Source organism: Oncorhynchus mykiss, chromosome 23 (genome assembly GCF_013265735.2).
Source record: "Oncorhynchus mykiss isolate Arlee chromosome 23, USDA_OmykA_1.1, whole genome shotgun sequence".
Classification (NCBI taxonomy): Eukaryota; Metazoa; Chordata; class Actinopteri; order Salmoniformes; family Salmonidae; genus Oncorhynchus; species Oncorhynchus mykiss.
Window position 1 is genome coordinate 7,958,075 of NC_048587.1, and position 71,368 is coordinate 8,029,442.

Sequence of the window (71,368 nt, forward strand, 5' to 3'; positions counted from 1 at the left end):
TCGTGCCCTCTTCACGACTGTCTTGGTGTGCTTGGACCATGTTAGTTCGTTGGTGATGTGGACACCAAGGAACTTGAAGCTCTAAACTTGAGTGGGTTGAGTCACTGATGTGATCTTCCTGTCTGGGTTGGCGCCCCCCCCTTGGGTTGTGCCGTGGCGGAGATCTTTGTGGGCTATACTCGGCCTTGTCTCAGGATGGTAAGTTGGTGGTTGAAGATATCCTTCTAGTGGTGTGGGGGCAAAGTGGGTGGGGTTATACCCTTCCTGTTTGGCCCTATCGTCGGATGGGGCCACAGTGTCTCCTGACCCCTCCTGTCTCAGCCTCCAGTATTTATGCTGCAGTAGTTCATGTGTCAGGGGACTAGGGTCAGTTTGTTATATCTGGAGTACTTCTCCTGTCTTATCCGGTGTCCTGTGTGAATTTAAGTATGCCTTCTCTAATTCTCTCTTTCTTTCTCTCTCTCGGAAGACCTGAGCCCTAGGACCATGCCTCAGGACTACCTGGCATCATGACTCCTTGCTGTCCCCAGTCCACCTGGCCGTGCTGCTGCTCCAGTTTCAACTGTTCTGCCTACGGCTATGGAATCCTGACCTGTTCACCGGACGTGCTACCTGTCCCAGACCTGCTGTTTTCAACCATCTAGAGACAGCAGGAGTGGTAGAGATACTCTGACATTTACTCCTGAGGTGCTGACTTGCTGGACTCTCGACAACTACTGTGATTATTATTATTTGACCATGCTGGTCATTTATGAACATTTGAACATCAAATCAAATCAAATCAAATTTTATTTGTCACATACACATGGTTAGCAGATGTTAATGCGAGTGTAGCGAAATGCTTGTGCTTCTAGTTCCGACAATGCAGTAATAACAAGTAATCTAACTAACAATTCCAAAACTACTGTCTCATACACAGTGTAAGGGGATAAAGAATATGTACATAAGGATATATGAATGAGTGATGGTACAGAGCAGCATAGGCAGGATACAGTAGATGGTATCGAGTACAGTATATACATGAGGTGAGTATGTAAACAAAGTGGCATAGTTAAAGTGGCTAGTGATACATGTATTACATAAGGATGCAGTCGATGACATAGAGTACAGTATATACGTATGCATATGAGATGAATAATGTAGGGTAAGTAACATTATATAAGGTAGCATTGTTTAAAGTGGCTAGTGATATATTTACATCATTTCCCATCAATTCCCATTATTAAAGTGGCTGGAGTTGAGTCAGTGTCAGTGTCAGTGTGTTGGCAGCAGCCACTCAATGTTAGTGGTGGCTGTTTAACAGTCTGATGGCCTTGAGATAGAAGCTGTTTTTCAGTCTCTCGGTCCCAGCTTTGATGCACCTGTACTGACCTCGCCTTCTGGATGATAGCGGGGTGAACAGGCAGTGGCTCGGGTGGTTGATGTCCTTGATGATCTTTATGGCCTTCCTGTGACATCGGGTGGTGTAGGTGTCCTGGAGGGCAGGTAGTTTGCCCCCGGTGATGCGTTGTGCAGACCTCACTACCCTCTGGAGAGCCTTATGGTTGAGGGCGGAGCAGTTGCCGTACCAGGCGGTGATACAGCCCGACAGGATGCTCTCGATTGTGCATCTGTAGAAGTTTGTGAGTGCTTTTGGTGACAAGCCGAATTTCTTCAGCCTCCTGAGGTTGAAGAGGCGCTGCTGCGCCTTCTTCACAATGCTGTCTGTGTGAGTGGACCAATTCAGTTTGTCTGTGATGTGTATGCCGAGGAACTTAAAACTTGCTACCCTCTCCACTACTGTTCCATCGATGTGGATTGGGGGGTGTTCCCTCTGCTGTTTCCTGAAGTCCACAATCATCTCCTTAGTTTTGTTGACGTTGAGTGTGAGGTTATTTTCCTGACACCACACTCCGAGGGCCCTCACCTCCTCCCTGTAGGCCGTCTCGTCGTTGTTGGTAATCAAGCCTACCACTGTTGTGTCATCCGCAAACTTGATGATTGAGTTGGAGGCGTGCATGGCCACGCAGTCGTGGGTGAACAGGGAGTACAGGAGAGGGCTCAGAACACACCCTTGTGGGGCCCCAGTGTTGAGGATCAGCGGGGTGGAGATGTTGTTGCCTACCCTCACCACCTGGGGGTGGCCCGTCAGGAAGTCCAGTACCCAGTTGCACAGGGCGGGGTCGAGACCCAGGGTCTCGAGCTTGATGACGAGCTTGGAGGGTACTATGGTGTTGAATGCCGAGCTGTAGTCGATGAACAGCATTCTCACATAGGTATTCCTCTTGTCCAGATGGGTTAGGGCAGTGTGCAGTGTGGTTGAGATTGCATCGTCTGTGGACCTATTTGGGCGGTAAACAAATTGGAGTGGGTCTAGGGTGTCGGGTAGGGTGGAGGTGATATGGTCCTTGACTAGTCTCTCAAAGCACTTCATGATGACGGAAGTGAGTGCTACGGGGCGGTAGTCGTTTAACTCAGTTACCTTAGCTTTCTTGGGAACAGGAACAATGGTGGCCCTCTTGAAGCATGTGGGAACAGCAGACTGGTATAGGGATTGATTGAATATGTCCGTAAACACACCGGCCAGCTGGTCTGCGCATGCTCTGAGGGCGCGGCTGGGGATGCCGTCTGGGCCTGCAGCCTTGCGAGGGTTAACACGTTTAAATGTCTTACTCACCTCGGCTGCAGTGAAGGAGAGTCCGCATGTTTTCGTTGCAGGCCGTGTCAGTGGCACTGTATTGTCCTCAAAGCGGGCAAAAAAGTTATTTAGTCTGCCTGGGAGCAGGACATCCTGGTCCGTGACTGGGCTGGATTTCTTCTTGTAGTCCGTGATTGACTGTAGACCCTGCCACATGCCTCTTGTGTCTGAGCCGTTGAATTGAGATTCTACTTTGTCTCTGTACTGACGCTTAGCTTGTTTGATAGCCTTGCGGAGGGAATAGCTGCACTGTTTGTATTCGGTCATGTTACCAGTCACCTTGCCCTGATTAAAAGCAGTGGTTCGCGCTTTCAGTTTCACGCGAATGCTGCCATCAATTGCTATGGGAACGACATCTTCAACGCACGTTCTAATGAACTCGCACACCGAATCAGCGTATTCGTCAATGTTGTTATCTGACGCAATACGAAACATGTCCCAGTCCACGTGATGGAAGCAGTCTTGGAGTGTGGAGTCAGCTTGGTCGGACCAGCGTTGGACAGACCTCAGCGTGGGAGCTTCTTGTTTTAGTTTCTGTCTGTAGGCAGGGATCAACAAAATGGAGTCGTGGTCAGCTTTTCCGAAAGGAGGGCGGGGCAGGGCCTTATATGCGTCGCGGAAGTTAGAGTAACAATGATCCAAGGTTTTTCCACCCCTGGTTGCGCAATCGATATGCTGATAAAATTTTGGGAGTCTTGTTTTCAGATTAGCCTTGTTAAAATCCCCAGCAACAATGAATGCAGCCTCCGGATAAATGGATTCCAGTTTGCAAAGAGTCAAATAAAGTTTGTTCAGAGCCATCGATGTGTCTGCTTGGGGGGGGATATATACGGCTGTGATTATAATCGAAGAGAATTCTCTTGGTAGATAATGCAGTCTACATTTGATTGTGAGGAATTCTAAATCAGGTGAACAGAAGGATTTGAGTTCCTGTATGTTTCTTTCATCACACCATGTCTCATTAGTCATAAGGCATACGCCCCCGCCCCTCTTCTTACCAGAAAGATGTTTGTTTCTGTCGGCGCGATGCGTGGAGAAACCCGCTGGCTGCACCGCCCCCAATAGCGTCTCTCCAGTGAGCCATGTTTCCGTGAAGCAAAGAACGTTACAGTCTCTGATGTCCCTCTGGAATGCTACCCTTGCTCGGATTTCATCAACCTTGTTGTCAAGAGACTGGACATTGGCGAGAAGGATGCTAGGGAGTGGTGCACGATGTGCCCGTCTCCGGAGTCTGACCAGAAGACCGCCTTGTTTCCCTCTTTTTCGGAGTCGTTTTTTTGGGTCGCTGCATGGGATCCACTCTGTTGTCCTGGGTGAAAAGCAGAACACAGGATCCGCGTCGCGAAAAACATATTCTTGGTCGTACTGATGGTGAGTTGACGCTGCTCTTATATTCAGTAGTTCTTCTCGACTGTATGTAATGAAACCTAAGATGAGCTGGGGTACTAATGTAAGAAATAACACGTAAAAAAACAAAAAACTGCATAGTTTCCTAGGAACGCGAAGCGAGGCGGCCATCTCTGTCTGCGCCGGAAGTTGTCAGAGAAGCTCTTATGTCAAGTGTTATTGAAGTGTTGTGGTTGCGATACATGTGGATGATCTTGTTCCTGTAGTGTTTGTAAACACCCTGGTAGGTTGATTAATAACCTGACCCAGATTACAGGCACTGGTTACAGCAAGAAGCTTCCTCTCGAGCGGACACCTTGATGAAAACCAGCCAATATTCAGGGTCCCAAGAAAGTAGACCTCTCTGTTTACATCACATACACTATCAAGCATTTCACACATATTATTTAGATACTGACTGTTAGCACTTGGTGGCCTATAGCAACACCCCAAAAGAAAAGGCTTTAGATGTGCCAAGTGAACCTGCAACCACAACACTTCAATAACACTTGACATAAGATATTCTCTAAGCATTACAGGAACATGACTCTGAATACAGCAACACCTCCATCATAAGATCTTCTCTAAGCATTACAGGAACATGACTCTAAATACAGCAACACCTCCCCCATAAGATCTTCTCTAAGCATTACAGGAACATGACTCTAAATACAGCAACACCTCCCCCATAAGATCTTCTCTAAGCATTACAGGAACATGACTCTAAATACAGCAACACCTCCCCCATAAGATCTTCTCTAAGCATTACAGGAACATGACTCTAAATACAGCAACACCTCCCCCATAAGATCTTCTCTAAGCATTACAGGAACATGACTCTGAATACAGCAACACCTCCATCATAAGATCGTCTCTAAGCATTACAGGAACATGACTCTGAATACAGCAACACCTCCCCCCTAAGAATTTCTGTCCCTTCTTTCGATGTTATATCCTTGTATTGCTACTGCTGTATCATCACATGAACTATATAAGTGAGTCTCAGAAATGGCTAATTTATGAATGTTATCTGATGTTAGCAAGTTATTGATTTCATGAACCTTATTTCTAAGGCTGCATATAATAATATGAGCTATTTTCAGCCCTTTCCTGGGTATCTTATCAGAGAGAGACATAATACTGAAAAGAGCAGACACAGCAAGATAAAAATATCTACATTCAGCAGTCTATTAATCAATTGGTGTGTGTGTGTGTGTGTGTGTGTGTGTGTGTGTGTGTGTGTGTTTCGGGGTTGAAGCTACGAACCCATAGGCTTGACTCGCTCATCCCTTCCAGGCTTCTGGGAGGGAGGATGGACAATGAGTCTGTCATAGCAGATGTAAGCAATGTCCCCACACGCACTCGGGCAGCTTTCATGACTGGGATAAGATCTTTCCTCTTTTGGCTTCAGGATAGTCCTCGTTGAGGAAGATATACGTTCCTCTCAAGATCTTGGCTCTTTCCAGAACAGCTACCTTGCCCTTGAACCTCAGGAACTTGACCACTATCGGCCTGGGCCTATCGGCCTGGGCCTATTGACCTGGGCCTATTGGCCTGGGCCTGTCACCTGGGCCGGTGGTGGGTTTTCAAGTCCTGTGGACACGCTCCACATCAATCTTCCTGTGGCCCATACAGCGCATTCAGCAAGTATTCAGACACCTTAACTTTTCCCACATTTTGTTTAAGTTACAGCCTTATTCTAAAATTGAGTTAATTGTTTTTTTGCCTCATCAATCCACACACAATACCCCATAATGACATCACAATACCCCATAATGACATCACAATACCCCATAATGACATCACAATACCCCATAATGACAAAGCAAAAACAGGAAATTGTTGAACATTTATTTTTAAAAATAAAAAAACTGAAATATCACATTTACATAAGTATTCAGACCCTTTACTCAGTACTTTGTTGAAGCACCTTTGGCCGCGATTACAGCCTTGTGTCTTCTTGGGCATGATGCTACAAGCTTGGCACACCTGTATTTGGGGAGTTTGTCCCAATCTTCTCAGCAGATTCTCTCAAGCTCTGTCAGGTTGGATGGGGAGCGTTGTGGCACAGCTATTTCCGGTCTCTCCAGAGATATTCAATCGGGTTAAAGTCTGGTCTCTGGCTGGGCCACTCAAGGACATTCAGAGACTTGTCCCAAAGCCACACCTGCGTTGTCTTGGCTGAGTGTTTAGGGTCGTTGTCCTGTTGGAAGGTGAACCTTCACCCCAGTCTGAGGTCCTGAGCGCTCTGGAGGAAACATACACCATCCCTATGATGAAGCATGGTGGTGGCAGCATCATGCTGTGGGGATGTTTTTCAGTGGCAGGGACTGGGAGACTAGTCAGGATCGAGAGAAAGGTGAAAGGAGAACAGAGCAAAGTACAGAGAGATCCTTGATGAAAACCTGCTCCAGAGGGCTCAGGTTTTCAGACTGCTCATTATGCATTTGTAAGTTATTTTCTTGGAGAGTGAATGGATATAACGTTCATTTATAAGTCCAAAACTGTATGTGGCAACTAAGGATTTTAACTTTAAAGTGAAAGTTTATTAATTAAGTAATCAGATGAATCCCAGAAACCAAAGACGTAACTACAATTCATGTCCACAAGGTAGAGTCAGAGCAGAGATAGTGAAATGTTATCTGTTACCCAGTGTCTTATTCCCCCAATGTGACCTTTGATCTTCCTGTTGCCCAATGTCTAGATCCCCTAATGTGACCTTTGATCTTCCTGTTGCTCCGTGTCTAGATCCCCTAACATGACCTTTGATCTATAAAGTCAGCAGGAAGTACATGATAGACTGCATTCCAAATGGTACCACATTCTCTATGCAGTGCACTACTTTAGACCAGACACCACAGGGTTCTGGACAGAATAGAGTGCCATACATACAGAGTGTGTAAACTAGCATATCACGCTACTCTACCTAGCAACATGATGACAACTACTGATCTGTCAAAGTTATTAAAAATGAAACACAAGTGTATATTGTCATTGAGAGAGAGAGAGAGAGAGAGAGAGAGAGAGAGAGAGAGAGAGAGAGAGAGAGAGAGAGAACTAGAATGCTATTTGGCCCTACACAGAGAGTACACAGCGGCAGAATACCTGAGCACTGTGACTGACCCAAAATTAAGGAAAGCTTTGACTATGTACAGACTCAGTGAGCATAGCCTTGCTATTGAGAAAGGTCGCCGTAGGCAGACATGGCTCTCAAGAGAAGACAGGCTATGTGCTCACTGCCCACAAAATGAGGTGGAAACTGAGCTGCACTTCCTAACCTCCTGCCCAATGTATGACCATATTAGAGAGACATATTTCCCTCAGATTACACAGATCCACAAAGAATTTTGATAAACTCCCATATCTACTGGGTGAAATTCCACAGTGTGCCATCACAGCAGCAAGATTTGTGACCTGTTGCCACGAGAAAAGGGCAACCAGTGAAGAACACACACCATTGTAAATACAACCCATATTTATGCTTATTTATTTTATCTTGTGTCCTTTAACCATTTGTACATTGTTAAAACACTGTATATATATATATATATATATATATAATATGACATTTGTAATGTCTTTATTGTTTTGAAACTTCTGTAAGTGTAATGTTTACTGTTAATTTTTATTGTTTATTTCACTTTATATATTATCTACCTCACTTGCTTTGGCAATGTTAACACATGTTTCCCATGCCAATAAAGCCCTTGAATTGAATTGAGAGAGAGAGAGGAGAGAGAGAGAATAGGAGAGAGAGAGAATAGAGAGTGCAGAGAGCAGAGAGAGAGCAGAGAGAGAGCAAGAGAGAGCGAGAGAGCGAGAGCGAGAGAGAAATAGGATCGATCTCTGCAGAATCCAGTTTTCTGGGCCCACTGACGGCCCAGAAAGAGGACATTCTAGTGGCTTTTCAGGACATTCTAATGACTTGTCAGGACATTCTAGTGACTTGTCAGGGCATTCTAATGGCTTGTCAGGACATTCTAGTGGCTTGTCAGGACATTCTAGTGGCTTGTCAGGAGATTCTAGTGGCTTGTCAGGACATTCTAGTGGCTTGTCAGGACATTCTAGTGACTTGTCAGGAGATTCTAGTGGCTTGTCAGGACATTCTAGTGACTTGTCAGGACATTCTAGTGGCTTTTCAGGACATTCTAATGACTTGTCAGGACATTCTAGTGGCTTGTCAGGAGATTCTAGTGGCTTGTCAGGACATTCTAGTGACTTGTCAGGACATTCTAGTGGCTTGTCAGGACATTCTAGTGACTTGTCAGGAGATTCTAGTGGCTTGTCAGGACATTCTAGTGACTTGTCAGGACATTCTAGTGACTTGTCAGGACATTCTAGTGACTTGTCAGGACATTCTAGTGACTTGTCAGGAGATTCTAGAGACTTGTCAGGAGATTGTGGTCCTGATAAGGTCGGGAAAAATGTACACACACACACGCACTTGATATACCTTCCTTAGCCTTAACCTGGTTGAGCTGGTTTGCCAACAGGAAACCCAGCAGAGTGACCAGCACTAACACACCCTGTCATCTCATCCTTTCCTACACAAAAAAACACCCCCATCCAGGTTGGACAATAAGTCAATCAATTAACCAACCAACCAATCAAATTCATTTCTAAATCCTTTTTTTACATCAGCAGTTGTCACAAAGTCATTTTACAGTAACCCGGTCGTTCCAGACTCCAAAGAACAAGCAAAGCAGAAGCAGACACACATGGTCTAGAAAACCCTTCCTCCTCGGGCAACAATAATAATAAAGTTCAACTAACCTGGAGATTGTGGAGTTGGTGGAAACAGTCTGCTAGGAGGTCCAGAGACTGAGTTGTCTCTCTGCTGTTACATCGGTCATCCTACCTGTCCAGGTCATTTCCACACCCCCAACCCCCTAAGAAGTTCCCTAAGAACAAATTATTTTGGCTAATCTTGGTACAAAAACATGATGTAAATGGATTCTTCAGAAACCCTTCCATCTACGCTCCAGGTCATTAAATAAGTCAACACTCAATGCACACAATGTCACTCACTATACTCTTAGAAAAGAAATATCTGGATACAACTAAAAAATAGTTTTATTGTATTCTTAATATAGGAGACCCCTAAAAAAATCTATATAGAACCATTTTAGCTAAACAACAACTGTAACAATGTCTTTTAAAGACAATAAGTGCTTATTGGGCAAATTTATTTATGTTTTCAATAAACATTTTCAGATGAAATATAGTTTAATTGCCTGTTATGTGAACAGTGTTTCAGAGGGTTGGGTACTGTCTGTGGCAGAAAATATACACAATACCACTGACAGTGGATGAATAAAGATCTGTTTGAGGGGACATTTAATTTGAGACAGACAACAGCAGCCTTGACCTTGATGGTGAAGAACAAAACATGGCAATAGCTGGGACATATAGTATGCAAACCATCACCAAAACACAGCCTGCAATTAACCTTTACACTGGACACGGGATGGGAAGAGATATCCAGGAAGTCCAAAAGAGATGTGGAGAAGAACGACCTGATGTAACTGTTGTACCAGACCTGCAGTGTGTTCTGATCCAGACCACCTGATGTAACTGTTGTACCAGACCTGCAGTGTGTTCTGGTCCAGACCACCTGATGTAACTGTTGTACCAGACCTGCAGTGTGTTCTGATCCAGACCACCTGATGTAACTGTTGTACCAGACCTGCAGTGTGTTCTGGTCCAGACCACCTGATGTAACTGTTGTACCAGACCTGCAATGTGTTCTGGTCCAGACAACCTGATGTAACTGTTGTACCAGATCTGCAGTGTGTTCTGGTCCAGACCACCTGATGTAACTGTTGTACCAGACCTGCAGTGTGTTCTGGTCCAGACCATCTGATGTAACTGTTGTACCAGACCTGCAGTGTGTTCTGGTCCAGACCATCTGATGTAACTGTTGTACCAGACCTGCAGTGTGTTCTGGTCCAGACCACCTGATGTAACTGTTGTACCAGACCTGCAGTGTGTTCTGGTCCAGACCACCTGATGTAACTGTTGTACCAGACCTGCAGTGTGTTCTGGTCCAGACCACCTGATGTAACTGTTATATTTAAAATATATATATATATTTCACCTTTATTTAACCAGGTAGGCTAGTTGAGAACACCTTTATTTAACCAGGTAGGCTAGTTGAGAACACCTTTATTTAACCAGGTAGGCTAGTTGAGAACACCTTTATTTAACCAGGTAGGCTAGTTGAGAACACCTTTATTTAACCAGGTAGGCTAGTTGAGAACAAGTTCTCATTTGCAACTGCGACCTGGCCAAGATAAAGCATAGCAGTTCGACACATACAACAACAAAGAGTTTTACATGGAATAAACAAACATACAATCGATAATACAGTAGGAAAATCGATATACAATGTGTGCAAATGAGGTAGGATAAGAGAGGTTAGGCAGTAAATAGGCCGTGGTGGCAAAGTAATTACAATATAGCAATTAAACACTGGAATGGTAGGATGTGCAGAGGATGAATGTGCAAGTTGAGATACTGGGGTGCAAAGGCGCAAGATAAATAAATACAGTATGGGGAGATTGGATGGGCTAGAGGTGTATTTGGAGGGCGAGTTAGTTAGGATAATATCTATGAGGGTGCCCATGTTTACGGATTTGGGTTTGTACCTGGTAGGTTCATAGATAATTTGTGGGAGATTGAGGGCATCAAGCTTAGACTGTAGGATGGCCGGGGTGTTAAAGCATCTCCCAGTTTAGGTCACCTAGCAACACGAGCTCAGAATATAGATGGGGGGCAGAGGGTGGTGTCCAGGGCACAGCTGGGGGCAGAGGGTGGTCTACAACAAGCGACAACGGTGAGAGACTTGTTTCTGGAAAGGTGCATTTTTAGAAGTAGAAGCTCGAATTGTTTTGTTTACAGACCTGGATAGTAAGACAGAACCCTGCAGGCTATCTCTGCAGTAGATTGCAACACAGCCCCCTTTGGCAGTTCTATCTTGGTGGAAAATGTTATAGTTAGGGATGGAAATTTTAGGGTTTTTGGTGGTTTTCCTAAGCCAGGATTCAGACACGGCTAAGACATCCGGGTTGGCAGAATGTGCTAAAGCAGTAAATAAAGCAAACTTAGGGAGTAGGCTTCTAATGTTAACATGCATGAAGCCAAGGATTTTACGGTTAAAGAAGTCAACAAATGAGAGCACCTGGGGAGTAGGAGTGGAGCTAGGCACTGCAGGTCCTGGATTAACTTCTTATGGCTGCAGGGGCAGTATTGAGTAGCTGGGATGAAAGGTGCCCAGAGGTGCTCAAAGTAAACTGCCTGCTCCTCAGTCCGAGTTTCTAATATATGCATATTATTATTCGTTAGGGATAGAAAACACTCTGAAGTTTGTAAAACTGTTTGAATGATGTCTGTGAGTATAACAGAACTCATATGGCAGGAAAAAACCTGAGAAGAAATCCAAACAGGAAGTGGAAAATCTGAGGTTGGTGGATTTTCAATCCAGCCCCTATTGAATACACAGTGGGATATGTTGTTCCACTAGATGTCAACCGTCTTTAGAAACTTGTTTGAGGATTCTACTGTGAAGTGGGACCGAATGAGAGAGGAATGAGTCAGAAGTCTGCCAGCAGTCACGTGCTGGTCATGCGCATTTCACATGAGAGGTAGCTGCGTTCCTTTGCTTTTCTGAAGACAAAGGAATTCTCCGGTTGGAATATTATTGAAGTTTTATGTTAAATACATCATAAAGATTGATTCCATACATCGTTTGACATGTTGCTACGGACAGTAACGGAACTTTTTGACATTTCGTCTGCAACTAGGGAACGCGCTTCATTACTTTGGATTTGGATTTGTTTACCAAACGCGCTAACAAAAGTAGCTCTTTGGACAAAAATGATGGACATTATCGAACAAATCAAACATTTAATGTGGAACTGGGATTCCTGGGAGTGCATTCTGATGAAGATCATCAAAGGTAAGTGAATATTTATAATGCTATTTATGACTAATGTTGACTACCCAATATGGCGGATATCTTTTTGGCTGCTTTGTTATCTGAAAGCTGTACTCAGATTATTGCATGGTTTGCTTTTTCTGTAAAGCTTTTTTGAAATCTGACACAGCGGTTGCATTAAGGAGAAGTGTATCTATATTTACATGTCTAACAATTGTATTTTCATTGACATTTCGAATGAGTATTTCTGTAAACTGTTGTGGCTCTCTGCAATATCACCGGATGTTTTTGGAACTAGTGAACATAATGTGCCAATGTGTACTGAGATTTTTTAAATATAAATATGCACTTTATCGAACAAAACATACATGTATTGTATAACATGAAGACCTATGAGTGTCATCTGATGAAGATCATCAAAGGTTAGTCATACATTTTATCTCTATTTGTGCTTTTCGTGACTCCTCTCTTTGGCTGGAAAAATGGCTGTGTTTTTCTGTGGCTTGGCTCTGACCTAACATAACCATTTGTGGTGCTTTTGCTGTAAAGCCTATTTGAAATCGGACACTTTGGTGGGATTAACAACAAGATTACATTTAAAAATGGTATACGATACATGTATGTTTGAGGAATTTGAATTATGAGATTTCTGTTGTTTTGAATTTCACTGGCTGTTGTCATATCATCCCGTTAAACGGGATTACAGCCCTAAGAAGTTTTAACCTCTACATCACCAGAGGAACAGAGGAGAAGTAGGATAAGGGTACGGCTAAAGGCTATGAGAACTGGCCGTCTAGCACGTTCGGGAACAGAGAGTAAAGGGAGCAGGATTCTGGGCACGATAGCATAGATTCAAGGCATAATGTACAGACAAAGGTTTGGTAGGAAGAGAGTACATTGGCGGTAAACCTAGGCATTGAGTAATGAAGAGAGAGATATAGTCTCTAGAGATGTTTAAACCAGGTGATGTCATCGCATATGTGGGAGGTGGAACAACATGGTTGATTAAGGCATATTGATCAGGGCTACAGTGAAATAAGACAGTAATCACTAACCAGGACAGTGATGGACAAGGCATATTGATATTAGGGAGAGGCATGCATAGCCAAGTGATTGTATGGGTCCAGTGAGTGGTTGGGCTGGCTGGGGACACAGCGATTCAGACAGTTAGCAGGCCGGGGCTAGCAAGCTAGCAGTTAGCAGCTAGCAGAAGGGCCTTAGAGGTACGTCGCGATAGGGGAAAGTCTGTTTTTGCCTCCTAATGCAGTGATGTCGATAGACCAGTCGTGGAATTAGTAGGGTTCCAAGTAGCAGAGGGGTCTAAGTCCAATCGGCAAAATGGGTATAGTGGTCCAAGAAACTTGACAATGGATCAGCTAACAGTCCAATATGCTCTAGATAGCTATCAGGCCGTGGTTAGTTGGTTGTTGATCATTGCTAGACAGACACTTTCAAGTCTTGCCATAGATTTTCAAACCGATTTCAAGTCAAAACTGTAACTAGGCCCCTCAGGAACATTCAATGTCGTCTTGGTATACAACTCCAGTGTATAGTTGTGTGTTGTAGGGTATTGTCCAGCTGAAAGGTGAAGTCATCTCCCAGTGTCTGGTGGAAAGCAGACTGAACCAGGTTGTCCTCTATGACTTTGGCTGTGCTTTTAGCTCCATTCTGTTCATTTTTTATCCTGAAAAACTCCACAGTCTAGTAGGAAAGTTAGTTGAGAACAAATTCTTATTTACAATGACAGCCTAGGACCAGTGAGTTAACTGGGGCGGCAGGGTAGCCTAGTGGTTAGCGCGTTGGCCTAGTAACCGAAAGGTTGCAAGTTTATATCCCCGAGCTGACAAGGTACAAATCTGTAATTTTGCCCCTGAACAGAACGACAGAATCTCCGAGCTGTCAAGAGTAAAAAATCTTAAACTGCCTTGTTCAGGGGCAGAACAACAGATTTTTACCTTGTCAGCTCGGGGATTCAATCCAGCAACCTTTCCGATACTGGCCCAACGTTCTAACCACTAGGCTACCTGCCGCCCCCCAAAATCAAGGAAGATCATCAGGTAATAAATATGTATGATGTTCTATGTGCTTTCAATGATGAGGTTCTCTTCCCCCCCCCCCCTTGTCATTTCGTGCTAATTTGATGCCTGATCCCAGATAGCACACTCTGCCCAACGTAGGCACGATGTAACCTATATACATTACGCATTGGGAAGATGCAGTTTAGACATAGTTTGTTAATTGGCAAGATGTCTTGCAGACGTTTTTTTTTTTTAAATACTACATTTTAAATGATGCAATTCTACATCGTTTCTACATCGTCCAGACATCAACATTCTATTCTCAAAAGCATTACAGGCTACTCTGCCTTAGCTAACCCACAAGAACACTTCAAAATACACAACATTGTTCATATACAGTATTTGGTTACCTCAGGGACTGTCTCTGTATGTTTGTGCATTTTCCTTCAGATATTTACTGGCATAATATTCCTGTTGAGGTGCCTCACTGGGTCCTCCAGCTAGTCAGAGAGCTGTCAGCATGTGAGGGTTATAATATTCCTGTTTAGGTGTAACACTGGGTCCTCCAGCTAGTCAGAGAGCTGTCAGCATGTGAGGGTTATAATATTCCTGTTGAGGTGTAACAATGGGTCCTCCAGCTAGTCAGAGAGCTGTCAGCATGTGAGGGTTATAATATTCCTGTTTAGGTGTAACACTGGGTCCTCCAGCTAGTCAGAGAGCTGTCAGCATGTGAGGGTTGTAATATTCCTGTTGAGGTGAAACACTGGGTCCTCCAGCTAGTCAGAGAGCTGTCAGCATGTGAGGGTTATAATATTCCTGTTTAGGTGTAACACTGGGTCCTCCAGCTAGTCAGAGAGCTGTCAGCATGTGAGGGTTATAATATTCCTGTTTAGGTGTAACACTGGGTCCTCCAGCTAGTCAGAGAGCTGTCAGCATGTGAGGGTTATAATATTCCTGTTGAGGTGTAACAATGGGTCCTCCAGCTAGTCAGAGAGCTGTCAGCATGTGAGGGTTATAATATTCCTGTTTAGGTGTAACACTGGGTCCTCCAGCTAGTCAGAGAGCTGTCAGCATGTGAGGGTTATAATATTCCTGTTGAGGTGAAACACTGGGTCCTCCAGCTAGTCAGAGAGCTGTCAGCATGTGAGGGTTATAATATTCCTGTTTAGGTGTAACACTGGGTCCTCCAGCTAGTCAGAGAGCTGTCAGCATGTGAGGGTTATAATATTCCTGTTGAGGTGTAACACCGGGTCCTCCAGCTAGTCAGAGAGCTGTCAGCATGTGAGGGTTATAATATTCCTGTTGAGGTGTAACACTGGGTCCTCCAGCTAGTCAGAGAGCTGTCAGCATGTGAGGGTTATAATATTCCTGTTGAGGTGAAACACTGGCTCCTCCAGCTAGTCAAGAGAGCTGTCAGCATGTGAGGGTTCCTGAAGCAGGACCAACAGTGTTAAAAGTTCAAGTTGACTTCATTCAGCTTGTTGTTTGAGCGTTTGCTTGAGCCTGTGTGGGAGTGCCAGATGGGTGAGTGGGGTTTGCCAGATGGGTGAGTGGGGTTTGCCAGATGGGTGAGTGGGGTTTGCTAGATGGGTGAGTGGGGTTTGCTAGATGGGTGAGTGGGGTTTGCCAGATGGGTGAGTGGGGTTTGCCAGATGGGTGAGTGGGGTTTGCCAGATGGGTGAGTGGGGTTTGCCAGATGGGTGAGTGGGGTTTGCCAGATGGGTGAGTGGGGTTTGCCAGATGGGTGAGTGGGATTTGCCAGATGGGTGAGTGGGGTTTGCCAGATGGGTGAGTGGGGTTTGCCAGATGGGTGAGTGGGGTTTGCCAGACGGGTGAGTGGGGTTTGCCAGACGGGTGAGTGGGGTTTGCCAGACGGGTGAGTGGGGTTTGCCAGACGGGTGAGTGGGTTTGCCAGACGGGTGAGTGGGGTTTGCCAGACGGGTGAGTGGGGTTTGCCAGACGGGTGAGTGGGGTTTGCCAGACGGGTGAGTGGGGTTTGCCAGACGGGTGAGTGGGGTTTGCCAGACGGGTGAGTGGGGTTTGCCAGACGGGTGAGTGGGGTTTGCCAGACGGGTGAGTGGGGTTTGCCAGACGGGTGAGTGGGGTTTGCCAGACGGGTGAGTGGGGTTTGCCAGACGGGTGAGTGGGGTTTGCCAGATGCGTGAGTGGGGTTTGCCAGATGGGTGAGTGGGGTTTGCCAGATGGGTGAGTGGGGTTTGCCAGATGGGTGAGTGGGGTTTGCCAGATGGGTGAGTGGGGTTTGCCAGATGGGTGAGTGGGGTTTGCCAGATGGGTGAGTGGGGTTTGCCAGATGGGTGAGTGGGGTTTGCCAGATGGGTGAGTGGGGTTTGCACTTTTTTTGGACTATTCCATTGATTGCATTGCACCAGACAAACTAAATCAAGCACAGCATCTAAAAGACAACAGGCACAGGGTTGGTGCCATCCCCCTACTGCCATTGTGGCCTTGAGCAAGGCATTTAACCCCTAAAAACTGTTACAAGGGTAAGGCTGTAAAACTGACCCTGGTTGCATTAACAGTCAGGAGGCCGAGTACTGTGACAGTAAAAAATACCCCCCACTTCTCGATTCGCAGTGAAGCATTGTGGGATAATTAGAAGAACAGTGTCACCTTCCATGCCTGAATTTAAGTACGTTTTCACTTAAAGTTCAATGGCGTGCACATGTACAGCCATCTGTTTGTTACAGGAAGAGAGCATTCCTTCCGGTTGTAATGTTATGCTTACACAAAGAGAAGTCCTGTTCCTTCCAACTGCCACCCAGAGAACGTAGTAAGATAACTAGCAAGACAAAGATAAAAACGCTCATTGGTTATAGATAGTGCTTTATATTCTCAGATAGACATGATTGGATGGTCCCTTATTACACATTGAATACAACTAGTTTCAATACTGCAACTCCTCAGTGGAACAATACAACGTGGGGTGATCACATTAACATAGACTTTACACTGCATGTTCCTCTCATGTTTCTTCCCAGATGTAAAACTGAGATTGTAATATGTGACTATTGAAAAACAAACAGAAACGTGTCCTTCTTCATAGCCTACCATATGAGAAAGCTTATGGAACTAAAATGTCGTTTTACAACTAGACCTACATGTTTTCAGACATTCAACATGGAAAAGCAGATTTCCTGAAGTAAACAGGCAAAAAGGAGGATTTCAAGATCACGGTATCCAGAGTCTTATAACATTTTAAAATGACACATTTTAACAAAATGGTGGGCTGGGCCAAGACTGATCAGCTCAACTAACCATTAAAAAGAATATTGTACGAAGAGAAGAGTTTCAGTCAATGTAAGGTCAATGCAAACACACAATATAAAACATTTATTTACCGAATATAAAACATTTACTTACCTAATATATATAAAGTTTACCTAGCTAATCTGTATGAGACATTTAGAGGTGTATGTATCGTACATTTAGCAGAGTAACATGTCAATAAACACACAAAAACTCAACAATATGCTCTCATAGTTACGGCTTCTCCTTTGGTTGGAACGGTCCTTTTTTTAAAAGCTATAGATCACAAGACCATCTAAAGTGTTGTTAGTGTGTGATGAGATACAAATTAAATACTGCAGGAATCTTTTGGACTCGTGACAGCGTTACTGAAAAGTGCACGGCTTCCTTCAGTCTTTTCCTAAGTGCATAATTATAATCTGCAACATCACTGTAATAAATAAAAAGAGACAAGTTTCACAATATATTTCCCATATACATCCGTTTTTGTTTGTTTCTTGAATTGCTTAATTGATGTCCCAGCATACACAGGGTGTGTTTCAATTGAAACAGGTCATTCTCCTAGTGGAGGAAAACCTGCACAAAAAAAAACAATACCTCTGGTTACATAGACTGCAGAACATTAAAGTAGAGCCCAATATTCTGTCCTTTGTCCCCAAGTACGCACTGCTTTTACTGGTAATTACTGGTATAATAAATATTGTGGAAACTGTCTAGCCCGTACCTAATACTTTATATATGGGGAGTAGTGAACAAGTGCACACTTCATGAGATTTGTAGTTACATAGCATTTATACTGCATGAATACATAGGAACACACCTAAACAGGTATTTAGAGCAAAAAGATTCAAATATTTAGCTGATTCTAAGATGCGTTAGCTAGCGAGTTAGCCTACCTGTTTCCAATTGGTTGGATGAGCAATACAGATGTCCTTTAGCCTAGCTAGCCTACCTGTTTTCAGTTGGTTGGATGAGTAATACAGATGTTCCTTAGCCTAGCTAGCCTACCTGTTTCCAATTGGTTGGATGAGCAATACAGATGTCCTTTAGCCTAGCTAGCCTACCTGTTTTCAGTTGGTTGGATGAGTAATACAGATGTACTTTAGCTTAGCTAGCCTACCTGTTTCCAAGTGGTTGGATGAGTAATACAGATGTCCTTTAGCCTAGCTAGCCAACCTGTTTCCAGTTGGTTGGATGAGTAATACAGATGTCATTTAGCCTAGCTAGCCTACCTGTTTCCAATTGGTTGGATGAATAATACAGATGTCATTTAGCCTAGCTAGCCTACCTGTTTCCAGTTGGTTGGATGAGTAATACAGATGTACTTTAGCCTAGCTAGCCTACCTGTTTCCAATTGGTTTGATGAGTAATACAGATGTCCTTTAGCCTAGCTAGCCTACCTGTTTCCAATTGGTTGGATGAATAATACAGATGTCCTTTAGCCTAGATCTGGAGGTTGATGAAGGGAGCGAACCCCACCACATCCTGCAGTATCACCAGGGAAATAGACAAACAGACAACAACAATACATTATAGATGATACTTCATATCCTTTCAGGTGGACATTTTGTTTTGTACGGTCCTTACAGTACAATTGCTTTCATCAATGCCTCAGTGAAACAATACAAGACACTGTGTGTTCAGCCATTCACATTAAAACGTGTTATTAACGCGATGTTATTAATTGGGGGGAGGGTGATATGTGATTTTTAAAATACACTAATTGTTGTGTTATAAATGGCAGTAGTACTTGTACATGAGTGCGTCCTTCGCCCTCATACCTGCAGCAGCACAAGGGCCCTCTGTAGTGGTGGCTCCACGTCAATCTCAACGTTCCTCTTCCGCAGGGGGTCCAGACTGGACTCAGTCACGTTGTGACAGTGGTTCACCTTCAGAGACTGCAGCTTGGGGCAGTACTCTGCAACAGTCCTGCCACGCACACACACACAGCAGGAGCAAAAGGTGTAAGGACAGGTTTCCCAGTGGATATCAAAGTAGGAGTGCCAGTCTCCCCTTCATCCAAAGCAAGCTGGAGCAGGATGTACTCTGCGACCGTCCTGGACAGAGCACGAAGAGGGTTCTTACAGGTGTGCCATTGCAGATGACCTAAAAAATGTGTCATGACATTACCCTGTTGGGTGAGGTTTATGACCCCCCCCCCTCTCCCCCATAAATACCTTTTCTCTCTCTACTCTACAGAATGGACACTTGGAAAGCCTTTTTTTTAACATAGTGATAGTATGGTAACATCAAAAGGTTGGGGAATGGGACAATATTTCTGTAATCCAACCAGTTGAAAGTGTCCGTTTTTACTTAAAGAATATGATGTCAGATCAGTTGTCGTCTGGGACATTATTACTGATGATAGGATGACATAAATTCTATCTTGGAAAGTCTACACATTCTAGTTATCAGATTCACATGAAATTGTTATGCAATTGAAATGTTTAAATATGAAACTATTAAATGTAATTTTATCTTTCTAAATGAGAGAATTGTTTTCATAAGTCATTTTATGCTCACTCAGTGGCCACGCCCAACTGGCAGGAGAGGGATGAAACATGTCCTTCTCTTCCCCAGTATAAAGCCTAGACTAGTATATGTACCTGACTAGAACCTGACTAGTATATGAACCTGACTAGTATATCAACTTGACTAGTATAGGATCCTGACTAGAACCTGTACCAGACTAGCATGTGAACCAAACTAGGTAATGAACCAGACTAGAACCTGACTAGTATATGAACCTGACTAGTATATGAACCTGACTAGTATATGAACCAGACTAGTATATTAACCTGACTAGTATATTAACCTGACTAGTATATGAACCTGACTAGTATATGAACCTGACTAGTATATGAACCAGACTAGTACATGAACCAGACTAGTACATGAACCTGACTAGCATATGATCCTGACTAGAAGCTGATTAGTATATTAACCTGACTATATATATGAACCTGACTAGAGCCTAAATAGTATATAACCCTGACTAGTATATTAACCTGACTAGTATACAGACCTGACTAGTATACGAGCCTGACTAAGTATATTAACCTGACTAAGTATATGAACCTGACTAGAACCTGAATAGTATATATGACTAGTATATAGATAACCTACATTAGCAAAATACAAACACACACAGACAGAGAGAGATGATACCAATGATTTGAGCAGTCAGTGTATCAAAACAACAGTACCTGATGGAGTCGTTCCTAACCCTCAGGCAGCCTGTCAGGTCCAGCTGTTCCAGCTCCCTGCAGTTCTTGGCCACTTCCTCCACAGACACGTCTGTAATGTTGGCGTTGACCGCCACAGACAGCGACCTCATCTTCAGACACTTCTTGGATAAATAGCAGATGGCCTCGTCTTTGAGCTGGCGGCAGGCAGTCAGGTCGATGGACCTCAGGCCCCCACAGTGGTCAGCCAGGCTGCGTATGGACAGGCTGTCCACCCATTCACAGTGGGCCAGGCCCAGGTACTGCAGGTGTGTGCAGCTCAACGACACCGCTACTAAGGAGTGACGGGTCAGCCGGTCACATCCCCTCATGTCTACTCTCAGCAGGTGCTGGTTCTGGCCAATCACAGGCAGCAGCTCCGTGTCTGTCACCCAATCGGAGCAGTTCTGGACGGACAAGTTCTGTAGGACTTTGTTGTCCCTTAGTATGTTGCAGAATGCCTCCTTGGGAAGGCTAGGCCCTATCTGTGAACATTACAGGAGTGTGATCTTAAACTGAGTATTAGGCTAAATAGTGTATGAGCATTTAAGTACAAGAAACTGTAAGGAAATCCTGAAATAAATAGAATGGGTCATGTGTGGCCTACCTGTGTGAGGTCAAAGGTGCGACAGTTGGCCAGGTACACCTGGATGAGGGCATAGAACTGCTTGCTCACTCTCTGTAGCCGCACCAGCTGGCGTAATGGCAGGTAGCAGAAGATGTGCGTTACCAACACATCCTCCCAGGGCAAATCCAAGAGGTGACATCTGCCAACAGACATTTCAAACTTGATCAACAAGTTAATGGACAAATTTAGCACAGTCACACATCAACGTCTGCCTCGCGTTCGAACTAGCTCTACAAAGATTGATGGCTAGATATGTAGCTAGCTAGCTCAAGCGTAAAGCATGTGATGATTCTGCAGGACATGCATTCTCCAACTGCCGTAGCAAACTACAGTAGTAAGAATAGGTAACTAACGGTTAGCTAGTTCTGCTGACACGTTTTTATTGTAACGTTAAAACAAAAATACGTGCTTACAAAATACATACTTGCAACACTCTGTTTCCGCATCCATTTTGAATCCGCAGAAATATGCGAGATAGCTACATGTACAACGACAGTTTGTTAGCTATCTTGTGAGCCTTGGTTGAAGCTTTCTGGATCAGCGACAGCTTTTTTGTCTGTATTCCCAAACTTCCGGGTTCGGACACTGGGTACGTTCCAGAATGCAGAGTCAACCTCTCTGCGCCGGAATAGGGAATCTATATCTCAGTAAATGTGTTTGTTTTGGGAGAAATAAAGCTGAGAAAAATAATACATTGGAGTAGATATTGATGGTCTTTGACAAGTATGTGCGATGTTTTGGTTAAAAAAAATATACGACCGAGCGTTAGGATCCAAGTGACATTCGATGCCTGTGGATTTTACCGATACGCACCACCCGGTCAATGTCTGTTACACGAGAGGAATATTATCTTTGCTGTAAGCGCTCCAAACAAGGAAAAACATCGTTTTTCTTTTGTCATATTGGCAATCGTAGGAATGACTTGATCAGTTCTTTATCAGAAGGAATTATTTGTATTATCCAATGGTTGCTCACAATGTGAAGAGCTTTGATTCATGTCAGTAAATAAAAAGTGTTCTACAAATGCAATGTATTAAAATGTATAGCAAACTAAAGGTATGGGCCAATCTTTGACACAGCAATAACCAATAGGCTCAATTAATTAAATATTAAATTCCATCTAAGCTTTGGTTATGTTGATCATACTTAATTCTCTACCATGTATAAAATAATCAATAATATGACGATATAGTACTTTATTTGTTTATTGTAAAATAGATCATATGTCCTATAGTGACCCCAGGAACGGCACCAATATTAGTATTTATTAGTATATTATTAGTATTTCCAAGATATGCATCGATTTTCTTACATACCTGTCAAGTGAATAAGGAGAGATAACCAATGACTAACTGTCACTAACATGATCTGCATACCCATGCAAACTGCTGAACAAATAACCATCCTGTCAATTCATCTCTTAGCATGCCGCGACACAATGGAGTCAACCACGCTGAACAACTGCTGAGCCTATAGTTATGGTTCTCTGAATGAGGAGGACCAACCGGGTGGCTTTAGTGAATACCCACCGCTGACTGCTCTGCTCTGGATAAAGGCCTCAAGCTAAAGAAGAAGTAGAACCTCTAATGGCGTGCGTTAAATCAATCTATGATTTCAGCGCTGAGACCTTGAACGGTCAGAGCGTTCCTCTCGGTATCTACAGGGGCAAGGTGCTCCTCATTGTCAACCTGGCCACCTTCTGAGGGTCAACGATAGAGGAGGTAGGCTAACGAGGATTCATGGTGCTAGCCTATACAGGCTAAAAGCCTAATGCGGGCATAGGCCAAACCTTTGATTGTGTTGTAGTATTAGAGATATTCTAGAGTCAGCCCAAGGGGAATGTTGAGGTGGTGTTCTAATTGTATGTGTCATCCTAACAGTACCACAGAATGAATGCACTCATGGAAATGTTTGGTGACCTCAACTTCACTGTCCTGGGATTCCCCTGCAATCAGTTTGGTCTTCAGGCACCTGGTAAGAGAGTCTTTTTGAAATGACAATAAAGGTTTTTGATCTGTTGTAACTTACAGGCTGTAAGGTCTGTTGGTCTGTTGCATTTGTTGTTGTTTCTTCCTCAGAGGTAAATCATGAAACCCTCAACCTTCTCAAGTATGTAAGGCCAGGTGGGGGGTTTGTCCCCAAGTTCCCTGTGTTTGGCAAGATCGAGGTCAATGGGTTGAATGAAGAACCTCTTTTCGCCTATCTCAAGGTAGTATATTTGACATGTCCTCTTTTCGCCTATCTCAAGGTAGTATATTTGACATGTCCTCTTTTCGCCTATCTCAAGGTAGTATATGTCCTTATGCACTATTATGTACTGCACTCTGGGGACAAGTTGAATACCTTATGGACATTAGACCTCACTAACAGCATGTGTTAATGTCTTGTACAACAGGAGTCTTTGCCCTATGTGAACCCTGTCATAGGAGATATAAAGAAGTTCTACTGGTCACCCATCAAAGTCAACGATATTCGCTGGAACTTTGAGAAGTTTCTAATCGATTCTGATGGGGCACCTTTCAGGCGGTAAGTTAAACACATTAATGAAACATGATTTGACAGTGTATATAAAATGTATCAATCATTCATGCATTCATTCATTCAATTAATTAATTAATTAACAAATAAGATTTGAACATACTTAATGTCCTATTCTATAATGGCCTCTCCTTTTCCCCAGTTATGAACTTCATGGCCCTACTGAGAAAGTGGAAAAAGACATTGCAGGCCTACTATAAATGGAGTCATCTGTTCTCTTTATGGCTGTCAAGAAAGTGGGTCCTTCATCAGCAGAGGCAGAGTGACGATCCCTCAGTAAATGCAGACTAAATGCAGCTGAGCAGGATCTGATGGAGAAGGGAGAAGGACTCTGAGTTTCAGTGCATTCACTCAGAATATCAGATCCCTCCAGCCCCTGTTGGTGACCAGTAGGCATATCACTATGGTCTCAATATAACTAACTACTCCCTTTTGTTATTGTTGCAAAACAGAGGAAGTCAATAAATCTTTTGGCTGAAATCTTACAATGTGTTGTCCATTTAAGTGTTTAACATTGTTAAAACAACATGTGTAGGCTACAGTAGGAGAAACCCAAGTCTCCAGCTGCATAGAAACTCAAGCCTACTTGTATGGAAGGATATACAATATACACCATTTAACCGAGCACTGTGGATGTTTGAGAATAAAATACAATTCACTATTTGGATTGTTTTATGTTTGACATTTCTATACTTTGACATTTTTACGATCAAAGAGACTGCTATTCTGTAAAAAAAATACCCCCTTTTTAAAGGTGGTAATGATGGTAGTAGACAAGGAAGAAAAGTGGAATATGTTTTGAGTGAATATGGAATGGAGGATATCACAGAACCTTTGGAAAAGCTACAGAAGAAGGAAATTGAACGTGACGAGAGTGAAGGTTGAATTAACTGCGGTGGCAGGTGGTGTGGTGAGGGAGCTTGGCGTCACGTGTACAAACAGGGACACGTCCTCCAGTAGCTCAGAGATGGAACCTGGGAGTGAGGATGCAGTATGGGGAGGACCGCCGAGTTTGAATGAAGTAGAATCTGGTCCAGTAGGACTGACATTTTTGGAGAAAGTGGTCGCTTGGCCTCACCCTCCAGTACAGTAGATGGCGGTGTATGCACCTTCAAGTTGGATGCAATCCACCAACCAAATCCCAAAGAAGAAGAAGCGAAGAGAAGAAAAAAATAAATAAAAAAATTCCCGAAGTTGTCACCGGACGCATGCGTATTTCACTGTTCAATGTCACAGCAACAATTGAACATGGCTGCCGTGGGTTTCAGAAATTGGGCTCGAGCTCTTTCCAGGGGGAAACAGCCAGGCTTCTCGGCGCTTTTCTCCCAAATCAGAGCAGGTTGGTTCATGGATCTGTATCGTTGTACAAATGCAAAATGCCTGCATCACGTTGGAATGGAAGTTAGAACATGCCAGGCAAAGTGTCGCTAACCTTGAGCTAGCCTACAACAGAGCTGCATCTCGTTCAGTGGTTTACTAACGTTAGTAAAAGCTTCATTCAGTATTATGTAGTTAACTGTCTACGATCAAATATTAGGCTAGATCCCATACACGGTAACCTGGCCAGCCAACTTTGCTGTCTTTGGATAACTTGTGCAAGTAGCTACGCTAGGTATATACACTGTATATTTCTTAAAGCAATTCCTAACGTTACTCTCAAACGGCTAGTTAGCTAACAATCCCACTCTGGTTGATCATGGGGCTAAATGGTACTGTATTAACTTATTTCCAAATGTTGTATAGCCTCTGGACCTTCCAAGGGCATGCTGCCAGGGCCATACCCCCAAACGCCCGAGGAGAGAGCAGCTGCAGCGAAGAAGTACAACATGAGGGTGGAGGATTATGAACCAATCCCGGATAATGGCGAGGGGTAAGGTAGCGTGGATAAGGAAGGGCACACATGCTATTGTTTTCCTGTCATCTATACACCACCCCATTACAGCAGGAGCTATGTTGCTTTGCCAGACAACTAGCAAATTGATTTGGTAATTCCGTCAGCTCACTGAAATGACTGAGGCTCTGCATCCCAAACAGTATACAATTCCCTACATAGTGCACTAGTTTTGACCAGAGCCTTATGGGATGCACTATATATAAGGTATGAGAACCAATATTGGACAGCAATGGGAGTTTTAACGTTTCAGGATATGTGCATTACCTAAGGTTATTCACCTACACACTTTTTGTCTTGTGTTTTTGTAGGTATGGAGACTACCCACAATTGCCAGACAGATCCCAGCATGAGAGAGACCCCTGGTATTCCTGGGACCATCCAGACCTGAGGAGGAACTGGGGGGAGCCGGTAAGATAGAGGACGAACTGGGGGGAGCCGGTAAGATAGAGGAGGAACTGGGGGGAGCCGGTAAGATAGAGGAGGAACTGGGGGGAGACTAATAGTGTTGTCAAGATACAGTATCAGATCTCACTCTACTTACACTGAACAAAAATATAAATCCAACATGTAAAAGGTTGGTTTCATATGCACAAGGTAGTAAAAAAAAAATGCATATTTCCAATTTTGATCATTTGTTTACATCCCTGTTATTGAGCATTTCTTCTTTGCCAAGATAATCCATCCACCTGACAGGTGTGACATATCAAGAAGCTGATTAAACAGCATGAGCATTACAAAGGTACACCTTGTGCTGGGGACAATAAATGGCCACTAAAATGTAAAGTTTTTTCACACAACACAATGCCACAGATGTCTCAAGTTTTGAGGGAGTGTGCAGTTGGTATGCTGACTGCAGGAATCTCCACCAGTGTTATGTTAATTTCTCTACCATAAGCCGCTTCAATGTCATTTTAGAGAATTTTGCAGTACTTCCAACCGGGCTCACAACCGCAGACCACGTGTAACCACGCATGCCCAGGACCACCACATCCGGCCTCTTCACCTGCGGGATCGTCTGAGACCAGCCACCCGTACAGCTGATGAAACTGTGGGTTTGCACAAACAAAGAATATCTGCACAAGCTGTCAGAAACCGTCTCAGGGAAGCTCATCTTTGCGCTTGTTGTCCTCAACAGGGCCTTGACCTGACTGCAGTTTGGTGTCGTAACTGACTTCAGTGGGCAGATGGCCACTGGGAAAGAGGGGGAGGTGTGCTCTTCACGGGTGAATATCGGTTTTAACTGTACCGGGCAGATGGCAGACAGCATGTATGGCGTTGTGTGGGCGAGCAGTTTTCTGTTGTGAACAGAGTGCCCCATGGTGTGGTTATGGTATAGGCAGGCAGGCATAAGCTACGGACAATGAACACAATTGCATTTAATCAAAGGCCATTTTGAATGCACAGAGATACCGTGCTGCAGTCCTGAGGTCCATTGTCGTGCCATTCATCTGCCGCCATCACCTCATGTTTCAGCATGATAATGCACGGCTCCATGTCGCAAGGATCTGTACACAATTCCTGGAGGCTGAAAATGTCACCGTTCTTCCATTGCCTGCATACTCACCAGACATGTCACCCGTTGAGCATGTTTGGGATGCTCTGGATCCACGTGTACGACAGAGTGTTCCAGTTCCTGCCAATATCCAGCAACTTCACATATCCATTGAAGAGGAGTGGAACAACATTCCACAGGCCACAATCGACAGCCTGATCAACTCTATGTTAAGGAGATGTCGTGCTGCATGAGGCAAGTGGTGGTCACACCAGATACTGACTGGGTTTCTGATCCACACTCCAACCTTTTTTTTGGTAAGGGCGTTTGTGACCAACAGATGTATATCTGTATTCCCAGGCATGTGAAATCCATAGATCAGGGCTTAATTTATTTATTTTTCAGTGTATATTAAAAATAAAAGACATCTGCCTACAAGTATTGTGACTACACAACTGACTAATAAGACTATATAGTAGGTCTGGGACAATACCAGTATCCCGATACTTGTTTAGTATCGTGACTACACAACTGACTAATAAGACTATATATTAGGTCTGGGTCAATACCAGTATCCCGATACTTGTTTAGTATCGCGACTACACAACTGACTAATAAGACTATATAGTAGGTCTGGGACAATACCAGTATCCCGATACTTGTTTAGTATCGTGACTACACAACTGACTAATAAGACTATATTAGGTCTGGGACCATACCAGTATCCCGATACTTGTTTAGTATCGTGACTACACAACTGACTGCTAAGACTATATATTAGGTCTGGGTCAATACCAGTATCCCGATACTTGTTTAGTATCGTGACTACACAACTGACTAATAAGACTATATATTAGGTCTGGGACCATACCAGTATCCCGATACTTGTTTAGTATCGTGACTACACAACTGACTAATAAGACTATATATTAGGTCTGGGACAATACCAGTATCCCGATACTTGTTTAGTATCGTGACTACACAACTGACTAATAAGACTATATATTAGGTCTGGGACAATACCAGTATCCCGATACTTGTTTAGTATCGCGACTACACAACTGACTGCTAAGACTATATATTAGGTCTGGGACAATACCAGTATCCCGATACTTGTTTAGTATCGTGACTACACAACTGACTGCTAAGACTATATATTAGGTCTGGGTCAATACCAGTATCCCGATACTTGTTTAGTATCGTGACTACACAACTGACTAATAAGACTATATATTAGGTCTGGGTCAATACCAGTATCCCGATACTTGTTTAGTATCGCGACTACACAACTGACTAATAAGACTATATAGTAGGTCTGGGACAATACCAGTATCCCGATACTTGTTTAGTATCGTGACTACACAACTGACTAATAAGACTATATTAGGTCTGGGACCATACCAGTATCCCGATACTTGTTTAGTATCGTGACTACACAACTGACTGCTAAGACTATATATTAGGTCTGGGTCAATACCAGTATCCCGATACTTGTTTAGTATCGTGACTACACAACTGACTAATAAGACTATATATTAGGTCTGGGACCATACCAGTATCCCGATACTTGTTTAGTATCGTGACTACACAACTGACTAATAAGACTATATATTAGGTCTGGGACAATACCAGTATCCCGATACTTGTTTAGTATCGTGACTACACAACTGACTAATAAGACTATATATTAGGTCTGGGACAATACCAGTATCCCGATACTTGTTTAGTATCGCGACTACACAACTGACTGCTAAGACTATATATTAGGTCTGGGACAATACCAGTATCCCGATACTTGTTTAGTATCGTGACTACACAACTGACTGCTAAGACTATATATTAGGTCTGGGTCAATACCAATATCCCGATACTTGTTTAGTATCGTGACTACACAACTGACTAATAAGACTATATATTAGGTCTGGGTCAATACCAGTATCCCGATACTTGTTTAGTATCGTGACTACACAACTGACTAATAAGACTATATATTAGGTCTGGGACAATACCAGTATCCCGATACTTGTTTAGTATCGTGACTACACAACTGACTAATAAGACTATATATTAGGTCTGGGACAATACCAGTATCCCGATACTTGTTTAGTATCGCGACTACACAACTGACTGCTAAGACTATATATTAGGTCTGGGACAATACCAGTATCCCGATACTTGTTTAGTATCGTGACTACACAACTGACTGCTAAGACTATATATTAGGTCTGGGTCAATACCAGTATCCCGATACTTGTTTAGTATCGTGACTACACAACTGACTAATAAGACTATATATTAGGTCTGGGACCATACCAGTATCCCGATACTTGTTTAGTATCGTGACTACACAACTGACTAATAAGACTATATATTAGGTCTGGGACAATACCAGTATCCCAATACTTGTTTAGTATCGTGACTACACAACTGACTAATAAGACTATATATTAGGTCTGGGACAATACCAGTATCCCGATACTTGTTTAGTATCGCGACTACACAACTGACTGCTAAGACTATATATTAGGTCTGGGACAATACCAGTATCCCGATACTTGTTTAGTATCGTGACTACACAACTGACTGCTAAGACTATATATTAGGTCTGGGTCAATACCAGTATCCCGATACTTGTTTAGTATCGTGACTACACAACTGACTAATAAGACTATATATTAGGTCTGGGTCAATACCAGTATCCCGATACTTGTTTAGTATCGTGACTACAACTGACTAATAAGACTATATATTAGGTCTGGGACAATACCAGTATCCCGATACTTGTTTAGTATCGCGACTACACAACTGACTAATAAGACTATATAGTAGGTCTGGGACAATACCAGTATCCCGATACTTGTTTAGTATCGTGACTACACAACTGACTAATAAGACTATATATTAGGTCTGGGACAATACCAGTATCCCGATACTTGTTTAGTATCGCGACTACACAACTGACTAATAAGACTATATATTAGGTCTGGGTCAATACCAGTATCCCGATACTTGTTTAGTATCGTGACTACACAACTGACTAATAAGACTATATATTAGGTCTGGGTCAATACCAGTATCCCGATACTTGTTTAGTATCGGGACTACACAACTGACTGCTAAGACTATATATTAGGTCTGGGTCAATACCAGTATCCCGATACTTGTTTAGTATCGTGACTACACAACTGACTAATAAGACTATATATTAGGTCTGGGTCAATACCAGTATCCCGATACTTGTTTAGTATCGTGACTACAACTGACTAATAAGACTATATATTAGGTCTGGGACAATACCAGTATCCCGATACTTGTTTAGTATCGCGACTACACAACTGACTAATAAGACTATATAGTAGGTCTGGGACAATACCAGTATCCCGATACTTGTTTAGTATCGTGACTACAACTGACTAATAAGACTATATATTAGGTCTGGGACAATACCAGTATCCCGATACTTGTTTAGTATCGCGACTACACAACTGACTAATAAGACTATATAGTAGGTCTGGGACAATACCAGTATCCCGATACTTGTTTAGTATCGTGACTACACAACTGACTAATAAGACTATATATTAGGTCTGGGTCAATACCAGTATCCCGATACTTGTTTAGTATCGTGACCACACAACTGACTAATAAGACTATATATTAGGTCTGGGTCAATACCAGTATCCCGATACTTGTTTAGTATCGTGACTACACAACTGACTAATAAGACTATATATTAGGTCTGGGTCAATACCAGTATCCCGATACTTGTTTAGTATCGTGACTACAACTGACTAATAAGACTATATATTAGGTCTGGGACAATACCAGTATCCCGATACTTGTTTAGTATCGCGACTACACAACTGACTAATAAGACTATATAGTAGGTCTGGGACAATACCAGTATCCCGATACTTGTTTAGTATCGTGACTACACAACTGACTAATAAGACTATATATTAGGTCTGGGACAATACCAGTATCCCGATACTTGTTTAGTATCGTGACTACACAACTGACTAATAAGACTATATATTAGGTCTGGGACCATACCAGTATCCCGATACTTGTTTAGTATCGTGACTACACAACTGACTGCTAAGACTATATATTAGGTCTGGGACAATACCAGTATCCCGATACTTGTTTAGTATCGTGACTACACAACTGACTGCTAAGACTATATATTAGGTCTGGGACCATACCAGTATCCCGATACTTGTTTAGTATCGTGACTACACAACTGACTGCTAAGACTATATATTAGGTCTGGGACAATACCAGTATCCCGATACTTGTTTAGTATCGCAACAAGAAAACAACACAAAGCAGATTAACTCATTTAGGAAAACGGCGCTAATGTTGGAAACAAACATGTTACCCAAAGTCACATTTTGTATTTATTTTCCAAGCTATAGCACACAACATTTTACACAAAGCAGTTTTTTATAAAGAGCCAAAGAGTTGCTTCGTGTAAATGTTTTGCCATGGGAAAATATGACAATACTGATATCGTTACTGTATTCACAGTGCGCCACTTGTTGTTTACTGTAAATTATTGTGTACATTTATGCACGTAGACATTTGAAAATGGCAGGACGTGAATGTGTGTAAGCTACGACTCATTATCTGCTCATGTATTTCCCCCCTGACTCATTGACAATATGGTTCTCGCCTGTTGCATGTTTTCGTTCTAGATCCACTGGGATTTTGACATGTTCATCAGGAATCGAGTGGACACGTCGCCCAGCCCTGTGGCCTGGCACACCATGTGCAAACATCTGTTTGGTTTCGTTGGATTCATGCTGCTGATGTTCTACCTTGGGGAGAAGTTTCCATCTTACCAGCCGGTGGTAAGTATTGCATTGAGCAAAGCATCAGTCTTTGTCTCCGTTGTAATCGCTGTTGTAACCCCCTAAGATGTCACAGACCAGAAGATAATATAATTATATGCCTTTCCTGTTGTATTGAAACCCTTTCCCATTTTGGTATCTCAAGACCTTTTTTACTATGACGGCAGGGTAGCCTAGTGGTTAGAGTGTAGGGACGGCAGGGTAGCCTAGTGGTTAGAGTGTAGGGACGGCAGGGTAGCCTAGTGGTTAGAGTGTAGGGACGGCAGGGTAGCCTAGTGGTTAGAGTGTAGGGACGGCAGGGTAGCCTAGTGGTTAGAGTGTAGGGACGGCAGGTAGCCTAGTGGTTAGAGTGTAGGGGCGGCAGGGTAGCCTAGTGGTTAGAGCGTTGGACTAGTAACCGGAAGGTTGCAAGTTCAAACCCCCGAGCTGACAAGGTACAAATCTGTCGTTCTGCCCCTGAACAGCCAGTTAACCCACTGTTCCTAGGCTGTCACTGTAAATAAGAATTTGTTCTTAACTGACTTGCCTAGTTAAATAAAGGTAAAATAAATAAAACACAAAAAAATCTGGATTTGAGAAGGGCTTATCCAATAACAGCCTTTGGGTCTACCCCGTGGACACTAACATGGGATTTTACAGTTGGAGCAACAGACCTGATCCCTGAATACAGTTTAATGACGGGTGTACACGGAGTCGGAGATGATGCTACTGCTGTTAGTGTTTTCATATGTTTCCTTGCCCTGCTACCAATTCAATAGTAATTGGTAACTGAAGTGCATTTATCATATTCCAACATATTTTGCTATTTCATTTCCTTATGATATATTTCTGGTATTTATTGAAGACCATTTGAGCACCTCTCACACACTCACCAAACACATGTTTTTAAAAAGTACAAAGGTCTTCAAATGTCCTCTTCTGTAGGAAAGGTGAATAGGTACATCCTGTCTGATGCCCCCTGTTAGGTCATCCCTGTTCTCTATTCCAGGCACCCAAACAATATCCTTACAGCAACCTGCACCTAGAGAGAGGAGAGGATCCCGAGAAACAACCTGAAGAAGTCAAACATTTTAACATTTAAATATCTGCTTCTCTAAATGTGTATATTTCTGTCTAATAAAGAGTTATTCGTGTGACTTCAGTCACATTCCTTGATCTTTGACTTAGATCTTACTCTTTGGAAAGCTACTCCTTCTAAATCTCCTTCTAAATCACTTTTAAGCTTTTCAAACTTTAAAACGTGCAGGCAGCTCTGGAATATGTTGCTTGTGTACAACTTTATAATATCACTTATCCGTGTCGTCGCCTGCTTCCCGTGTCGTCGCCTGCTGCGAGAGAGAGAGAGAGAGAGAGATCAGTGGATAGTCCTATAGCCAATTGACATGGTAAATACATGGCCTTTATATAGTCCTTTATATCATAGTGCATTATGGGGCTACGTTATATTTAATTTAGGGTGACTATGCCACTACTGTAAAACGCTGCGCAAGTGGAGTTGTCATACGTCTGGGTCTTGTCCCCTAATATTTTTTTGATTGGGTTTGAGAATTTAAAAACACAATGCGAAAACAAGGCCGTTTAGGATATCAAATTATATATTTTTTTGTGTGAATAAATTTACTTCTGCCAAATGTTCTTTCCCTATTGAAGACCATACAAAAAATGACAAGGTTACATCCTTAAATGCTGTCACTTTCATAGTGCATACAGTCACTACTACGCTCAATTTCAACTTCTAAACTTCTTTGACTAACATAAAAAAAATAGTGCCTTCAGAAAGTATTCACACCCCTTGACTTTTCCCACTTTGTTAGACTGAATTTAGATTGCTTGTAGGCTCGTGACACAATGTCCCATAATGCCAGAGAGGAATTATGCATAAAGAGTCATAAGTTGCACGGATTCACTCTGTGTGCAGTAATAGGGGTTAACATGGTTTTGTAATGACTACTTCACCTCTGTACCCCACACACAATTATCTGTAAGGTTCCTCAGTCGAGCAGTGAATTTCAAGCACAGATTCAAACAGATACCCATCTACCAATAGGTGCAAAGGTCACCTATTGGTAGATGGGTAAATTAAAAAGCAGACATTTGAATATCCCTTTAAGCATGGAGAAGTAATTAATGACACTTTGGAAGGTGTATCAATACACCCAATCACTACAAAGACACAGGCCTCCTTCCTTACGCCGTTGCCGGAGAGGAAGGAAACCACTCAGGGATTTCACCATGAGGTCAATGGTGACTTTAAAACAGAGTTTAATGATTGTGATAGAAAACTGAGGATGGCTCTACAACATTGTAGCTACTCCACAATACTAACCTAAATGACAGACTGAAAAGAAGGAAGTCTACAGAATAAAAATATGACAAAAACATTTATCCTGTTTGCAACAAGGCACTAAAGTAAAACAGCAAAGAAATTAACCTTATGGCCTGAATCCTGTTTTGTGCAAATCCATCACTGAGTACCACTCTTCATATTTTGCAGCATGTTATTATGGGCAATGTTCCCTCAAAGCAATTTCGGCACTGAAAAAAATATCAGGCCTGCTGAGAGCAAACTTGAATGTTGTGAACATTCTGTGTAACTTCGAGCACGCGTTTACTGTGAACACTTGAGGCTTTACCCACTTTAAGTTACAGTTTCAGACAGTGGTCAAGTAGGCTACTGTGGCTATTTGATCATGATGTAGGCCTACCAGAATGGCCTACCATCAAATCGATTTGAGATAATGCCTCCCATAACATTTTAACATGGAAATAGCTGTTTGAAAATTGCTTACAGTACCAGCAAATGTGTGGTGTTCAATGTAGGCCTACATTTCATCAGACTTTTGAAAAAATATACAGGGCTTGACATTAACCTGTTCATCCAAGAAATGACTTTACAAAATAAAATGCATTATTATTCTCATTCCATTATTACAAAGAATCAAACAAATTATGCTACTCTCTGCCTATTGGCTACTTAGCTTATTTAAGCCTGCCTCAAAATACAACACTGCCCCTTTAAGACATAACAAAGCTCTTTACCAGATTGGCTTTTCAAAGATGTCTAGAAATGCACAAGTTTTGTGCTCTTGTAGGAAGCAATCACTCCCCTATTTTTGACTACTAATGATCTTTAACTGGGTTAATAAATGACTAACTAGCAAAGGATATAAACAAATGTACACAGGTGGCTACATGCAGCTCTCGCTTTGATCTGAAAACAAACATCTACTCAAGACCACTCATGCTGTAAACACAGTCCAGTTCAAAGTGAACGGCACAGATCCATATATGGCAATGGTCTATTTGCATATAGGCCTACTGGCAGCTCTGATTGGTTAGGCCTCACCGGTCTGTGTGTAGAGTATGGGCTGAGTGGTGCTTGTCAATGAAATAGAATCTTACACTGATGTGTTCTGCCTACAACACAATGTCTTGACTAGTTCGTTTTGTTTCGGTATGTTGCATTGAAAGTGGCTAATATTGCGTTGATTCAATCACAATTCCCACAGTAAAGGGAAACGTTGATAGTGTTAACTAAGGGAGAAAACTTGACGAAAGTTGAGTGAAGTTCAATCTCATGCATCTCTGCGCAGGCTGTGTGGCAGTCATGGGGAGTGGGGCGCCCGCCCACGCGAGCAGTTTAGAGGGAACATTGGTTATGGGTAAGCTTGTCGTCGGCAAGTACTAGGGACTTTTTTTCAGGATAAAAATAAATGGAATAGAGTTCAGCGCAGGCAGAATCTTAGAGAAAAACATCTGCTTTCTAACAGACACTGCGAGACAAATTCACCTTTCAGCAGGAAAACAGAAGCTCCCGGGTGGCACAGTGGTGTAAGGCACTGCATCTCAGTGCTAGACCCTGGTTCGATCCCGAGCTGTATCACAACCGGCCGTGATCGGGAGTCCCATAGGGCGATGCACAATTGGCCCAGTGTCGTCCGGGTTAGGGGATGGTTTGACCCGGGTAAGCCGTCATTGTAAATAAAGAATTTGTTCTTTAACTGACTTGCCTAGGTAAATAAAAGGTTAAAAAAATAAACTAAAACACAAGGCCAAATATATACGGGAGTTGCTTGTGAGAGAGTAACAATGGAAGCGGAAGTGATGCTTAATTATTTTGGCGTGAGTGAAGAAATCACCGGAATACTGTAACATCTAATGGAGATAAAAGACCTGAAGTAGTAAATCAATATAAGCCTCGGTATGATAATGCCTCATTCCTTGTTCGAGTGCGATTCATGAACAAGGATGTTTTTTTGGGGGGGGGGGGGGGGACCCATTTATGGTCACAAAGTAGATGAAGGATGCATTGGAAGAAGTCGAGTCAGTCAGAGTGACCAGGAGTGGTGTGTTGTTGATTTCATTTGTGTGAAAGGTCAAAAGCAGAAAGCACTGTGAATGCTACGATTATTGGAGTAGGACACTGATAAGCAAGATGGCGCCGATAGAGATGGCAGCTTCACTTCAAGTCCATATAAGCATTTCGCTACACTCGCAATAACATCTGCTACCCATGTGTATGTGACCAATAAAATGTGATAATTGGTGTCATATCTGGTGTGTCGATGGAGATTGAGGCTTCATGGTTTAAGATGAACATGCTGATCATTGATTCAAGTCTCTTAACGCACACTGTGAATGGAAAGAAGGAGAAAGGGCTATTGTTGATGTTTGATGAAGAAGTTCCCGTGTAAAGCTGGGAACTATGAGATATGTGGTGGGATCTGATGTACAAAATCCACTTTAATGTCGTAAATGTAAAAAAAATAAATAAAAAAAAAGGCCACTTGTCAAGAGTTTGCAAACGGAATAGAGTCTGAGGATGCACGGTGTTGCCATTGTGATGGGAATCACGTTCCAGGGTTCCCTGAGTGCCCTGTTAGGCTGAAGGAGGTCAGAGTAGGAAGGGTCAGGGCTGTCGAGAAGGTGTCCTGTGTAGAGGCAGTGAAAATTGTTGAAGCAGCGCGTAGAGATGATGAAGCTATGGCAGAGGATGATCTCCAACAGTCTGTGGATGTCAGTCAATTGAGAGATCCTGAAATACTAATCGTATAGAAGGTGGATTTGGTTGTGTTTATTGAGCAGGTTTGTACATGACAGACTAACAAAAAAAATCGAAGAAATTGTGAAAGGGACTAATAGGTTCTTAGATCTCCAGGATTTCACAGCTGACATTTCCCAGAAGGGAGCGGGATTGTCCAGTGTTGACGAGTGGGAAGGATGTGGCAGTAAAAGATGAGAATAAGGCAGAGATGATGGCCAAAGCATTTGTCCAAGTGCAAAGCTCTGTAAATGTGTCAGAGGAGGAGGCGAGAGAGAACAAGAGAGTGCTGGATAGGAGGGAGGATGTAAAGGATGCGTTGAATGCACCATTTACCATGGCAGAGGTGAAAAGGGCAATAAGTAATGCTGGGTTAACTTCACCTGGGAAAGATGAGATGTGCCATGTTATTTTTTTAAACCTTTATTTAACCAGGCAAGTCAGTTAAGAACAAATTCTTATTTTCAATGACGGCCTAGGAACAGTGGGTTAACTGCCTGTTCAGGGGCAGAACGACAGACTTGTACCTTGTCAGCTCGGGGGTTTGAACTTGCACCCTTCCGGTTACTAGTCCAACGCTCTAACCACTAGGCTACCCTGCCACCCCATGTTGGCCCATCTTAGTGATGAAGCACTGGATAAGGTATTGGTGTTGTACCACAGAGTGTGGGAATAGGGGAAACTACCAGACAGCTGGAAGGAGCACTAGTGGTACCAATCTGGGAATAGGGGGAAACTACCAGACAGCTGGAAGGAGCACTTGTAGTACCAATCTGGGAATAGGGGAAACTACCAGACAGCTGGAAGGAGCACTAGTGGTACCAATCTGGGAATAGGGGGAAACTACCAGACAGCTGGAAGGAGCACTTGTAGTACCAATCTGGGAATAGGGGAAACTACCAGACAGCTGGAAGGAGCACTAGTGGTACCAGTCTGGGAATAGGGGGAAACTACCAGACAGCTGGAAGGAGCACTAGTGGTACCAATCCGGGAATAGGGGGAAACTACCAGACAGCTGGAAGGAACACTAGTGGTGCCAATCTGGGAATAGGATAAACTACCAGACAGCTGGAAGGAGCACTAGTGGTACCAGTCTGGGAATAGGGGGAAACTACCAGACAGCTGGAAGGAGCACTAGTGGTACCAATCCGGGAATAGGGGGAAACTACCAGACAGCTGGAAGGAACACTAGTGGTACCAATCTGGGAATAGGATAAACTACCAGACAGCTGGAAGGAGCACTAGTGGTACCAATCCGGAAGCCAGGGAAGGACAGGACATACTGGGTCAGCATTTGTAGTGCAGGAATGCGGGGTGGCAGTCAGGAAACGCAGTACAGATATTCTGTCAGAGTTGATGGTCATACCGTTGGCCTTTCAGTGGGTGGAGGAAGTCAAGCCAGACAGAGTAGTTATTTTGCTCTGATTCATGTGCAGTGTTAATGAGTATTCAGTCCGTTAGGTCATGTAGAAGACAAGACCTGCTGTATGAGGTGCTACAAACCCCACGGCAGGATTAGACAGATGGGAATACAGATAAGATTTACTTGGTCCCAGCCCATGTGGGGGTGGAGGGGAACGAGGCAGTTGATGTACTGGCTAAACAAGCACTTAGTAGTGGGGATGTTGATGTACTGGCTAAACAAGCACTTAGTAGTGGGGATGTTGATGTACTGGCTAAACAAGCACTTAGTAGTGGGGATGTTGATGTACTGGCTCAACAAGCACTTAGTAGTGGGGATGTTGATGTACTGGCTCAACAAGCACTTAGTAGTGGGGATGTTGATGTACTGGCTCAACAAGCACTTAGTAGTGGGGATGTTGATGTACTGGCTCAACAAGCACTTAGTAGTGGGGATGTTGATGTACTGGCTCAACAAGCACTTAGTAGTGGGGATGTTGATGTACTGGCTCAACAAGTACTTAGTAGTGGGGATGTTGATGTACTGGCTAAACAAGCACTTAGTAGTGGGGATGTTGATGTACTGGCTAAACAAGCATTTAGTAGTGGGGATGTTGATGTACTGGCTCAACAAGTACTTAGTAGTGGGGATGTTGATGTACTGGCTAAACAAGCATTTAGTAGTGGGGATGTTGATGTACTGGCTCAACAAGTACTTAGTAGTGGGGATGTTGATGTACTGGCTAAACAAGCATTTAGTAGTGGGGATGTTGATGTACTGGCTAAACAAGCACTTAGTAGTGGGGATGTTGATGTACTGGCTCAACAAGCACTTAGTAGTGGGGATGTTGATGTACTGGCTCAACAAGCATTTAGTAGTGGGGATGTTGATGTACTGGCTCAACAAGCATTTAGTAGTGGGGATGTTGATGTACTGGCTCAACAAGCACTTAGTAGTGGGGATGTTGATGTACTGGCTAAACAAGCACTTAGTAGTGGGGATGTTGATGTACTGGCTAAACAAGCACTTAGTAGTGGGGATGTTGATGTACTGGCTAAACAAGCACTTAGTAGTGGGGATGTTAATGGTGTAGTTTCAATGAGCAAGGCAGAGGCAAAAAGCCTGATATAGACAGTGATGGTGCAGAGATGACAGGAGCAGGTTAAAGCCTGATATGGACAGTGATGGTGTAGAGATGACAGGCTAAAAGCCTGATATAAACAGTGATGGTGTAGAGATGACAGGCTAAAAGCCTGATATAGACAGTGATGGTGTAGAGATGACAGGTTAAAGCCTGATATGGACAGTGATGGTGTAGAGATGACAGGAGCAGGTTAAAGCCTGATATGGACAGTGATGGTGTAGAGATGACAGGTTAAAGCCTGATATGGACAGTGATGGTGTAGAGATGACAAGAGCAGGTTAAAGCCTGATATGGACAGTGATGGTGTAGAGATGACAGGCAAAAAGCCTGATATGGACAGTGATGGTGTAGAGATGACAGGAGCAGGTTAAAACCTGATATGGACAGTGATGGTGTAGAGATGACAGGCAAAAAGCCTGATATGGACAGTGATGGTGTAGAGATGACAGGCAAAAAGCCTGATATGGACAGTGATGGTGTAGAGATGACAGGTTAAAGCCTGATATGGACAGTGATGGTGTAGAGATGACAGGTTAAAGCCTGATATAGACAGTGATGGTGTAGAGATGACAGGTTAAAGCCTGATATGGACAGTGATGGTGTAGAGATGACAGGCTAAAAGCCTGATATAGACAGTGATGGTGTAGAGATGGCAGGAGCAGGTTAAAATCCTGATATAGACAGTGATGGTGCAGAGATGGCAGGAGCAGGTTAAAAGCCTGATATAGACAGTGATGGTGCAGAGATGGCAGGAGCAGGTTAAAAGCCTGATATGGACAGTGATGGTGTAGAGATGACAGGAGCAGTGGAATAGAGATACTAAGGGCAAGCATTTATTTCAAGTACAGAGGAAAGTCGGAGGGCAGGACGGCAGGAAGGGACAGAAAATAGCAGGCTATTTTTACAAGATTAAGGGTGGGACACAGCCGGTTGAATAAGACCTTAAGCGTGATGGATGGACAGGAAGTGTGATTATTGCCAGGAAACAGAGACCGTGGAGCATGTATTGCTAGTGTGGGCAGTATCAGAGGGAAAGAGAGGCTGAGATCTAGTATGAGGGAGGAGGGGATACAGGAAATTAGTTTAAAGAGTGTATTGTGTAGAACATCATTAGATATAGTCTCAAATATTTTCGATTTTTTTTCAAGAGTAATGGGGCTGGCAGGTAAGATTTAGTTTCTCCGTCTCTGGCTCACACTCCAGTACAGTAGGTGGCGGTAATGCACCATCATGTTGGATGCCAACTGTCGATAAACCCCCACAGAAGAAGACAAAGAAGAAGAAGAAGAAGAAGAAGAAGAAGAAGAAGAAGAAGAAGAAGAAGAAGAAGAAGAAGAAGAAGGGCTGTGACTGGCCTCACACTCCACTACAGTAGGTGGCGGTGATACACCTTAAAAGTTGGCTGCGATCTGCCAACCCTATCTCAAAATAATAAGAAGAAAGAGTTGCCTACCAAGACGTCAATGAATCGAAGATTTTATAAGTAAACCAAGATAGACGAGTCGTTTCCAATGGGAACAAATGAGCCAAGCATGAGCTAGCGAGATCCTATTGGCGTGTTCTTGCACACATCTGCGTTATGTCCGTTAGGGACATATGTTCTGCTTTATGTCCGTTAGGGACACCTCTGTGAGGTGCGCGTGTGCAATAACTCAATTCGCCTTTGCGCCCCTTTTAAAAAACGCACATTTCAAAAAAACTTTTGCAAACTTTAAAGTCTGCAAAACCTAGGCCACTCTTTTCATAACATATAGTTTTTGGAACAAAAAACTGTATTGAGATCAAACGTTTCATCGATATTGTACAATCCAGGTGTGCAAAACTCTTACCGATTTACCCAGAAAGACTCACAGCTGTAATCACGTCCAAATGTGATTCTAATTTGTATTGACTCAGGGATGTGAATATTTATGTAAATTAGATATCTGTATTTTTTATTTTCAATACATTTGTAAAAAGGTCTAAAACATGTTTTCATTATGGGTATTGCGTGTATAAAAAAAACAAATGTGGACAAAATCAAGCGGTATGAATACTTTCTGAAGGCACTGTATGTTTGTCTGGCTGAAGCTAGTTGCAACATTGTTCATCAGGAAATTAAAATGTATAGTTATAGATGTAATACTATTTTGAAAAAAAAAGAAAAATAATCTATTCAGTACTTTCAACTACTAACATATGAATAGGCGAGACAATCTTTACTGAACTGAAAACATTGCAAAACACAGCTACAGGTCAAATCAAGACACTGACTGCTGTGATATTTGATACCATGTCGGCCACCGTAGACGACGATAAACATCCAGGATTACGTTGGGAGTGCCCGGTGGTTTTCTACATCATTTGTAAGCTAGAAAGATTGATAATCATCAATTCCGACGTAAGTATGTTATATGAAGATATGGGGGTACTAACAATATAGTGTTAGAATATATTTATTATAGCTTTTAGCTAGCTTGCTAGATTTATAAACTGAACGACACGTCTGCATGATTTAGCTGTCAAGCGCTAGCAGAAGCCAACGACACGTATCGGTAACTAGCCTAGCTAGCTACCGTTAGCTAACTAAAGATACTGGTTGAACCAGGGATGGTTTATTGCTAATAGCTCAACCAGCATTAACTACCTATCTATTCATAGAACATATACGTTAAGGCGAAGAAAAGCCGTTGGCAGACGTGTATTACTAGCTAACCAAATGATGGGTGTTAGCTAGCTCAACGTTTTCTCATCACCCAGCAGCTCTCCATCTAACGGCTCGCTTCCTTCTCGTGTTGTTGATTCATGAGACGTGATTGAAATTGATTCTTCTAACGTTTAGTAAATTGTTTCAGCTTATTAACCATCCCTACATGTTACGTAGCTACCTAGCTACTGTAACGCCCTATAATATGTTGTTTTGATTATTCAGAAACTATTAACGTTTGCTAGTTAGCTGCAGGTGGGTTCATAGTGTTTAGAAAACGGCTATCCCCATATGACGTCCATTACTGCCCAATGCAATGCGCTTACCTTGGGTTTATTCCTTACGTCTTGCAACGGAAACTTTGTACCGTTTAAGAAGTCAACTGAGACAGACCTACCTGAGTTTTTTTCGATAGAATCTCTCGTTTTCGTTGCAAAACTTTTTCAGTTTGGAGGAAACGTTTTGCAACAGAATTTGCGTAATGAATACACTCAAGGGGTCATAACGTCAGGGGTATGTTTAATATGACAAAACTTTGTTCAACATAGCCAAAACATTTCGAAATGTTTTTGGCTATGTTCAACGTTTTAGTCAATGGAAACGGTGCTGAAGAGAAGAACGGTGGCTCAGAGGGCTATTGTGTATGGTTGGCTGCACAATATTGTGCGATTAGCTACAAATGGTCACACTGGTGATTTATGTATCTCAATGTGTCACACCCATATTGATCAGGGTACACCCACCAAACAGAAGCAAACAGACCTCAAAAGCTGTTGAAGAATGCTGCACACGTTGAACTGAACTGAATGCACCCCAGTATTGAAACGTCATTAAAAGTGCTTGTTTTTCATTTTTTTTAGGCCTTTGATAGAGGCATCCTAGCCCAATAGAGGAAAGATGAGGTTGAAAGAGATCCAGAGGACTGCTCATCCAGCATGGAGCCCTGCCCCCCACCACCCTATCTGCCTGGCTTTAGGTAGGGCACCAAATGTTACCTGTATCAGGCCTGTCCATACCTGTCCTACACTAACTCTAACCCTTCTACCTAATCTTAGGTAGGGCACCAAATGTTACCTGTATCAGGCCTGTCCTGCACTGACTCTAACCCTTCTACCTAATCTTAGGTAGGGCACATATGTTACCTGTATCAGGCCTGTCCATACCTGTCCTACACTAACTCTAACCCTTCTACCTAATCTTAGGTAGGGTAGAACTGTTTTGTGTATCAGGACTGTCATGCACTTATACAGTAGATAGTTCCAGATGTTTAGGCATTCTTCCCAGATCTGTTTATGCGATCTAGCCAACTTGCCTAACTTGGCAAGCATGCATAAACAGACTTGGGAGCAGGCTTCTAAAAATCAGGAGTTGTGTAACTGATGATAACAGGCTTGACTTTTAATTCTGAATAACATACTTCTTGTGATTTATTAGATGTCTTTGTTGGTCTGTTTTGTTGTTGTTGTTGTTGAGGAACAGGCACGTCAGCTCAGCAGCTGGATGCGTCATTCAACACCACTGCCGCCTTGGAAATATTCCAGGTGGATTTTGCCGATCCTTCCCTGGGCATGAAGCTCAAGGGGTCCCTACCTACTTCTAACAGGTAAGCAACAACAATGACCCGCTAACCCAATACTATACCAGTTATCAAGTTAATATATTATTGTATCAATACATACGATTCAACCTATAACATTTGGATTTTTGATATCTGTGCCTTAGGCTCCATAGTCTGGTGTGGGTGAACTTTGGAGAAGGAGAAGACGGTTTGGGAGGGAGACTGATTGGAGGCAGTGATAATGGCACGGTAACGGTGTATAGCCCGGAAGCCATCGTAACATCAGGGGCAGAGGCAATAATAGGACAGTCTGACAAACACACTGGGCCTGTCAGAGCACTAGACTTCAACCCCTTTCAGGTAATACTGGCCAGTCAAGGCTTTGGCCCATTTCTCACTTGTAGTTTGACATGCAATTTAAAATGGCTACTAAATTACATTAAATGAAGCTTTTAATATGAACACTTAAAGGATATGTTCAATCCAATGTTCTCTATCATATTCCTCACATGTATTTTTTCTCTCATTTGAATGTACTCCACTCTCACTCTCTCTCTCACTCTCACTCTCACTCTCACTCTCTCTCTCACTCTCTCACTCTCTCTCTCTCTCACTCTCTCACTCTCTCTCTCTCACTCTCTCTCTCTCTCTCTCTCTCACTCTCTCTCACACTCTCTCACACCCTCTCGCTCTCTCTCTCTCTCAGAGTAATCTGTTGGCATCAGGGGCAAACGATTCAGAGATCTACATCTGGGATTTGAACAATTTCAGCAATCCAATGACACCCGGGACAAAGTCACAGGTAAATGTCTCTGGGGGGAAGTTTGTCCCGTTCTCTTCTATTTCCATTCAACTTCTTCTCTAAATCAAAATGGTGGGTAATTCCAGCTGATTTAAATCCCTGGAATGAGTCTTAATTTAATTTTGAACCGTTTTCTCCATGTTTTCCCCTCTTTGTAGCTTTGTGAGGTAAGAGTGAAAGCCTGTGTGTGTGTGTGGTTGTCTGGTGTGTGTTGGCTTTAACATGTGTGGGCTGGTGGGAACAATAAATAACCTAACACTTCCCCCTATCAAGATATTACTGAAGTCTCAGAGGAATAGCCTGTGACGATAGTCTTCCACAGTGTGGCAGTGTTGGGAATTTTGGCTTTGCTTTTTGATGTGAAATAACACTTTTTTTATATATATATATATATATATATATTTTTAATCTCTAAAATGTGTGCCGTGACATTCTCCACTCAATAATTCCTGGAGGAATATCTATATTTGTAACAGTGCTGTTCCTTCTCTCCCCATCCACCTAGCCTCCTGAAGATATCAGTGTAGTGTCGTGGAACAGACAGGTGCAACACATCCTGGCCTCTGCAAACCCCAGTGGGAAAGCAGTGGTCTGGGACCTGAGGAAGAACGAGCCCATCATCAAGATTAGTGACCACAGCAACCGGGTGAGTACAGTAGATTGGTGACCACAGCAACTGGGTGAGTACAGTAGACTAGTGAGTACAGTAGATTGGTGACCACAGCAACTGGGTGAGTACAGTAGACTAGTGAGTACAGTAGATTGGTGACCACAGCAACCGGGTGGGTACAGTAGACTAGTGAGTACAGTAGATTAGTGACCACAGCAACAGGGTGAGTACAGTAGACTAGTGAGTACAGTAGATTAGTGACCACAGCAACAGGGTGAGTACAGTAGATTAGTGACCACAGCAACAGGGTGAGTACAGTAGACTAGTGAGTACAGTAGATTAGTGACCACAGCAACAGGGTGAGTATGGTCTGGTGTGTTGTAGATGCTCTGGTGTGTTGTAGATGCACTGTTTAGGGGATGCTCTGGTCTGATGTAGTGTGGTGTTGTAGATGCACTGTTCAGGGATGCTCTGGTCTGATGTAGTGTGGTGTTGTAGATGCACTGTTCAGGGATGCTCTGGTCTGATGTAGTGTTGTAGATGCACTGTTTAGGGATGCTCTGGTCTGATGTAGTGTTGTGTTGTAGATGCACTGTTCAGGGATGCTCTGGTCTGATGTAGTGTTGTAGATGCACTGTTCAGGGATGCTCTGGTCTGATGTAGTGTTGTGTTGTAGATGCTCTGGTCTGATGTAGTGTTGTAGATGCACTGTTCAGGGATGCTCTGGTCTGATGTAGTGTTGTGTTGTAGATGCACTGTTCAGGGATGCTCTGGTCTGATGTAGTGTTGTAGATGCACTGTTCAGGGATGCTCTGGTCTGATGTAGTGTTGTGTTGTAGATGCTCTGGTCTGGTGTTGTTGTAGATGCACTGTTTAGGGATGCTCTGGTCTGATGTTGTGTTGTAGATGCACTGTTCAGGGATGCTCTGGTCTGATGTAGTGTTGTAGATGCTCTAGTCTGATGTAGTGTTGTGTTGTAGATGCACTGTTCAGGGATGCTCTGGCACCCCGAGGTGGCCACCCAGTTGGTCCTGGCCTCAGAAGATGACCGCATGCCAGTCATTCAGATGTGGGACCTGCGCTTTGCCACGTCCCCTCTCAAAGTCCTGGAGAACCACACAAGGTGAGCCTCTGGGACATTGTGCCACACATCACTTTAACTGGAATTGTTATGTGATGATGATGATGGTGATGATATGGTCTCTGTTATGGCAGGTGGAGCTAAGTACTTAATGTTTCTAGCTCCAACAGTGCAGTATACAACAATATAACAATATAACAGTAAAATAGCTTAATACTTATTTAGTAAAACATAGAAGGTATGTAAAAATGTACCCTATCCCCACCCCTGTGTAGGAAAGAGCTGCACTTTCTAGAGAGAAACTTTGCAGCTCTCTAGTTTTACATTCAGCCGATATCTAACCATAGTAATCCACATAAATGTTTGATTATTTTTATGTTTGTATACGTTGGTGTTGTGCCACTTTAATTGTCTGTATGTCGTTGGTTGTGTTTTTAGTGGTGTTGTATGTGTTACGTGGTTCAATCACATTTTCCTTTTTTTTAATGGATTAATAAAGTCCAATGAGTTCTTCTAGCTCGGCGGCTGTTGTTGTTTCATAGTTGAAGTTAAAAGAGAGAGAGCCTCGACCGTCGGTGATGAAGGCTTGGTGTTTTTCCTCCTCAGGGGACTTCTGTCCATAGCGTGGAGCCAAGCAGACCCGGAGCTGTTGCTCAGTAGTGCTAAAGACAACAGGATCCTCTGCTGGAACCCAAACACTGGAGAGGTACCTGCTTTTCTGCTCTGTTCTAAAGGCCTCATGGTTGTCATGTGGTGCATATGGCCTCCCATCACAAAGCCCCCGCCATCTTTCCCTGCCCAGAGCTTCTTCAGATGCCTTCAGTTGTCTAGGTGATCTGTTTCTACAATGTCGTGGTGATCCAATCTCTCTCTCTCCCATCACAAGGCCCTCGCCATCTTTCCCTGCCCAGGGCTTCTTCAGATGCCTTCAGTTGTCTAGGTGATCTGTTTCTACAATGTCGTGGTGATCCAATCTCTCTCTCTCTCCCGTCACAAGGCCCTCGCCATCTTTCCCTGCCCAGGGCTTCTTCAGATGCCTCTGTTGTCTAGGTGATCTGTTTCTACAATGTCGTGGTGATCCAATCTCTCTCTCTCTCTCCCATCACAAGGCCCTCGCCATCTTTCCCTGCCCAGGGCTTCTTCAGATGCCTCTGTTGTCTAGGTGATCTGTTTCTACAATGTCGTGGTGATCCAATCTCTCTCTCTCTCCCGTCTCTCTAGGTGATCTATGAGTTACCAACGACCAATCAGTGGTGCTTTGACATCCAGTGGTGTCCCAGGAACCCAGCGCTGCTGTCGGCCGCCTCGTTTGACGGCTGGATCAGTGTTTACAGCGTGATGGGAGGAAGCCTGGAGGCCCAGCAGCAGAGCAGGGCTGATCAGGTAGAGAGCCTCCATCTGTGACCCATGTCTGTTTACTGTCTAAAGGAAACCGCCCACAATCCAGTGTTGCCGCTGGGAGTCGTTCTGGATAAGAATGTCTGCTAAATGCTAAAACGTCAAAGGCTCCCTGTTTCCTATGTAGTGCACTACTTCTGACCAGGGGACAAAAGTGGTTTACTATTTATGGAATAGATATGATTGTAGTAACATTTTGGCGTAGTCAGGTGTCTAGCCTGGTATGGTTGTAGACCTCATTTGGGCGGAAGCGTAGCCTAGTGGTTAGAGAGTTGGACTAGTAACTGAAAGGTTGCAAGTTCAAATCCCCGAGCTGACATGGTACAAATCTGTCGTTCTGCCCCTGAACAAGGCAGTTAACCCACTGTTCCTAGACCAGTTAACCCACTGTTCCTAGACCAGTTAACCCACTGTTCTTAGGCCGTCATTGTAAATAAGAATTTGTTCTTAACTGACTTGCCAAGTTAAATAAAGGTACAAATATAATAATAATTTAAAGACCTCTGCTCATTTATCTTTCCTTTATATAATATTTAGATTGGAATGCAGTCTTTGTGTGGTGCTTTCCCACAGATCTCCTCGTCCTTTGACACCATGGATCCGTTTGGGACAGGCCAGGTGCTGCCCCCTCTGCAAGTTCCCCAACCCACCCCTCAGACCACCCTCGTCGCTCCGCTGAAGAAGCCCCCCAAGTGGGTTCGCAGGCCCGTAGGAGCCTCATTCGCTGTAAGTGCAATGGATTTGACCTTTAAAAATAATATATATATATATATATATATATACATTTTTTGTATTTCAGAAGGTAAATGCCTATTGTGAGGAACCCCAATATGTTTAATCAGTAAGGCATGACAACCTGCGGATTATGGTGGAAACACACGGTTAAAGTCTATTCTTAGGCATGACAACCTGTGGATTATGGTGGAAACACACGGTTAAAGTCTATTCTTAGGCATGACAACCTGCGGATTATGGTGGAAACACACGGTTAAAGTCTATTCTTAGACATGACAACCTGCGGATTATGGTGGAAACACACGGTTAAAGTCTATTCTTAGGCATGACAACCTGCGGATTATGGTGGAAACACACGGTTAAAGTCTATTCTTAGGCATGACAACCTGCGGATTATGGTGGAAACACACGGTTAAAGTCTATTCTTAGGCATGACAACCCGTGGATTATGGTGGGGACACACGGTTAAAGTCTATTCTTAGGCATGACAACCCGTGGATTATGGTGGAAACACACGGTTAAAGTCTATTCTTAGGCATGACAACCCGTGGATTATGGTGGGGACACACGGTTAAAGTCTATTCTTAGGCATGACAACCCGTGGATTATGGTGGAAACACACGGTTAAAGTCTATTCTTAGGCATGACAACCCGCGGATTATGGTGGAAACACACGGTTAAAGTCTATTCTTAGGCATGACAACCCGTGGATTATGGTGGAAACACACGGTTAAAGTCTATTCTTAGGCATGACAACCCGTGGATTATGGTGGGGACACACGGTTAAAGTCTATTCTTAGGCATGACAACCCGTGGATTATGGTGGGGACACACGGTTAAAGTCTATTCTTAGGCATGACAACCCGTGGATTATGGTGGGGACACACGGTTAAAGTCTATTCTTAGGCATGACAACCCGCGGATTATGGTGGAAACACACGGTTAAAGTCTATTCTTAGGCATGACAACCCGTGGATTATGGTAGAAACACACGGTTAAAGTCTATTCTTTGGCATGACAACCCGTGGATTATGGTGGAAACACACGGCTAAAGTCTATTCCTAGGCATGACAACCTGTGGATTATGGTGGAAACACACGGTTAAAGTCTATTCTTAGGAATGACGTAAAGTGCTACTCTTTGGTCACGCTCTAATCTTAAAGGGACAGTACGTGCTTATGACAAGTCTTACAATGTATTATAACTGCATCATAGTAATAGTACCCCCCCTATTCTCTTCTCCTTGTAGTTTGGTGGGAAGCTGATCACCTTTGAGAGTCCTAAGGCTCCAGTCCAGAGCCCACAGCCCGTCCCTGTCCCCAGGCAGGTGTTTGTGAGCCAGGTCACCACGGAAACAGAGCTCCTCCAACGTTCCAGAGAGCTGCAGGCTGCTCTGCGATCTGGATCCTTGTCAGACTACTGCCAGGCCAAGATCCACAAGGCCCCCACAGACTCTGAACAGGACATATGGAGGTTTCTCCTGGTAGGTGTTATGACACTGCACAGTGGCACGAAAGGTTCATATTAAAGGAATAATGGACGATTTTTGGCAATTAATCAACTTTTCTACATACCCCAGGGTCAAACAATGTAACATTATAGAGACGGTGTGACATTTTTGTCATTTAATCCCTTTTTCTCCTCACCCAGGGTCAAATGATCTCATGGATACATTTTTTTTTGCCTCTGCATGCAGTTTTGAAGGTAGTTTCGGTAGCCATTGCTAACTGGCGTTAGCACAATGACTGGAAGTCTCCTGGAACTGTTCGCATGCTAAAATAGTACCCATGAATTCATCTGACCCTCGTTAAGTAGAAAAGTTGCTTCATTGCCAAAATGTTTTTAAAAAGTCCAGTTATCTGTGTCCCTGTCTGTCCTTCCGACTGGACAGTAGTGGGACTCACAGAACACCTATGGAGAGGATGCATTTCCATGAACAGTAGGCTTCTCTGTACAATGTATTTGGATAGAAAGGCACTCAGGAGCCAAGACCGACATATGATGAACACAAGTTCTGTAAGGGTTGTGTAGGTTTCTAATGTCGTCCACCTCCTGATGTTTGCAGGTCAACTTTGAAGATGAAGCCCGGGTCAAATTCCTGAGACTTTTGGGTTTCAGCAAAGAGGATTTAGAGAGGAAGATATCCACCTGCTTGGGGAAGAACCTGCAGCCTAACGGACACGGAGTGGATGCCAACGATCTGGCTGAGAAGATACAGCTTCTCTCTACTCAGGTCAGTCCAGGAACAAACCTCTTCATAGCTCATTTCTCTTTTATAGTAGTCCTACTGCTCGTCTAGACTGCAGTTCTTCCACCGTCCACTAGAGGGCAGTGACGGGTCTCAGAAGCGATATGTGGTCTCTGTTCATAACAACATGAATCCTGTCACCTTTTTATATTATCACCGCCAACCTTCCGTAAAAGTACGTTGTCCTCGTTTCGTTTCCAGAGGTCAGAAGAATCCGGGGATGAGGTTGACTCCACCAAGACTCCGGGTTCATCCTCGCCCTCTGACTTTTTCAGTCAGATCCCACCACAACCACAAGACAAGGAGAAGAAGATCAGCTTCCCGATCCCTGTCTCAGCAGGTACTGCTCGTCTTCCGTTCAGTATCCCAGCAGTAGGACGTGACTTCAGCTCTCTCTTCCTGTGAAATCTAAACAGTACGGACTGGTTTCCCGGACACATAACAAATAGAATGTTCAACGTAAAACTTTTTTTTTAAAGTCTTAATATGAATCTGTTGTCCTGGTAACTGGCCCTTTTGTATGACTGTAACTCTCCCGTATCTCATTCAGTTGCTTTATGTTCCTGTTGTATTAGATGCAGATGGTCTGATCAGCCAGGCTCTGCTGGTGGGAAACTTTGAGGGAGCGGTGGACCTGTGTCTGAACGAGGGGCGCTACGCTGAGGCCATCCTGCTGGCGATCAGTGGAGGACAGGAGCTACTGCAGAAGACCCAGCAGACATACCTGGAGAAGCAGAGGAACAGCATCTCTATGGTAAGACGGGGGGGGACATACCTGGACGAGCAGAGGAACAGCATCTCTATGGTAAGACAGGGGGGGACATACCTGGACGAGCAGAGGAACAGCATCTCTATGGTAAGACAGGGGACATACCTGGAGAAGCAGAGGAACAGCATCTCTATGGTAAGACAGGGGGGGACATACCTGGACGAGCAGAGGAACAGCATCTCTATGGTAAGACAGGGGACATACCTGGACGAGCAGAGGAACAGCATCTATGGTAAGACGGGGGACATTTGGGACTTACCCTCGCGGCTATTTGATTTATATCATATTTGTATGACTTGATTACTAGCTAGTAAAGTTAGTTTAGTTCAGAATATAGTTATTTTATATCAACAGGGCAAAATAATCTGATTTTACTGAGTCAACATGAATACATACAACATGGTTAAGTTTACTGTCGACCGTCCTCAGCTGATCTCATCCGTGGTGACCCAGAACTGGGGAGACATCGTGCAGAGCTGTGCCTTGGATAACTGGAAGGAGGCTCTCGCTGCACTCCTAACCTACGCTCACCCCAAAGAGTTTGCTCATCTGTGTGGTAAGAACAAGATGTTGAGGATCGTAACAAAGGCATCAGTAAACCCAGGCTTGTTTTTACCTTGAGTTCAGCACTTATTTCTGCAAGTCACTAGAAATCTATTTCAGAAGAGAGACCTGATTGTACCTGATGGTCTCTTCAGCTTCTTGTTCCTAACCCCTCCCTCCCTTTCCCCTGGTAGAAGATGTAACAGAGGTCAGTTATAGTCCTATCTAACCCCTCCTTCCCTTTCTCCTGGTTGGACTATAACTGATCTCTGTTACATCTTCTATCTAACCTCTCCTCCTCTCTCTCCCACTCTTCCTTGCTCTCCCGCCCTCTCCTGGTACTGTAGAGACCCTGGGGTCGCGTCTGGAGGGGGAGAGGACAGAGAAACGCTGTCTGCAGGCATGTCTCTGTTACATTTGCTCTGGGAACATTGAGAAACTAGTGGAATGCTGGGCCCTGCAGAGGGACTGCTCATCTCCCCTGGTTTTAGAGGTAAGAAATCGTTTTTTTATATATCTATCTATATATTTATCCTTCATTTAACCATGGAAGTCACTTTTCCAAGTGAACCCAAGCGTTATGATGATGTGATAACTGGCCACAGATACCATCTGTATTGACGTGGCAGTAACCAGGTGGTAACATTATGTCGTCTGTGTGATTGACCGCCAGGACTTGGTAGAGAAGATGATGGTTCTGCGTAAGTCTGTGGAGCGTCTGAGGAACAGCGAGGTGGCTGTACAGAGTCCTATCCTGGCTGACAAGCTGACTCACTACGCTGGTCTCCTAGCTTCACAAGGCAGCCTGGCTACAGCCCTGTCCTACCTGCCAGACACCTCAGACCAGGTAAACACAACCTCCCACTCCTCTTCAGATACCTTATCAACCAGGAAGTGTTTTAAACGTGTCCTCATGCTTCAAAGACACTGTTTTCTCAGACCTGCATTTTAATATGTAAGTTGTGCTTCGTTGATCTTGCCTGGTGAAAGAGAACTAATGTTGTTGTCGTCGTCCAGAAAGGTTTTTTTTCCTACCATCTGTTACTCCAGAGGGCTGTACTGCAGAGCAGGATCAATGAGTTAGCCGGCTTACTTTGATCAACAACCAGAAATTACTACACAGTTTCTGGTTCATTAACAAAGCTAAACATCCATGTGCTCTTGGCTGTTGAGTCAATAAAACCATGCCTAAATATTATGAATTATTATTATTATTATTATTATTATTATTTTTTGATAAGCTTGAAATGGGTAAGTTAGCCTGCTAACTCCCTGGTTTATAGTTTACCCCCTCGGGCAGGCTGAAGCATCAAACTGTTTGAAATATGTCCAGTACTATTATGACTGTGTTGTGGTGTTTGTCCTCCTGCAGGCTGAAGCATCAAACTGTTTGAAATATGTCCAGTACTATTATAACTGTGTTGTGGTGTTTGTCCTCCTGCAGGCTGAAGCATCAAACTGTTTGAAATATTTCCAGTACTATTATAACTGTGTTGTGGTGTTTGTCCTCCTGCAGGCTGAAGCATCAAACTGTTTGAAATATTTCCAGTACTATTATAACTGTGTTGTGGTGTTTGTCCTCCTGCAGGCTTGCATCATGATGATGAGAGACCGGCTGTTCCACGCCCAGGGAGAGGGAGGAGCTGCAGGGGGGCAACAGCCCCCACCGTGCCCTTACAACAGAGTCAGGGTGACTGGGGGCGACCCTGCCCCTGCTCAGGCCCCTGCTGTCCCCGTCCAAGCACAACCACCAACACAGACACCGGTATTTAGGAATGAATGCAACAATAAACACACAAATGATTGAGGATTCTAAAACACAAAGTAAACAGATGTATTTCCATTGATTTATACATCAATGAATCTAATCTCCACTTGAAGATATCATAGCAGTTGCTAGCGTTCATGTTGTAAAACATCAGCTTGGTATAGTGTTATTCTCTCGTGTGTGTTTCTGTGGCTGCGTTCCAGTCTACTGTTGAAGTAGTTCACTATAAAGGGAATAAGGGTGCCGTTTGGGACGCCGGCTGTGTGTAAATTATGTTCCTCTCCAGGGGCCCTACCAGCCTCCTCTTCCTGTGATGTCAGTGGGTGGCCAGCCTCCTCCTCCTGTGATGTCAGTGGGTGGCCAGCCTCCTATGACGACAGTCTTCACTCCTCAAGCTGCTGCTCTCTCCAGAGGGCCGCCTCCTCCTTCGTATGGCGGTCTGCCACCCTCCTCCCCTGCTCCTCCACCGAGTGGGCTGCCACGTACAGGACTACGGCCAGCCTACCCTCAACATCCTGCCACTGCCCCAGGTAGGCACTCGCCCTCCGTCCAGGGCCGTGTTCAGCAGGTGTTAAGTCTGGAACTGACCCTGTGTGTGTAGTATGCTTACTGACTTCATCTGGTTGTTTTTCTATCCTGTGTTTTTGTTCTACCTTGTTATTTTTAGTGCTACATGTGATATTGATTGCTGCATTGTTGGGTTTGAAGCTTGTAAGAAAGGCATTTCATTGTACTTGTGTATGTGACATAGAAATATATAATGTAGAACAAACATGTTTCAATCTGAACGTAATATACAAGCTGTGCCCTGCTGAACCAGGTACTGTCACCTGCCAGACACTACTCCAGACTGGTCTTGATGTAACATGTCTGTCTCCTGTCTGCTCAGGGTTCTCTCCACTTCAGCCATTCCAGCCACAACAGCAGCCCATGTCTGCAGGACTAGGTGGCCCCGGCCTCTCTGCCTTTCCTCCAGGACCTGCTATGCCAGGCTCCAGCCTATCTGGACACCCCCTGCCTCCGTTCTCTGCCCCTGGCGGCCTCCCCACCATGCCCAGCCCAGGGCCACCTCCGTCAGGCTTCACCCCCACCTCGCTCCCTTCAGGCCCCATGCCACTCAGCTACCAGCAGCCTGGGGCCCCCGTCGGCATGTACCCACCAGGGGGGTCTCACCTTCACAGCCAGGGCCCACCTGCAGGTCCCCCTTCTGGTCCGTACCCACCCCTGGGACCTGGGTACCCACAAGGAGGTCCTGGAGCCCCGGCCGTCAAGTCCTTCTCTGCTCCGTCGGTTGCTCCTCCTCCTACAGGTACTGACCATGATGCAATTCATGTGTTGCTTCCCAAATGCCATCCTATGCCTGGTATAGTGCACTACTGTTGACCTGGGCTCAGACCGTCAGTAGGATCCTACTGTTGACCTGGGATCGTACGTTTGGTAGGACCCTACTGTTGACCTGGGATCGTACGTTTGGTAGGACCCTACTGTTGACCTGGGATCGTACGGTCGGTAGGACCCTACTGTTGACCTGGGATCGTACGGTCGGTAGGACCCTACTGTTGACCTGGGATCGTACGTTTGGTAGGACCCTACTGTTGACCTGGGATCGTACGGTCGGTAGGACCCTACTGTTGACCTGGGATCGTACGGTCGGTAGGACCCTACTGTTGACCTGGGATCGTACGGTCGGTAGGACCCTACTGTTGACCTGGGATCGTACGGTCGGTAGGACCCTACTGTTGACCTGGGCTCATACCGTCGGTAGGGCCCTACTGTTGACCTGGGATCGTACGTTTGGTAGGACCCTACTGTTGACCTGGGATCGTACGGTCGGTAGGACCCTACTGTTGACCGGGGATCGTACGGTCGGTAGGACCCTACTGTTGACCGGGGATCGTACGGTCGGTAGGACCCTACTGTTGACCGGGGATCGTACGGTCGGTAGGACCCTACTGTTGACCTGGGATCGTACGGTCGGTAGGACCCTACTGTTGACCTGGGATCGTACGGTCGGTAGGACCCTACTGTTGACCTGGGATCGTACGGTCGGTAGGACCCTAGCGGTTGACCGGGGATCGTAACGGTCAGTAGGACCCTACTGTTGACCTGGGATCGTAACGGCCAGTAGGACCCTACTGTTGACCTGGGATCGTACGGTCGGTAGGACCCTACTGTTGACCTGGGATCGTACGGTCGGTAGGACCCTACTGTTGACCTGGGATCGTACGGTCGGTAGGACCCTACTGTTGACCTGGGATCGTACGGTCGGTAGGACCCTACTGTTGACCTGGGATCGTACGGTCGGTAGGACCCTAGCGGTTGACCGGGGATCGTAACGGTCAGTAGGACCCTACTGTTGACCTGGGATCGTACGTTTGGTAGGACCCTACTGTTGACCTGGGATCGTACGGTCGGTAGGACCCTACTGTTGACCTGGGATCGTACGGTCGGTAGGACCCTACTGTTGACCTGGGATCGTACGGTCGGTAGGACCCTACTGTTGACCTGGGATCGTACGGTCGGTAGGACCCTACTGTTGACCTGGGATCGTACGGTCGGTAGGACCCTACTGTTGACCTGGGATCGTACGGTCGGTAGGACCCTACTGTTGACCTGGGATCGTACGGTCGGTAGGACCCTACTGTTGACCTGGGATCGTACGGTCGGTAGGACCCTACTGTTGACCTGGGATCGTACGGTCGGTAGGACCCTACTGTTGACCGGGGATCGTACCGTCAGTAGGACCCTACTGTTGACCGGGGATCGTACCGTCAGTAGGACCCTACTGTTGACCGGGGATCGTACCGTCAGTAGGACCCTACTGTTGACCGGGGATCGTACCGTCAGTAGGACCCTACTGTTGACCTGGGATCGTACGCTCGGTAGGACCCTACTGTTGACCTGGGATCGTACGGTCGGTAGGATCCTACTGTTGACCTGGGCTCATACTATAAAGGGAATGGGGTGTAATTTGGGACACGGGCCTGTAACACCACTGTTTATCTGTTATGATAGTCATCTTTAATCATATCTTTATTCATTTATGATTAAAGAAGAAATGGTGGATTCTTGTTTAACACTTGTCTCTTTTATAAATACTAAATCATGTGTAGTGAGATTTGAGACGTGAATAACGTAATGTTAATTTATACATGCTTCTGATTGAGCTGTCCCCCTTGTTTAACTTTCAGGGTACTTCCCTTGGCTGAGTACTCCCCTTGTTGACGATGATGAAGGTGACAGTGAGAGTGACAGACAGGGATAGGTTTGGATGTGGTGGGATAAGACTGTTAATGCAGACAGGGCTAGGTTTAGATATGGTGGGATAAGACTGTTAATGCAGACAGGGATAGGTTTGGATGTGGTGGGATAAGACTGTTAATGCAGACAGGGTTAGGTTTAGATATGGTGGGATAAGACAGGGCTAGGTTTGGATATGGTGGGATAAGACTGTTAATGCAGACAGAGATATGGTGGGATAAGACTGTTAATGCAGACAGGGATAGGTTTGGATGTGGTGGGATAAGACTGTTAATGCAGACAGGGATAGGTTTGGATATGGTGGGATAAGACGGGGCTAGGTTTAGATATGGTGGGATAAGACTGTTAATGCAGACAGGGGTAGGTTTGGATATGGTGGGATAAGACTGTTAATGCAGACAGGGATAGGTTTGGATATGGTGGGATAAGACTGTTAATGCAGACAGGGATAGGTTTAGATATGGTGGGATAAGACTGTTAATGCAGACAGGGATAGGTTTGGATGTGGTGGGATAAGACTGTTAATGCAGACAGAGATATGGTGGGATAAGACAGGGCTAGGTTTAGATATGGTGGGATAAGACAGGGCTAGGTTTAGATATGGTGGGATAAGACTGTTAATGCAGACAGGGATAGGTTTGGATATGGTGGGATAAGACTGTTAATGCAGACAGGGATAGGTTTGGATATGGTGGGATAAGACTGTTAATGCAGACAGGGATAGGTTTGGATATGGTGGGATAAGACTGTTAATGCAGACAGGGATAGGTTTGGATGTGGTGGGATAAGACTGTTAATGCAGACAGGGATAGGTTTGGATGTGGTGGGATAAGACTGTTAATGCAGACAGGGATAGGTTTGGATATGGTGGGATAAGACTGTTAATGCAGACAGGGTTAGGTTTAGATATGGTGGGATAAGACTGTTAATGCAGACAGATATATGGTGGGATAAGACTGTTAATGCAGACAGGGATAGGTTTGGATATGGTGGGATAAGACAGGGCTAGGTTTAGATATGGTGGGATAAGACTGTTAATGCAGACAGGAATAGGTTTGGATATGGTGGGATAAGACTGTTAATGCAGACAGAGATATGGTGGGATAAGACTGTTAATGCAGACAGGGATAGGTTTGGATATGGTGGGATAAGACTGTTAATGCAGACAGGAATAGGTTTGGATATGGTGGGATAAGACTGTTAATGCAGACAGGGATAGGTTTGGATATGGTGGGATAAGACTGTTAATGCAGACAGAGATATGGTGGGATAAGACAGGGCTAGGTTTAGATATGGTGGGATAAGACAGGGCTAGGTTTAGATATGGTGGGATAAGACTGTTAATGCAGACAGGGATAGGTTTAGATATGGTGGAATAAGACAGGGCTAGGTTTAGATATGGTGGGATAAGACTGTGTTAATGCAGACAGGGCTAGGTTTAGATATGGTGGGATAAGACTGTGTTAATGCAGACAGAGCTAGGTTTAGATATGGTGGGATAAGACTGTGTTAGGTTTAGATATGGTGGGATAAGACTGTGTTAGGTTTAGATATGGTGGGATAAGACTGTGTTAATGCAGACTGGGATAGGATTAGATATGGTGGGATAAGACTGTTAATGCAGACAGGGCTAGGTTTAGATATGGTGGGATAAGACTGTGTTAATGCAGACAGGGCTAGGTTTAGATATGGTGGGATAAGACTGTTAATGCAGACAGGGCTAGGTTTAGATATGGAGGGATAAGACTGTTAATGCAGACAGGGCTAGGTTTAGATATGGAGGGATAAGACTGTGTTAATGCAGACAGGGCTAGGTTTAGATATGGTGGGATAAGACTGTGTTAATGCAGACATGTAGAAAGGTGTTTGCTTGTGCCGTCACATGATTTTACAGGAACGCGTTGAGCCGGTCTTTGATTTATAACAAACAATGTAACGATGTAGTGAAATAATCCATGCTAAATCACTGTTGTTGGTGATTTACATTTTACTAATTTAATACCGAAATATCTGTTTTAAGTTTATGATATTTGAGTACAAAAAAATGTAAATTTACCACAGTATTAGGCTATGCCAAGTAGTGAAGATAATGCAACAACAATGTGTTATTATTGTCAGTCAGTGTGTTCAATCTAACTGCACTGTGATGCTGCCTGGCCGTGGCCTGCTGTCTGAAGTGACCTGCTGCCTGGCCTGCTGTCTGAAGTGACCTGCTGCCTGGCCGTGGCCTGCTGTCTGTTGAAGTTACCTGTTTGTTGCTACTCAAGTGGAAATTGCTTTTTTTGTTTTTCAGAGTTGAAAGTGATTTTTAAGACTAATTTATCCTCCTAAGAGATTGAGAAATAACCGTGCTCAACTTAATGTCCCAGAACTTTCCATGGATCTCCAGGTCTCTAGGCTCTTGGCTTTGGCTGCTGTCTGGATTCTTAAAAAGCGTCAGGTGTCTTGTGGCTGACTATTCATCTTTCACTATCTATAGGACAAGATGGCTGGAACGACCCACCAGCAGTACGAGGGGGTTCTAGGAAGAAAAAGGTATCTCCTCTGGATAAATGACCTTCATACCGGATTCCCCATCCTCTCTGATAACATGGACTAGCTCAGACTGGAGAAATGTGGACCAGTAGACCATCTTGGAAATGTTAATAGCTACAATCTTAGTTGTATGTAAACCAGTATTCAGTGAATCCATGTTCTCCAGATGTTGTAGACGGGTCTTTGCTATTTCAGTACTTTCACGTGTTTAAACATGCAGTAAGATCTTAGCTGTATGTTAACCAGTATAAGGTGAAGCTTTTATGTCTGTAATAATAAACCTGCCAGTGTGTGAATCTGTGTTCTGTCCGCGTCTCAGGTTGTCCCAGACAACTACACCCCTCCGGCTCCCATCACCGCCCCTGTTATGGGGGGTTTCCCCATGGAGGGCCATCATCATCAGCCCCAAGGACAGCAGGGCCACGACCCCAGCCGCACGCAGCAGTTCCCCCCAGGGGCCCCTCAGGAGCCCAGCGTACAGGTCAGTGACAACCTCGTCTCTTCTGTGTTTCTCCAGTTCTGGAGCCAGAATACAGTGGGATTTCTGGTAGCATGAGACTAGTGCCAACCTAACCCAGTACCATTTACTTTCGAATTAAAGGCCTGCCAGGCCGACCTCTAACCCCTAAAGTCAGGCTACTATTTACTTTCTTATTAAAGGCCTGGCAGCCTGACCTCTAACCCCTAAAGTCAGGCTACCAGTTACTTATAGGTAGACAGATCTCTAACCCCTGTGTGTCCCTTCAGCTCCTCCAGGCGCTGCCGGCTGAGAGGGTGGAGCAGAGAGAGATCCCTGCAGAGCACATGGTCCTCAAGCAGACCTTCGACAGCCTGGTTCAACGCTGCCAGCTAGCCGCACAAGACCCAGTAAGTCTTTACACAAGGCGGTAGTATCGGCTCTTGTGATTCAAAAGACAGAATTTCTACCCGTCTATCTGCATAAGACACACAGAGCCATTCTGAAGGTGCTGCTGTTCGAGTCTGACGTCCTAATATTCAATATATTTATTTATTTTCCTCAGCAAACAAAGAGGAAACTTGACGATGCATCGAAACGCCTTGGGTACCTGTATGACAAGCTGAGAGAGCATTCGGTGAGAACACAGAGCAGATACTCTACCACAGGGCCCCAGCCTTAGAGTTCACAAATCTGCTGTTTAAAAACACACACACCTTCAAAAAAAATTATCTGTGTTTTTTAAAACCTGTGTTTTTATATTGAAAGTCGGCTGTTTTTAGATTTTTTGCTTCAATAGAGTGATCAGGGACATGTAGCTATAGTTTTCCTTCACAGAAAATACATTAGTGCAACACATTCTGGCAGAAAATAGCTTCGTTTTCATCAGATGACAACAGAAGTGGAACGCCATTTGGCTGGCAGCCACACAAGTAAATGAGTTTACAATTAAAAAGCACTGTCTTTTTTTTTGTTGCAAAAACGATGCATGGCCATCATATTTCTGTTTAGCATAGAGACAATGTAGCCAGCTACATTTCCCAATGTTTTGCTTGAAGTTAATCTTGTATTTTACCAGAGAAAAGTTGGCTACACGGAAAAGTAGTTACACATCAGTCAGAGCGCTATCTGCTGATAGAATGCCGTTCCTGAAGTCTCATCCGAGTGGAGAAGTGCAACTGAAGCACAAAATTAGTCTGATGCAGAGCAGAAATTACAATAAGAAGCATTTTAGTTTTGCTGTACAAAACACAGCAAGATATTTCTTATTCGTTTTATCTTCTTTCTTTTCTGCGTGAAAATCACACAATTCTCTATTAACGCAACTCCTGTACCATGATGTCAGTTAGTTCTCATTTTAATCCAGTCAAGTTAGTCCACTCCATAACAGACCCAGTCATGGTGCTCCACTCCATAACAGACCCAGTCATGGTGCTCCACTCCATAACAGACCCAGTCATGGTGCTCCACTCCATAACAGACCCAGTCAAGTTAGTCCACTACATAACAGACCCAGTCAAGTTAGTCCACTCCATAACAGACCCAGTCATGGTGCTCCACTCCATATCAGACCCAGTCATGGTGCTCCACTCCATATCAGACCCAGTCATGGTGCTCCACTCCATAACAGACCCAGTCATGGTGCTCCACTCCATAACAGACCCAGTCATGGTGCTCCACTCCATAACAGACCCAGTCATGGTGCTCCACTCCATAACAGACCCAGTCATGGTGCTCCACTCCATAACAGACCCAGTCATGGTGCTCCACTCCATAACAGACCCAGTCATGTTGCTCCACTCCATAACAGACCCAGTCATGTTAGTCCACTCCATAACAGACCCAGTCGTGGTGCTCCACTCCATATCAGATCCAGTCATGGTGCTCCACTCCATAACAGACCCAGTCATGTTAGTCCACTCCATAACAGACCCAGTCATGGTGCTCCACTCCATAACAGACCCAGTCATGGTGCTCCACTCCATAACAGACCCAGTCATGGTGCTCCACTCCATAACAGACCCAGTCATGGTGCTCCACTCCATAACAGACCCAGTCATGTTAGTCCACTCCATAACAGACCCAGTCATGGTGCTCCACTCCATAACAGACCCAGTCATGGTGCTCCACTCCATAACAGACCCAGTCATGGTGCTCCACTCCATAACAGACCCAGTCATGGTGCTCCACTCCATAACAGACCCAGTCATGGTGCTCCACTCCATAACAGACCCAGTCATGGTGCTCCACTCCATAACAGACCCAGTCATGGTGCTCCACTCCATAACAGACCCAGTCATGGTGCTCCACTCCATAACAGACCCAGTCATGGTGCTCCACTCCATAACAGACCCAGTCATGGTAGTCCACTCCATAACAGACCCAGTCATGTTAGTCCACTCCATAACAGACCCAGTCATGTTAGTCCACTCCATAACAGACCCAGTCATGGTGCTCCACTACATAACAGACCCAGTCATGGTGCTCCACTCCATAACAGACCCAGTCATGGTGCTCCACTCCATAACAGACCCAGTCATGTTAGTCCACTCCATAACAGACCCAGTCATGTTAGTCCACTCCATAACAGACCCAGTCATGGTGCTCCACTACATAACAGACCCAGTCATGGTGCTCCACTACATAACAGACCCAGTCATGGTGCTCCACTACATAACAGACCCAGTCATGGTGCTCCACTCCATAACAGGCCCAGTCATGGTGCTCCACTCCATAACAGGCCCAGTCATGGTGCTCCACTCCATAACAGACCCAGTCATGGTGCTCCACTCCATAACAGACCCAGTCATGGTGCTCCACTACATAACAGGCCCAGTCAAGTTAGTCCACTACATAACAGACCCAGTCAAGTTAGTCCACTACATAACAGACCCAGTCATGGTGCTCCACTCCATAACAGACCCAGTCATGGTGCTCCACTACATAACAGACCCAGTCATGTTAGTCCACTCCATAACAGAACCAGTCATGGTGCTCCACTACATAACAGGCCCAGTCAAGTTAGTCCACTACATAACAGACCCAGTCAAGTTAGTCCACTCCATAACAGACCCAGTCATGGTGCTCCACTCCATAACAGACCCAGTCATGGTGCTCCACTCCATAACAGACCCAGTCATGGTGCTCCACTCCATAACAGACCCAGTCATGGTGCTCCACTCCATAACAGACCCAGTCATGGTGCTCCACTCCATAACAGACCCAGTCAAGTTAGTCCACTACATTACAGACCCAGTCATGGTGCTCCACTACATTACAGACCCAGTCATGTTAGTCCACTCCATAACAGACCCAGTCATGGTGCTCCACTCCATAACAGACCCAGTCAAGTTAGTCCACTACATAACAGACCCAAAGGAAATCTGTACATGCCTATAGTAACTTTAAATTCTCCCCTCATCCTGTAGCTGTCTAACAACATCCTGGGGGGTTTACATGAGATCAGCCGCTGTGTGGCGGGCCAGAACTACCAGCGTGGCCTGGAGGTCCACACTGCTGTGGTCACCAGCAGCAACTTCAGCGAGATCCAAGCCTTCATGCCCATCCTCAAAGTGGTCATGACCATCGCCAACAAGCTGGGCGTCTGACCACTGATCCCACACCAAGGCAGGCTTCTAGAATAAACCTTAATTCCTATAATGCTCTACTTTTGACCAGACCCTATGGGCTCTTTACAGGCCCCGTGGGCCCTATGATTTATGAGGGCCCCGAGGGGTCTATGAGGGCCCCCGAGGGTTTTTGTCAAAAGTAGTGCCCTAAATAGGGAGTAGAGTGCCATTTGGAACACTCAAAACACACCAAGATAAAAACAGCCTTCAGTGTTATCATATGGATGGATCACAATGTTATAGATTAGATATGTATTTATTTTTCAGCTGTTGAAATGTGCTTTGATAAAGAACATGATTGCAGATGTGTGGTTTTCGCTTGACTAAAGCCGACTCATTGAAAAGGTTTCAGACTTGGCTGATGACGGGAGGTGTTCTTCTCTCCTGAGAAGACGAGTCACTGGGGTGGTTATCAACAGCAAAACACCCAATAGTACTAAAGAAGTTGAGTCCTTTTAGCTTTTCGATGGGAAGATACCTGATGTTAAATATTAAAGAGGTGGGGGGTTTACTGATGTGGGAGGATTGTAGATCGCTGAGGATTTTAATGTCATATGTTTGAGAATGGAGAAAGATACGCAAATGTCTCTGAACAATGTGGGATTGGATTCTCTGGCGGTCAGTAGTTCTAAACATGGTAACACATCCAACTAAGGGAATACTTTGGAGAGCGAGGTTGTTTTCGTCCACCTTGCTACCTCATCTTTCCTTAACAAACCACACAACGTCCAGCTGATTTTTACAATAGTTAGGAAGAGTGAATGAGTTATATACACTTTTGTAATGCATACTGTACCACAGCGCTGACATTTTTACTTTTCACTGACAGACCAGTGTGCTCTACAGACCAGTGTGCTCTACAGACCAGTGTGCTCTACAGACCAGTGTGCTCTACAGACCAGTGTGCCATCTCTTACTTTGTTCCGTTTTTCAGGCCAAAGCACTGCAACGACTAGCTCTGATCCAGGGTGTTACGTGCAGCTTGTTGACTCAGAGCTGTGTCAGAGCCTGCACATTACGCCCTGGTCCAGAGCTATGCAACAACAGAATGTAATTGAATGATTCTTGTGGAGTTGCTGGATGTGTTTTATAGTCAGTCCGCGTTAGTCACTATAGAGCGGCCCACTGCTGTCAGCTAGCTTGTGTGATTGAGATACTGTATGAGAACTGTGTGTGTCCTGGTTGTTGGCTTTGCCCCCTGTTTATAGTGTGCTGGCTTCTGTTGTGTATAAACTGTAATGAGCACACCAGTGTAAACAGCTTTGGCGTGGTTACACTCGACATTTCATGCTGATTGAAGAACGTGGCAGTTATCGACAAATATGAATTATGGCAAAGAAACCCATGAATAAATCTCTTGAAATATTTTTGTGAATTGTAAGTGGTGCGTAAGCTACACTCCCCCTATTTTTTGGGGGGGTGGTTGTTGACTATTTCCCTGTTTTTAATAATTAATTAGTATTTCCCCATTTTTAATCATGAATTAGTAATTCCCTGTGTTTAATAAGGAATTAGCAATTACCCCTGTTTTAATAAGGAATTAGACATTTCTTATGTGACCTGTTGCGTCCTATATTTAGTTTCTAATTGTGCGTAGCCATAGAAACGACCTTCCCAGAGCCACCTTGTTCTTTTTCAGGAGGGGGTTTGTGCACAAAAAATGATCACACCAAAGCTAATCCATTCTAGTGTTTTGTTCTCATTGGGAGTGGCCTATGATTACGTATGTACTTAATATTAGTCGAGATCTAATGTGCTAAATCAAATGGTTGAGAGCTGGAGCAGTGGAAATGCGTTCTCTAGAGTGATGAATCATGCTTCACCATCTGGCAGTCCGACGAACGCATCTTGAGTTTGGCGGATGCCAGGAGAACGCTACCTGTCCTACTGCATAGTGCCAACTGTAAAGTTTGGTGGAGGAGGGCTGTTTTTCATGGTTCGGGCTAGGCCCCTTAGTTCCAGTGAAGGGAAATCTTAATGCTACAGCATACATTCTAGACAATTCTGTGCTTCCAACTTTGTGGCAGCAGTTTGGGGAAGGCCCTTTCCTGTTTCAGCATGATAACAATGCCCCTGTGCACAAAGCGAGGTCCATACAGAAATGGTTTGTCGAGATCGGTGTGGAAGAACTTCACTGGCCTGCACAGAGCCCTGACCTCAACTCCATCAAACACCTTTGAGAAAAATTGGAACGCCGACTGGGAGCCAGGCCTAATCGCCCAACATCAGTACCCGACCTCACTAATGCTTTTGTGGCTGAATGGAAGCATGTCCCCGTATTGATATTCCAACATCTAGTGGATAAGCCTTCCCAGAAGAGTGGAGGCTGTTATAGCAGCAAAGGAGGGACCAACTCCATATTAATGCCCATTATTTTGGAATGAGATGTTCAACAAGCGGGTGTCCACATACTTTTGGTCATGTAATTGACTATCTGATGTGCTATGTTACACCCTGTTGTGTATTACTTTAGTTCTGTACTATAGGTTGGTTGAAGAGATGTCAGTCAGTTAAACAGGTTGGCCAGAGAGAGCAAACAGAGAACATCATGTGGCAACAGAAGGCATTGAAGCACCTCACCCAGTGCTCATTATTTGATGCACATAAATATTTATCCAATCCATTGATGCTTACATTGCCATCCTTTGCTGTATATATTTTTGTTTTGAAATAAAATAAATAATTCAGACTTGTATAAATAAGGAAGTGTCAATGTTTAATGCAGAAAGTGTATAAAGGGATTTATGATTGTGTAAGGTTGATTCCTCAGCAGAGTAGGCTGATGTACATGTGGGTCTACAGGAGAGAAGGCGAATGAATGAATGAATGAATGGCACGAGAGACTTAATAACAGCAGGTCAGGCTGAACTGAGTGGTGAGTATGGAGCGGACCAACAGCATGGAACCAACTAGTATGGAACCGCTTGTAGTGTCAACTTAAAATATAATATATATATTCTTCTTCTTTTTTTATATATATAAAATCCCCAAAATTGACCTGACATGGAAATGCCCGTAGTTGCAGAATCACCCAATTACGAGACCGTGATACTACGAATGTTCTGCCTTGTCATGTTATGTCTTGACAGGTAGGTGGCGCCAAAACTCAGCTATAGCCATACAACAAAGCTGGAGGTTTTAAGGTGGGAACACGTCACCCCACTATCAAAGATTTCTATAACTAACCCAAGATATACCAGAGCCTGTCCTTTCCAATGAGAGCAAATGAATCATAGTGGGCAGAACAAGGAAGGAGGTGGGCAGAGCCAAGCACGAGCTAGTGAGATCCTATTGGCGTGTTCTAGAGTTTATTTGCATATTTCTGTTAAGGGAACGCCTACTCTGAAGAGTACGTGTACAATAACCAAATTCGCTCTTGCACTCCTAAACAACGCATTTTTTTTAAACATTTGGCAAAGCGTAAAATCTACAAAACATCTACTATGTTTGTTACAGACTCTAGTTTTGGAAACAGAAACCCGTATGGAGATCAAATGTTTCATCGATGAGAAAATTTTGCAGATTGTAGGCCAAAATCCATCTGGCTCCATCTTCTCCCACAGCCGGCTATTGGGGTTCCTCTTATCACCATATTAGGTAGTGAGTGGAAACGCCAACCGGTTTCTTCACATTTATACAGCCAGTGAAAGATCTGGCTCATTGTTCCATCTGTGCCACTATCATCTAAGGGGAATGTAAATTATAGGTAAGGTTCGGGTTTAGGGTAGGGACGTCCCAATGAGCTCATATAGGAATGACTGTAATTTATAGGTTGGATTCTTTTTTTTCATTTACTTCAGACGTGATGTCTTGCTAAGGTTTTCACTCACTTTGCAGGCATGTCGTAGGATTGGTCAGAGGGGAACACATGTTGAAGAACTGCTGCTGATTGGTTGTGTTGAATCAGACGACGTAAGCTGTTGTGCGGGTGATTTTACCAGGTGAACCGCCCTAGTGCCATTATGACCTAAAGTAACCTCTTCTTGACAAGGTGATGTAACCATAACCTCCATCAAACACAATGCATATGTAATTATCCTACATTCACCAATGGGAAATGAACACAGTCTTATTGTGTTGGCGGGGTGTGTCAGAGTCATATGGGATATATCCCAAATGGCTCCATATTCCCTATATAGTGCACTACTTTTGAAAAGAGGGCCCTGGTCAAGTTAAGCACTATATTGGCAATAGGGTGCCATTTGGGGAGCAGATAATATCTACATTCATAGTCCTACCCAGACATGATTCCTGGAGCTCTAGCCAGCTTTGAATTTTAGGGGAACCCTCGACTTGCAATTTACTGAGAGCTTTGGCCTCAAAGACAAAGATGTTCTATCTATCTAGCCATGGATCTGTTAAGTAAATCAAATAAAAATGTATTTACGCCGAATACAACAGGTGTAGGTAGACCTTACAGTGAAATGCTGAATACAACAGGTGTAGTAGACCTTACAGTGAAATGTTGAATACAACAGGTGTAGTAGACCTTACAGTGAAATGTTGAATACAACAGGTGTAGTAGACCTCACAGTGAAATGCTGAATACAACAGGTGTAGTAGACCTTACAGTGAAATGTTGAATACAACAGGTGTAGTAGACCTTACAGTGAAATGCTGAATACAACAGGTGTAGTAGACCTTACAGTGAAATGTTGAATACAACAGGTGTAGTAGACCTTACAGTGAAATGCTGAATACAACAGGTGTAGTAGACCTTACAGTGAAATGCTGAATACAACAGGTGTAGTAGACCTTACAGTGAAATGCTGAATACAACAGGTGTAGTAGACCTTACAGTGAAATGCTGAATACAACAGGTGTAGTAGACCTTACCGTGAAATGCTGAATATAACAGGTGTAGTAGACCTTACAGTGAAATGCTGAATACAACAGGTGTAGTAGACCTTACAGTGAAATGCTGAATACAACAGGTGTAGTAGACCTTACAGTGAAATGCTGAATACAACAGGTGTAGTAGACCTTACCGTGAAATGCTGAATACAACAGGTGTAGTAGACCTTACAGTGAAATGCTGAATACAACAGGTGTAGTAGACCTGACAGTGAAATGCTGAATACAACAGGTGTAGTAGACCTTACAGTGAAATGCTGAATACAACATGTGTAGTAGACCTTACAGTGAAATGCTGAATACAACAGGTGTAGTAGACCTGACAGTGAAATGCTGAATACAACAGGTGTAGTAGACCTTACAGTGAAATGCTGAATACAACAGGTGTAGGTAGACCTTACAGTGAAATGCTGAATACAACAGGTGTAGTAGACCTTACAGTGAAATGTTGAATACAACAGGTGTAGGTAGACCTTACAGTGAAATGCTGAATACAACAGGTGTAGTAGACCTTACAGTGAAATGCTGAATACAACAGGTGTAGTAGACCTTACAGTGAAATACTGAATACAACAGGTGTAGGTAGTCCTTACAGTGAAATGCTGAATACAACAGGTGTAGGTAGACCTTACAGTGAAATGCTGAATACAACAGGTGTAGGTAGACCTTACAGTGAAATGCTGAATACAACAGGTGTAGGTAGACCTTACAGTGAAATGCTGAATACAACAGGTGTAGTAGACCTTACAGTGAAATGCTGAATACAACAGGTGTAGGTAGACCTCACAGTGAAATGCTGAATACAACAGGTGTAGTAGACCTTACAGTGAAATGCTGAATACAACAGGTGTAGTAGACCTTACAGTGAAATGCTGAATACAACAGGTGTAGGTAGACCTCACAGTGAAATGCTGAATACAACAGGTGTAGTAGACCTTACAGTGAAATGCTGAATACAACAGGTGTAGTAGACCTCACAGTGAAATGCTGAATACAACAGGTGTAGGTAGACCTTACAGTGAAATGCTGAATACAACAGGTGTAGGTAGACCTTACAGTGAAATGCTGAATACAACAGGTGTAGTAGACTTTACAGTGAAATGCTGAATACAACAGGTGTAGGTAGTCCTTACAGTGAAATGCTGAATACAACAGGTGTAGTAGACCTTACCGTGAAATGCTGAATACAACAGGTGTAGTAGACCTTACAGTGAAATGCTGAATACAACAGGTGTAGTAGACCTGACAGTGAAATGCTGAATACAACAGGTGTAGTAGACCTTACAGTGAAATGCTGAATACAACATGTGTAGTAGACCTTACAGTGAAATGCTGAATACAACAGGTGTAGTAGACCTGACAGTGAAATGCTGAATACAACAGGTGTAGTAGACCTTACAGTGAAATGCTGAATACAACAGGTGTAGGTAGACCTTACAGTGAAATGCTGAATACAACAGGTGTAGTAGACCTTACAGTGAAATGTTGAATACAACAGGTGTAGGTAGACCTTACAGTGAAATGCTGAATACAACAGGTGTAGTAGACCTTACAGTGAAATGCTGAATACAACAGGTGTAGTAGACCTTACAGTGAAATACTGAATACAACAGGTGTAGGTAGTCCTTACAGTGAAATGCTGAATACAACAGGTGTAGGTAGACCTTACAGTGAAATGCTGAATACAACAGGTGTAGGTAGACCTTACAGTGAAATGCTGAATACAACAGGTGTAGGTAGACCTTACAGTGAAATGCTGAATACAACAGGTGTAGTAGACCTTACAGTGAAATGCTGAATACAACAGGTGTAGGTAGACCTCACAGTGAAATGCTGAATACAACAGGTGTAGTAGACCTTACAGTGAAATGCTGAATACAACAGGTGTAGTAGACCTTACAGTGAAATGCTGAATACAACAGGTGTAGGTAGACCTCACAGTGAAATGCTGAATACAACAGGTGTAGTAGACCTTACAGTGAAATGCTGAATACAACAGGTGTAGTAGACCTCACAGTGAAATGCTGAATACAACAGGTGTAGGTAGACCTTACAGTGAAATGCTGAATACAACAGGTGTAGGTAGACCTTACAGTGAAATGCTGAATACAACAGGTGTAGTAGACTTTACAGTGAAATGCTGAATACAACAGGTGTAGGTAGTCCTTACAGTGAAATGCTGAATACAACAGGTGTAGTAGACCTTACAGTGAAATGCTGAATACAACAGACCTTACAGTGAAGTGCTGAATACAACAGGTGTAGTAGACCTTACAGTGAAATGCTGAATACAACAGTTGTAGTAGACCTTACAGTGAAATGCTGAATACAACAGGTGTAGGTAGACCTTACAGTGAAATGATGAATACAACAGGTGTAGTAGACCTTACAGTGAAATGCTGAATACAACAGGTGTAGGTAGACCTTACAGTGAAATGATGAATACAACAGGTGTAGTAGACCTTACAGTGAAATGCTGAATACAACAGGTGTAGGTAGACCTCACAGTGAAATGATGAATACAACAGGTGTAGTAGACCTTACAGTGAAATGCTGAATACAACAGGTGTAGTAGACCTCACAGTGAAATGCTGAATACAACAGGTGTAGTAGACCTTACAGTGAAATGCTGAATACAACAGGTGTAGGTAGACCTTACAGTGAAATGATGAATACAACAGGTGTAGTAGACCTTACAGTGAAATGCTGAATACAACAGGTGTAGGTAGACCTTACAGTGAAATGATGAATACAACAGGTGTAGTAGACCTTACAGTGAAATGCTGAATACAACAGGTGTAGGTAGACCTCACAGTGAAATGATGAATACAACAGGTGTAGTAGACCTTACAGTGAAATGCTGAATACAACAGGTGTAGTAGACCTCACAGTGAAATGCTTAATACAACAGGTGTAGTAGACCTTACAGTGAAA

At 44.0% G+C, this 71,368-nt stretch overlaps 4 protein-coding genes, 1 long non-coding RNA gene and 1 pseudogene across 15 annotated transcripts in view; 5 read left to right on the plus strand and 1 right to left on the minus strand.

The window, feature by feature from the left end:
• Positions 1–16,844: 16,844 nt before the first annotated feature.
• On the minus strand, positions 16,845–21,734 carry LOC110531557 (F-box/LRR-repeat protein 15). Of its 2 annotated transcripts, none has more exons than XM_036960135.1 (6): positions 21,561–21,734; positions 21,116–21,275; positions 20,491–20,993; positions 19,066–19,213; positions 18,685–18,769; positions 16,845–17,860 (listed from the first exon to the last, which is right to left on the minus strand). In XM_036960135.1, the coding sequence occupies exons 1-5, from the start codon at positions 21,584–21,586 to the stop codon at positions 18,728–18,730; spliced, it is 879 nt and encodes a 292-aa protein (XP_036816030.1). In that variant the 5' UTR covers positions 21,587–21,734; the 3' UTR covers positions 16,845–17,860; positions 18,685–18,727. The 2 variants fall into 2 exon arrangements, with proteins under 2 accessions (XP_036816030.1, XP_036816031.1); XM_036960136.1 differs by lacking the exon at positions 16,845–17,860 and adding an exon at positions 18,601–18,615 and having other exon boundaries at positions 18,728–18,769.
• Positions 21,735–21,824: 90 nt separating this feature from the next.
• LOC110531553 lies at positions 21,825–24,159 on the plus strand (annotated as a pseudogene).
• A 499-nt stretch (positions 24,160–24,658) lies between these two features.
• On the plus strand, positions 24,659–33,068 carry LOC118936587 (NADH dehydrogenase [ubiquinone] 1 beta subcomplex subunit 8, mitochondrial-like). Its single transcript, XM_036960134.1, has 5 exons — positions 24,659–25,013; positions 25,418–25,544; positions 25,877–25,976; positions 31,758–31,913; positions 32,902–33,068. The coding sequence occupies exons 1-5, from the start codon at positions 24,902–24,904 to the stop codon at positions 32,992–32,994; spliced, it is 588 nt and encodes a 195-aa protein (XP_036816029.1). The 5' UTR covers positions 24,659–24,901; the 3' UTR covers positions 32,995–33,068.
• An 8,657-nt stretch (positions 33,069–41,725) lies between these two features.
• sec31b (SEC31 homolog B, COPII coat complex component) lies at positions 41,726–64,947 on the plus strand. 9 transcript variants are annotated; one of them, XM_036959841.1, is made up of 28 exons: positions 41,726–41,880; positions 43,047–43,162; positions 43,666–43,789; positions 43,909–44,104; positions 44,451–44,546; positions 44,705–44,713; positions 45,052–45,192; positions 46,137–46,279; positions 46,844–46,943; positions 47,459–47,620; positions 48,185–48,361; positions 49,620–49,853; positions 50,436–50,603; positions 50,820–50,958; positions 51,194–51,372; positions 51,817–51,943; positions 52,278–52,423; positions 52,604–52,777; positions 53,519–53,695; positions 53,985–54,021; positions 54,055–54,228; positions 54,588–55,007; positions 56,890–56,934; positions 59,439–59,494; positions 59,814–59,975; positions 60,242–60,361; positions 60,517–60,588; positions 63,380–63,636. In XM_036959841.1, exons 2-28 carry the CDS (start codon positions 43,084–43,086, stop codon positions 63,557–63,559), a joined length of 3,837 nt encoding a protein of 1,278 aa, XP_036815736.1. In that variant the 5' UTR covers positions 41,726–41,880; positions 43,047–43,083; the 3' UTR covers positions 63,560–63,636. The 9 variants fall into 9 exon arrangements, with proteins under 9 accessions (XP_036815736.1, XP_036815732.1, XP_036815734.1 ...); XM_036959837.1 differs by having other exon boundaries at positions 53,985–54,228; positions 63,380–64,947; XM_036959839.1 differs by having other exon boundaries at positions 48,209–48,361; positions 53,985–54,228.
• Positions 56,953–58,821, plus strand: LOC118943823. 2 transcript variants are annotated; one of them, XR_005039109.1, is made up of 3 exons: positions 56,953–57,051; positions 57,096–57,683; positions 58,244–58,821. It is a non-coding gene; the product is annotated as an uncharacterized LOC118943823 (long non-coding RNA). The 2 variants fall into 2 exon arrangements; XR_005039110.1 differs by lacking the exons at positions 56,953–57,051; positions 57,096–57,683 and adding an exon at positions 57,778–58,178.
• A 2,481-nt stretch (positions 64,948–67,428) lies between the features above and the next one.
• Positions 67,429–71,368, plus strand: part of LOC110513904 (acyl-CoA desaturase-like) — a 29,907-nt gene continuing 25,967 nt past the window's right edge. The window contains exon 1 of the mRNA XM_036960211.1: positions 67,429–67,521. The gene's annotated coding sequence lies outside the window, so the exon portion shown is untranslated. The remainder of the gene's footprint in view (positions 67,522–71,368) is intronic.

Bases quoted from the DNA above. Each gene is read 5' to 3' on its own strand.
- LOC110531557 (XM_036960135.1), bottom strand. From the start codon at position 21,586: ATGGATGCGGAAACAGAGTGTTGCAA. The intron at 21,276-21,560 runs GTATGTATTTTG...GTCTGTTGGCAG, and splicing joins GCGGAAACAGAGTGTTGCAA to ATGTCACCTCTTGGATTTGC. The intron at 19,214-20,490 runs GTACTGTTGTTT...TGTGCGTGGCAG, and splicing joins GTTAGGAACGACTCCATCAG to GACTGTTGCAGAGTACTGCC.
- LOC118936587 (XM_036960134.1), top strand. From the start codon at position 24,902: ATGTCACAGCAACAATTGAACATGGCTGCCGTGGGTTTCAGAAATTGG. The intron at 25,014-25,417 runs GTTGGTTCATGG...AATGTTGTATAG, and splicing joins TTTCTCCCAAATCAGAGCAG to CCTCTGGACCTTCCAAGGGC. The intron at 31,914-32,901 runs GTAAGTATTGCA...TCTCTATTCCAG, and splicing joins TTCCATCTTACCAGCCGGTG to GCACCCAAACAATATCCTTA.
- sec31b (XM_036959837.1), top strand. From the start codon at position 43,084: ATGAGGTTGAAAGAGATCCAGAGGACTGCTCATCCAGCATGGAGCCCT. The intron at 43,163-43,665 runs GTAGGGCACCAA...GTTGAGGAACAG, and splicing joins CCCTATCTGCCTGGCTTTAG to GCACGTCAGCTCAGCAGCTG. The intron at 43,790-43,908 runs GTAAGCAACAAC...TCTGTGCCTTAG, and splicing joins TCCCTACCTACTTCTAACAG to GCTCCATAGTCTGGTGTGGG.